We start from the raw sequence: 72,089 nt of genomic DNA, 5'->3' as shown, positions 1-72,089 counted from the left end.
TTCGTAGGGGTGGAGAAGCTTTGGACAGGACAGATAACAGGTCCCCATGTTTGGCTAAACGTGGTGGTAGTCCTTTTCTTTTCTTTCCTTGGGGTTTTCTGGAGGGTGACATCTTTGAGTCTTTAGGAGCACCTAAAAACACTGATACCCTACTCGGTCACAGGCCTTTTTTATACTGGAACGCGTCGCCACTGATTGTCTTTACGTTTTATCAGTTTGAGGACAGGCATGACACGTCGTGCAGGGGTACGTAACGGACTAAATCGAGCCAGTTCTTGCTTGGACAAATCCAGTAAACTTTGTAACATGCCCGATCTTTCTTGAACTTTGATTTTGGGAGAAGGTACTTTGTGAGCAGCAGCCACTGCCGCTAAATTGGAAGGTCCTGCCACTGGGGAAGTTCTTTTGGGGGTCATCAACGGAGAAGTTCTTGGTGTAATCAACGTCTCCAAGTACTCTTCAGTTCCTGGTGACATCAACGGAGAAGTGGACAAACGTGAGGCTGCCGGAGACGTTGTGGCAGGTCGTGGCTTGCGAGTGTAAGGTTGCGTCCTGGCCGAAGTGCCTCTCTTGCGACTAGTTTTCTTCTGTGGACTTTTCTTTTTCTGGGGACTTTTTCTCTGTTTCTTTTTCTTGGGGCTTCTTTTCTTTTTCCGGGGTGATGGTGGTGGTGTCTGGTAAGAGGAGGGTCCCGCCACTGGAGAAGTTCTTCTTGGGGACTTGGTCTTTTTCTTTTTCTTCTTGGGGCTTCGTTGGACTTTTGTCTTGGGGATAACTTTGGGGGCATTAGGATCCCATCTTAAGAGTGAGCGAATGATGACCCCTCCTAGAGTACCGCTCCCTCCAGGTTTCAAAATGATTTGTTTTTTGGTTTGAGTGTCGATGCGGGGATCGGCCAGTTGGACCAAAGCGACTTTGTTTCGATCGAAAAAGCGTTGGGTTTGATGAGGAATCTGAATGATTCCTTGGAGTAATTGACGTGCCGTCACCGTGAACCATCGTAAGACTTCTTTGAGACTAGCTTCTAAGACACGGGCTCGTGTTTGTGGATCTTTTTCTCGACTGATGCCATACAAGGCACGAATCAATTTGACGGGAAGATGCGACTGAAGGGACGTCATGTTCACACTGTGTGAGACAGACGAAAAAGGGTCTGAGGTTTTTATAGATTTTTTTATGGGGAGTGAAATGAAGTCGAGGACGGAGACGTGTACAGGACAGGCCCTCCGTCTTGGCACCAGTGGTGAAACAAGTGGGTACGAAATCGCAAATCCTCGGGAGTCGTAGGTTTCAAATCGACGAGTAAATAGGCGTGTGGCGTTTGAGTGGCATCGTCGTACGCCTGAGTCAGCCAAGGCGTTCCTAACTGTTTGGCTAAAACTTGCACTTGCGATTTATCTCGAGGGCTTTTAAACAAGACCACGTAATGCGCATTGAGACTGATGGTGCGATGGGCTTTACTTTGTTGAAACAAATTTTGGGTGATGTAAATGACACTGGCATTACGGTGATGCCCTTTGCGCGTGAACCACAGTTTAATTTCTTCTTCGTCTTCTCCTAACATGTCGTCGAAAATGACCAAATGGGTTAGACGGGAGTCAGAGACGATGCCATCGTCTTCTTTAGGAATGCCTTCCACAAACACGATGGAATCGCCTTGACTTTCTCGCAAGAGGTTGTACGCCGATTGCCACTCTTTGTAACACCACACGATCCGTTGAGGGGGCCGATCGATCAAATGATGTTTATGTTCGATCAAACGTTTGACAAATTCGGTTTTGCCCGAACCGCTAGGTCCAGCAATGAGCATGTTAAAGGGATGGCGAAGATACAAAGCCTCCCAACTGGCACGATCTAAGTGTTCGTCGATGACTTTGACAGTAGAGGAAGAGGGAGCAGAGACAGCAGAGGTAGCCATGGTATGAGAAATGTCACTTGTGACACTAAAAACAAACAAGACAAGAGTTTATATACTTTTTCAGAACACGTTTATTGAATGTTTCAAATATGAACACGAAAGACAAAAATACATACAACCCAAATAGTGATGTACAGGAATATAAAACACAGCAAAGCGATCAAAGTGGAATATAAACAAGTGTCTGTACAACATGTTTTGGTTAACCAAGATGTCCTAGGGACAGTGTGTAATGTTCTTACAGTCTCTACATGAGGTATTGTCACACAAGTGTCCTCCCGGAATGACCTTTCAGGCATGTCCATGACAGTCCTGTCCTGAAGCGAGTGGTTGTTCTCGGTGACGGGTTCTTCTGGCACCGTCACTAACACGGGTTGAAAAGTAACTTTTTTCCTTGAACAACTCTTGTGCATACTGGGCCACTTCTTGGGTCCAAGCCTCAAAACCCCCCTTTTTCCAATCACGAACATCTGTCCAATGAGGGTGTAAGTCACAAGCTACACACACATCGTCATACACGTCTTGGGTCGCTAAAAGTTGACGAATCTTTTTTTCCTGTTGAGGTCGAGAAGTATCCAGATGAAAACGCAAGGCTTTGAACAAAAGGAGTTTTTCGTGACCATTTAAGGCCATGGAGGTGGTAAGTACTGATCGTAAAGAGTCCACAAAGAATCGGCTGGTAAACGAAATCCCAGAAAACAAGTCACTAAGACACACACCACTTGTCGTCCAAAATTGAATGGATACAGTTCTTGTAATAATTGATGGTAATGATCCACGGTTTGAATATGGTCATTGAGTTCCTTCCACGGAATCTGTTGGATGACATGTGACATAAACCGTGGCATGGCAGCCTCTTTTTATATTCTCTTTTTTTCGGATGCAATAGACGTACTTTCTAGCCAGAGATCTTCGTTCTCCAGTAGGGAATCTAAATCTTGCATACTGTAACCGAAACGTCAGAGTTCGTTTAGGTGTTTCCTCTTCCTCTAAGTAGATTCCACGTAAAATATGTTGGTAATCCTTTAACTTGTCTTCCTCAATGTATTGCTGTAGGTGAATCTCGAAGTAACCATAATTATGAACATGTCGATCATTAGCGACCTCAAAGTGTTGAACAATGTCTGACCATTGAAAGAATTTCTGACGAATCAGTTCTTTTATACCATTCAAGTACCAGTGGTTAAAGATCTGGTGACGTATCGGATGCAATTGTTCTTTACGTTTCACTTGTATTTTCACCAGCTCTCGGTAAATGCGTTCTCTCAACTCCACAGGCAAAGCACGAATGTTCTCTTGTAAAGTATCCATGAATAGGTCATACTAAATCCTCTTTGGTCTGACACAAGAAATGTACTCTTTGCACAAACATGGTTTCACTTCAGTGTCGAATTTAAATCGTTGAGTCACTAATCTACACATGACAATTCGTTCAGAAGTTTCCTCTTTCACCAAGTTGACATTGTGTGAAAGATGTTGGTAATTCGTTAACTCTTCCTCTGGAATTCGATGCAATACGTTTACAATGTAGTAGATAGAATCGTCAATACCAAACCATTCCTTTTTATAACCAGGAGGTCGTTGATCAATGTCTGTCCAATGGAACACTTTCAATTGAATCAGTCCTTGTATAGCCTTCAGGTACCAGTGGTTCAAACACCGGTGACGTATCGGATGCAATTGTTCTTTACGTTTCACTTGTATTTTGACCAGCTCTCGGTAAATGCGTTCTCTCAACTCCACAGGCAAAGCACAAATGTTCTCTTGTAAAGTATCCATGAACAGATGATTATGGTAAGAAGTTACTTCAATGTCTCGGTCCCACTAAAGGTAAGTAATGACAATTCGGTGACCATCGAGCATGTTCTACGTAGGCCGAATCTTGCGGTTCCCAGTGGTGAAGTGACACACCGCAACTGAAGCACTTGACTTTATCTCCTTCGCCCAAGTAGAAAAATCCGGCTCTGGCTAATTCTTCGGGGGTCGGTCCTCCCAGATACTTTGGCCATTTTCCTTTGAACGATTGAAGACGATTTTCAAAGTCGCAGTATTCCGACAAACGCACAGGAAACGAATATTCGTCTTTCACAGGTTCGTTTCGATGAGGGTTGAGTGACATGGGTAGGAGTTTGCTCAGGGCTGGATGACATCCGTAGGGGGGTAGACGTGAAGGTGAACATTCCCTTTTAAAACGAAACCCAGTAAAATGTCCAAGAGGACGAGCAGCATCGCTTTCGCATCCCACAGGTTTGACACGCACAGCATCACTTTCCATGACAGGGGTAGGGGCACTAAAGTTCCCATGATGCTTTACGGCATCGCTCAGGTCACAAGGTACAGCATCGGTCCCATCGCAAGGCTCACAATCGCACTCGTCTGCAAACTCCGTTACGCAATTACAATGGTAACCACATGGACAATCGCAGTTTCCTTCCGGACATTTTCCGTCGCAATGCATGGGTCTTATCCATCCAATATTAGTCACACTAGAGGAAGATACAACTTTTTTACAATCCCCAAACTGAAACGATGTCTTTTTCAAAGTATTCATCTTGTTCGCTCGGTCTTGGTAGTCACAATGAACTATCGATCTTGACCATAGCCCCCTTTTTATACTAGTCGCAATGCAGTCTCCAGCTTGTACATCTTTCCTTTTTTACGTTTTTTATGTCTTGTTTCGGAAGGTACCGTCTCTAAGGTACCGTCAACATTGTACCGTAGTGTGATGGGTGGAAAGGCCATAGAAAGGTAAGGGCAGTGCGGAGACCATCGAGTATGTTCCAGAATAGCTGAATCTTTATAGATACATAGATCCATTCGTAACTTCAGTCCGCAAGCAAAACACTGTACCTCGTATCCCAATCCTGACTCAGGTCCCAAGTAGACAAATCCTGTTCTAGCTAAAACATGCGAAGAAGGTAATCCTTCCCTATCCGTAGGCCATTTCTGAAACGTGTCCAATCGACGGGCACAATCACAATAGTCAGGTAAGAAGACTGGAAAATGGTAGGGTTTGAACTTGGAGTTCTCATCGGGTTTCTCACTCGATTCTTGCTGTGGCGAAGTCATCTTTCTGGTGGGGTAACTATCTTACAACCAATGTTTTATACCAACGTGTCCATACGGTAAGGTGAAATGATTGGGAAGTCGAACTCGCTTCTGGTACACGATTTGATAGACTTTTTCCAAGGGTCGACTGACGATGTGGTGAGTGGGTAAACGTACAATCTTGTTCGGTTGAAAGGTGGTCACTTTAAAGTTTCCATCCTCTCCCGATTGCAAGGCTTCTTTCAATACCCCAAAGTTGACCACTCGACTGGTACGATAATTCAGAGTCAGTCCTTTCACTTTGCACGTCGTGTGCACTTCTCCTTGTTTGTCACGGTATTGGTAGCCGTAATTTTTGGGACCGCCACTGACAAAACTTAGAATCTTGTCGTCGGGATGCTCGTCTGTCCAGGCTCCTAAACGGTCTCCTTCGATGCTAGGGTGATGTTGAATCGGGTGATGGATGTAAATGCAACTGTCCGTGTCAAAGTACAGGACGCGTTCTTCTAACAGTTCTAAAGCTTCGTACAATTTTAAGCGAGCATGGGCTGTCACGTAAGCCGCAATGATGACATTTCCAAAAGGGTCGTCTTGTACAAAGTCCAGATCTTCTTCGTAATTGACCAAGATCAAATTCTCTCGAACGATATCCACGTGTTTCATGTATTTGGTTTTATCGTGAATCATCTGGAAGTAGCGGGAAGGTTCTGTCAAATATTCCGTCTTGGGTAAACACGGTCGTTGTGCCATTTTACCCCACAAGCAATTTAACATCACTTTGGCAAACGATCGCCTGCCTTCGTTTTTCTCGATGTGGTCTAAAGTGATGCCTTCTTGTTCCCGGTATTTCTCTTTGAATTGTATTTGGTCTTCGGGAGTGTGACACCAGGAAGGATAGCCGCTGGCTTCTTGCTTCAGTTTCAAAAAGGCATCCACGTAGTCTGCGAAAATGCCTTTCTGAGTAGGGTCACCCTTGTGGTATTGTTGTGTCTTGGGAAAGTGGCAAATTTCGTACACTTCTAACAGTTGGTATCCCATGTCCAGAGCTTTGAACAATTCTACGCTGACCCAGGTTCCCGTCAAGGCCCGTTCTTCCTGGGTGTGCTGACAAGGTTGGTCTTGGTTGCACGTTTCGGCACAAGTACGGCACAAGGGAAACATCAGTTTGCCTTGACAATGGTGAGGTAAGACGGGATGGTAGAGGTTCGTGGGAGGCAAAACTTTGCACTTGATCAAGCCTTCGTATTGTCGAATGTTTTTCAGGTCGATGTGTTCCGTCAGCAATTGCGGGTGCCCTACAGGAAAGCGACAATATTTGCACACGTAGGGATACAGCGAACACACGTCCAAGTATTTGATTTCTTCTCCTTTCTCTTCGTCGGCTTGGTACAGCAAACAGGTGGCATTGGTCCTTCCTCCGTACAAACTATCCCTCGGGTTCAGCGGGTCCATGAACTGGTAACTTTCCACGAGACGTTTAAACTCGGGATCGGTTTTCATACGGTGATCGTACTCGTGTTCCCACATTTCCACCACTTGGTATCCTTCCTGTTCTAACTTTAGGCGTCGCTGACAAGTGTCCTGGTACAAGTCTTCCATGGTTCGTTGCAAAAACTGATTTTTAGTACCACGGTCAGGGTAACAGACGGGACATCCGTGAAATAAGCAACCGTTAAACTCGTACACGATCTTGGGGTTTTCTAAGTCCCAGCCATCTACTGAATACGTTCCGATTGTCTTTTCGCCCCCTCCGTTGCGGGCATGCTGAATCCACTTGTCTTCCTTGTCGCACAAGTAATGTAACCAACGTAGGGCTTTGACCGAGTATTGACGTTTGACAAAGTGGGTCGTTTGAGGACTGATGACAGCCACGGTGTTTTCAGGCATGAATCGTTGTCGATACACTAAGGAACACGCTTTGGCAATGGTGCAAGCTTCTTTCAAAGGATCGACCCCTCCGTGTTCCATGAACAGTTCTCGAAATTTTCCACAGCAACGCCGTAAAATGTCCACGTCGGAACGACAATACTTTAGCATTTCTTCCTGAAAGTCGAAAGGGTCCGAAGCGTGAGCCTGGTACCAAGCGTAGAAAGCTTCTCGTTGTTCGGTACGCATGTTGTCGGGGTCGTAATAGTGAGCCTCAGGTAAATGGGGTAGAACGGCGTGTTGATTGGCTTCCGTATTGAAAAAGTGTGGAAAGTACCCTTTAGCCATTTCTGTCATTCCAAACGTTTTAGGCATTCGACTCAAAGGCATGGCCAAATAGCTCATCGAATCTTTAAACTGTACTTGTCCCACTTGCATGAAAATGATTTTGGCTCCGTTCAAAGTCACTTTAGGACGCTCGGTGCCTTGTTCCGTATAGTACCTCAAAAGAAACTGTCCATCGTATCCGGAGAAATTGTGAGCCATCACCGTGGCATGACGATGACAATCTCCGTAACGTTCGATGTCCTCTTGGCTCCACGTCTTGTCGATGGGGTCTAAGACCCATTGTGCAAAATCGGCTAACGTGTTCGGTCCCCGAAAGATTTTTTCACGTCCTCCAGGAATCTTGCTGCAGTGAGGGCAATGACTGAAGATAGGTTCTTGAATGCACTTCTCGCACGCTCGATGAGCCACGCAAAAATTAGGAATGTGAATGCCGGTCTCTTGCATGCATTCGAAATCGAAAAAGATGAAATTGCCTTTCTTCTTGTGACCGTCCTCTTTCTCTGGTGAGGGTTGGTATTTTTGCACGTAGCATTGGTGTTCCAAGTCCACGATGTGGTGACAAATGTGACATTTTTTCTTTCCTCGACATACGTGTGCCTTGGCATTATTGGTAAGTATGCCTTGTCCACACGTAGGGCACAATCTCAGCAGTTGACAAGCGCATTTCTTCTGTGAACCTTGCGTCTTCAGATGTTGTTGGTAACAGGTAGGGCTGACAAACGTGCGCAGACAAGTTGAACAAGGCACTGGTTCTTCGCTCAGACAGGGTGGAGAGGCCAAACATCCTGAGCATTTCCATCCACAATGTTTGTGTTGCTCTCGATTATTATAACCATAGTCACATTTCTCACAATAATAAACATATCCCAGGAATCCAGTGATACTGGTAATGGTATCGAAATGGTCATCGTGATGATAAAGGTGAATGTATTTTCCGTCCTTAAAATTTTGGCCTCGAAACAATAGAGGCCCGCGCATTTCTTGAGGGTGCACTTTCAAGGTGTATCGTGGAGCTAGGACATCTTGCAATTTTTGCATCTCGGGAATGCCACAAGGTGTGTCTTTGGGCAGTCCGGCTTGTTGTAACAGGAGTTCTGCTTCGTTTCGTTGTTTGGCTCGGTCGGAACGTTGAATAGTTTTCCAGGTTCTTTTCCATTCTGCCGTGTCGTTCTTGTTGGCATAGGTTCGTCCCACCACGATGGCACGGGCTAAACACATCTGGTCTTGAGGGTTGTTAATTCGGACGAGACTTGTTTTGGTGTTGCGAAGGTCGTCCACCAATAACATCTTTTTGCGTCCAGTCCCTTGAGGAGGAGAGACGTGGGTCATGTCCAGTGTGGCTTTACCATCGGTGATGTCAAACTGATCATTAGATTGTTGTACGTGTTGAATCTTGTCCATGACTTTGGAAGCAGTTAATTCTGCAGGGGTGCTAAACTCGATCCAAACAGGGGATTTCAAACCGTCGTGTTGTATGGAAAGTCTCAAGCGATCGTCTTCTTTGGGTTGACATTGTCGCTTGAGTGCAGTGAGCAAAGAATCCCACACCTCAGTGATGAACCCTTCTGCTTTCTCTAACGGCACTTCAGCCTTGAAATCTTTAAACTTCACCGTGTATTTGTAAGCCGTGGTTCTAAATTTTCTAGAGGAGCGCTTTTCCGTCTCTCGAATGGAATAGTAATTTTCAGGGTTAACTAAGGGTGATGAACTTGGTTTAGAGGGTTCGGATTCTGGTTCACTCATGTCCTCTTCAAAATCACTGGCATGAATTTGTGCCAAGATCTCAGCCCTGGTACGAGGCGATAGATCACGTTTCTGCCTCTTACTTTCTTCTTCTTTCTTCTCGAATGAATGGGATCGTTTCATCTTGAAAGCAAAAAGTCAAATGACTCAAGTTCAAACACCATAAACTACTTTATAGTCATAGCAGACCAGCGTATATAAAAGGGTGTGTGTCTTGTCCTTTCACTATTCATTTCACTCTCGAGCCGAGCACAACGATGGAAGAGACTGACCAGATGGAACGTTTCGTCAGAGCTTTGCGAGGGGTCATTAGAAAATTCTCTTCAGACCAGCCTACGGACTACTCTCCTTCCTTTAGAGATAAAAGTCAAGATACTTGCTATATCTGTCAGAAGAAAGGGCATTGGTCTTCAGAGTGTCCAGACCGTCAAAAAAGAAAAAAAACAGGGGATAAAAGAGACAAAAGTCAAGATACCTGTTATTATTGTAAAGAAAAAGGACATTGGTCTCCAGATTGCCCAAAAAAGAAACAAGAGGAGTCAGAAGAAGAGAGGAATTCTTCAGAAGAAGAGAGGGATTCTTCAGAGGAAGAGAGGGATTCTTCTGAGGAAGAAAGAAGACAGGTGAAGAAAAAGAAACAGGAGAAAAAAAGAAGAAGGGAAGAAAGCGAGGAGGAAGAAGAGGAAAAGAGTGTGACGGTGAAGAAATTCAAAAAACAGAGAGACTAAACAAGGAGAAAGGAAGAAATTAATGAACTTTTTATTAAAGTGTTGAGTTATAAATTGTGAATTGGATTGTAAAAAATGGAGAAAAGAATAAATGAATGATATAAGGTAAGTGTCTTTGAGTTGTGATTTTAAAATAAGAAGCTACACTCACGCACTCATACACAGACACGTATTAAAAGGGTAACATGGGTGAGTTTTTTTTTTTTTGAGTTATTGGCAAATTGAAATTGTATTTCTTTTCGAGAAATGTGGGTGGCCCTGAAAAGGGCCTTTTTTCTTCATGGTGTAGGGGTGAGTTTAAGCAATCAATTTTAACTGCCTTAAGCCTTTGCCACGGCCAAGGCCTACTTCTGGACTGCGTAATGTTGATGATGATGATGATTGGGTTGAAATCACTAAGGGTGGTACGGTAGGCTTAGTCACAGGGTTGACATGTTTGGCTCGGGAAGGTCGTATTCTCTTCGGTCGTGATAAAGAAGTCTGATACATTTGTTTCAGACTTCTTAACTCCGCTAAAATGTCCAACAGTACCGTGACCGTTTGATTTTCACCCTCTTGTTTCTTTGCTGCTACTTCTTCTTGCTGTTGTTTTTTTCTTACCTCTTCTTCTTCTTGTTGCTGTTGCTGTAGGAGAAAAGTCTGTTCCGCTTCCTTTTGTCGTTGTATAAATTTCTCCAATTCTTCTTTCTGTCTCTGTCTAAAATTCTCCACTTGCGGTAATGAAGAAAGTAACGAAGGTTCCGGAACAAATTCTTGCGAGGAGAGAAAATCCACAAAATCCCAATTCACCTCTTCTGAAAGTAAGTCCGGGTTCCCTTGGGCAGTCTCCCCTGCTGGTTCACCCCACTGGATCGTTTTCTGAGTTTCCGTCATGTTGAATCACTGTCGCATAGATTGACTGCACACAAGCGCTAGCGAATCTATATTGACTACGTGACGTCACAGACTGCTCTCTTCGGATTGGATGCGAGCTGACTGAATTTTGTAACGCGTGTTCGGATTGGTGAATGAACTCAATCCGTTTCAATCCTTTCCGTCCCTATAAATAAGCGCCGTTGACTGCATTGATTCACCTATTCTAGGAGCCTCAACATGTGGACAGACGTTGAATCTTCAACCCTTGTGTCAACGATGATGTTCAGGACGGACATGCTCATGTATGTCCGATCCAAGTGGACCGTTGTCAACAGGACCGACACGAGCCTATGGATACGTAGAATTTACGTAGAGAGGCAAGGATGCCTGAAAAGAGTTTTAGTTTATGGACCTACCATTCGACGAAGCCTAAGAAGAAGAAGAAGATGTTGCAGATGCCCTTTATGTTAAGGGCATATTAACATAAACCCAAAGGCCCTTTTCAGGGCCAGCCATATTTCTCGAAAAGAGATAGTCTTTGAATTGCCTACCCCTTTTTTTAAAAAAATTTTTTTATTTTTTTATTTTTTAAAACAAAAATCCTATATTCAATTTCCCTTGACGCTAGACAGTCCCACGATTTTTTCTCCATGTTAAATTCCCCCTTGTCGCTAGAGTGACCCACGATTTATTCCCATGTTAAATTCCCCTTGTCGCTAGAGTGACCCACGATTTTTCTCCATGTTAAATTTCCATTGTCGCTAGAGTGACCCAGGGGTCTCTGTAATGCTAATTCCCATTGTCGCTAGGGTGCCCCACTTCACTACTTATATAGTTTGTAGATGTAGACAAATATATACATTATTTTAAAAATGAATCAACTGTATGAATCGTATATGTTTATACACTATTATTTTTTGCAGTTTTGAAGATTTCAAAATATAATATTTTCTTTGTGCTTTGAAATCAACAAATGTTGCTTAGCAAAATCAATTTGGGCAATACCTTATTTACATTTTTTCCCAGAGGCATATTTTTTTGTATATGACCCCCAATGTGTATCCACAAATTCTCTTTAATAAGTGTATATTTTGTGGATGTATGCATCAGATTTTATTTCGTTCTGTACAGATATATATACACTGTTTCATTTTTGTTTTGCAGCTTTTGAATCGTACTATGTGCTATAATTGTTAAGTGTACTTGAAAATCTTGAAATCCAAAGAAAATGTTAAAGAAATGACAAGTTTGATTACTAGAATTTTCCAATGTTTTATGCAATGGAATTCAACATTCAGTGCGTCTGAAGCATTTGTATAATATTTTGTAATTCATATTTTTATATGGAGATATAACAGCATGCTGTCTATCACACACACACACACATGCATGCATATCCTCATGTGAGTCCTATATACATTCAACATCTTCCACGGTCTTGACACTCGATGTCACTGAATGATATTATCCAATATAAGTTGTTGTCAAGAGGTATGCTGTATGTTGTCTATAAGGCTGTATGTTATGAAACTCAACTCATTATATTATGATGCAATCCATCTTGTGTGATATTAGTTTGCATATTGAATGCAATAATGGATGAAGTCTTACTCCTGATAGGTTTACCTCCCCTTGTTGTACAGATCACTGTCACCACAAGCTTAAATCTGCTAGAAAGTGGCAAAAAGGTTTCTCTCATTTTGAACCAGCTTATAAAATAATTTGTAAAAATTTAATCAATAAAGTACAAACTTTTTGCTTATGTATAATTGTGATAATGTACCCTGTAATAAAGAACCTCATTATCATCATCATTGTTGTTATCAAAATCATCATTGTTGTTATCATAATTTGAAGTCTCTCTGCGCATAAAAAACATCACCCCCATAATTCTTGTATGGAGACAGAAAATACAAAACCATTATGCAAGAATCTTCGGAACCTTGAGCTTCTTTGGTTACATTTGTGGTATTTTTATAGTGGTCAACATACAATCTGAAATTGTGTACTGCCTTATTACTTATTGGTTTAAAGAGATTTCTGTGTGATAATTCAATAGTGCACTGCCCTATTACTTACTGGTTTAAAAAGAATTATGTGTGATAATTCAATAGTGCACTGCCCTATTATCTATTGGTTTAAAGAGAATTCTATGTGATACTTCAATAGTGCACTGCCTTATTACCTATTGGTTTAAAGAGAATTCTATGTGATAGTTCAATAGTGTGATAATATTATATACTTCTAATTTGTTTTGCAAGAGCATAGTAATGGGGTAGGGGTTGCTGACACTAGGAAGTGGCAATGACGGGACTTAGACAATGCTTCTCATGAGCGAACCGTTTTTTATTGTTTGTGATAATGTAAGTTGTTTGTATGCATCTGTCATTATCATGGCAGTTGTAGTAGCAACTGTACACTCTTAACAGTAACATATTTGAGGTTTAATTATTGGGACTAATGTGGAAATGACAGATACATATATAGGTATAACGGTACCAATTGCGCAAGTCCAGGTGGGCGGAGCTTAAGGTGTAGGAACATTGTATTTCGAAATAAACAACAAAACTAGCTGTGATTGGTGCATTATATAAAGAGTTGTACTTTCTGTTAGGCTTAAAAAAAGTTGTGCCTCCTGGCAACATGTGAGATTATGTTAATTCTTATCTAGATGATATTCTGTATTTTTTATGATTTTTTTAAAATGTGGTACACATGTCTGAAACTGTGTCTGTTGTCACAAGATAATTCTTACCCTTGTCTAGTTCCAGCCGAGTTATCTCTCTTAAATACAATGGAGTACCTGGTTTTGTCCTTGTCAAATTGACAATCTAATACTGCTCTCTAGAAAACTGTGTGACATGCACGCTAAAGTAGGATAGAAAATACATTTATTTCCCCAAACATTAGCATTAAGGTCTATGGAAAAACAATTGGTACCGTGATACCATAGAATGGTGTTTGATTGTCTTGTGTGAATGAAAGAATTGAGATGCTAGGAAAAGCCACCAAATGGCATTAATTGCAGGTAAATTCTTGGTGGCCTGAGCTCCCTTCCGGGCCCCACTGGGGTTTCTCACAGCGCTCACTTACCCCCCTCCCACGAACTCTATTTCGGTTTCTTCCCTTTGGGCCTTGTATTCTGGTCCTTTGGGCAATCATCGTCGCTCTGCTCGCAATTTCTTTAAATTCTTTACTGACATACATTATATTTTATATGTCCGTATCGTATCTTACTAATTATTAATAAAAACATTTCACAGCACACGGGTTTGTCTTCAGTCCAAGTTCGTTCTTCAAGTCTTATTTTTAAGGACGTTTGTTTTTTTTAATTCCCAGAACGGCTTGAAAAAGCGGGATGTCACGAATTTTTTCTTAAACAAATACTTTCATTCCTTCCTTCCAAACTTGAATTAGACAAAAAGAAAGCGAAATTTATTAACAAAAGCACTATTGGGACTTTAACCATCTGTCATACAGGGCATAAATGAATCTTTCTTTCTAATATGGCTAAGATTTAAAAAAGGTATTTGGTGTTGTTGTTTTCTGTTTTTATCGGTGAACAGATAATTGTTTAATCTTTAACTGTGATTTATTGTTGACCAAGATATCAGATTACTATTTAGAACTCGGATGAAACAAAGTCATCAAAGTATGTGTCGATTTAGGCCAAACGATTATTATGGCCAGGATCATATAATGCAATAAATATTCAGATGACTGGGAACGTCTTTGAAAGTAAAAGGTGTTAATCATTCTTTCTCTATATTTATCTCAAAGTAATTTTGTTTAGGTAATTAATAAAAACGTAAATTGGGCCTCTCTCTCTCTCTCTCTCTCTCTCTCTCTCTCTCTCTCTCTCTCTCTCTCTCTCTCTCTCTTGGTAAATATCTCCAACCTTCATCAAGTAAGATTTTCTTTTTACCTGGCAGTATTGAAAACTTCCGTTTATTTTATTTATTTTTTTTTTTGCTATAGCGCCTGAAGTTAAGTGTTTTAATTTTCTTTATAAGATAAGAATTCACGCCAGCAAGGTATAACAAAGTTTATCTTGGAAATATCATGCAATTTTACCGTACACCATGTGTAATTAATCGGAAGCAACTTCATAAACTAGAGCTACCTCTATGGCTTACCATAGTGAATTACCACTCTGTTCATTACACATTCGGATACCCTCCTCACCCGACAGCGACACAGGTGGTATTAACTCTTTGGGTAACTGAGAGAGGAAAGAATGAAGTGGAAGGGCCTCAAGACTGTATCCTTATGAAAGATGGTTATCACATATGCAATAATTGTATACTTTCTGAATCAATTACCTGGTATGTTTTCATAAAATCAATAAATATTAAGTATTATTCTAGTGTTCAGTTTCGTATTTATTTTTGGGCAAGTATATTGTTTTTGCTTAAATCCCCGTTTGTTTGTAACCCCCTCTGCTGATTTCAAAAACAAAAATCTTTAATTTGACAAATGTCCACAGCACTTAGTCAATTCATCCATGGTTTTATAATTTTAAACTGAATGTTTAGAGTTATATCCCATTGCACACGTGTACAGAGAAATTACGCCACTTGTTTAATCCACGTTCAACACTGTCACCTTGTGTGAGAAAATTTGCTAACAATTCCGCCTCATGGTTATAAAGTTTTCTGATAGAATTCCTAATGCAAAGTACTTTGGGTAATGTCAATACAATATGATATTACGAATTTAGACTGATTCTGAAACAAAGAATCTACCTATTTGTGACATAGCCTTTGCGTTACGGTCGAATTCGCGGTTGCTTCAAAGAGAACCTTGCCGCGGTGATGAGAAACTCTTTTTGTTTTGCAATCAGCAGTGATGTCACCAGTCGGCTTAGGCTAAAAGACCGGAAACCTGATATTATAACGTGTCAATGCTACTACCCCAGACAGTTTTCAAAGAGACGAACGATATCCAATCAGAACTAAGATAGTCAAAATTTTGGTTTCTCACGCAGCCAGACATTATTCTGTTGCATTCATTGTGAAAGATTCAGTGCACGTTTGGACGTGAAAAGAGTAGGTCATAGAGAAGTTGGGGACACTAGACTGCATTCCTAGAGAAAATTATGCACAAGTAAAAAGAGCAGGAAATGAGTTCTAGGAAATTCAAACGAGATTTGGAACAAAGGCTTCTGAGGTAAAATATCTTCACCCGAATCAGTCTCACTTTCCTAACTAGGTGTCGTAAGATTGATACGTTATTATGTGAATTTAATTAAGTAGAACTTTAATCTTCAATGCATAGCTGAATTATCAACATTTCGTAATGTAGCGTAATGCAAATTATTAATATTCAAGATTAATATATGTAGTTGTTAGGATAAAATCTTAGTGGATGGTGTAATCTGCTACGATGTTGCATCGTGGTGCGTAACTGAATTTAATAGTGAGAGTGTTAGACCCTGTACGTGTTAGTATTCGAATACATAATTGTGGATTTTGCAGAGTTAAGTTTTTTTTTGGCCTTGTGCACGTATAATTAGGCATTTTATATTTGTATGTGTCTTTTATAATTTGTAAGGTAGGAAATGCGTCGGAATATTGTTGATGTTGATAGTTTACTATATAGAGAATTAGGTATAATCATGCATGTATCGGAAGTCATGATATTATTGTTTTTATTGTAGCCTTTATTATAGAACAAGCGTGTGTATACTATTTAGATGTGAGCGATGAATTAACCTAATGATTTAATTTCCATTATGCTAACAAAAGGTATGTGAGACCGTGTTAATTCTCGTGTGATTGAGCGAGGAGATCAAATTGTACGTCCCTTCTAATCCACAGGAAGGTTTCCGGGTGTGATAGGACGCCACCCTAAGATTAGGGAGAGAGAGAGAGGAGAAGACGTGGAGGGCTGGGAGAATAGCAGTGCGAAGGCGCAGGGCTGGAGACGGAAACAAGGGTACTGGAAGTACTGACAAGGAGGTCAGGGAGAACAGAAACAATGGAACTAGAAGTACCGACAAATTGGTCTTGTATTGATTGGAAGCAATTACATTGAAAAATTGTCCTGTAATTGTTGAATACCGTGATATAGTTTTTTAAATTGTTATACCTTTCACCTTATTATTTTTATATTGTACACACATAGACAGTCGGCTTTGCTGGCTGGGGGCTCGGAGCTATTTAATCTTTTATTTGTCCGTCCTTCTCCGGGGTTAGTAATAATTCCGTAGGGGGCACGTAACAAGCACCGATTATTTCAGTAATGGGTGTTAATAGTTAGAAATTGATTTTAGATATATTTAAGTGGCAATTATTCACTTTTTTTATCCCCTGCATCAAAATTCGTTTGGGTCATTGTTTATATGCACCGAGAAGAACATACGACAAAATCAATGATAAAATACATCGACAGTTTTGGACAAGATCAACCAAAATGTGTGATCCAGCACAGGGGCTAGTATCATTGCTTAGAATGTAACTGTTAGTCATTCACGTAGTATAAAATACTATTATTTAATAGCGTATGCATGAACGATAGTTAGATTGTAAGCAACGATACGAGCCCGTATGTGATCCAGTATAATCAGGATTGAATGTCGCGTGCTTTCATATCACATTGAAAGTAACGCGTGTTGCTAACCAAATTTGTACTTTCCTGTATTGCTCCGATTAGACCCACACGATCTTTGGTTGACCCAGTTTAGTACCCGGCCACTATCGTAAAAACCCATAGCGATCGATGATTTTAGTCTGGAAGTTTCTTGATGATAACTGAGGTGGAGATCATTCAAAAATTATGATTGAATAAACATTGGCTAAGGAAAGTCAGGGCCCTTTTGCAAATTTTGCCCTCCCCCCCATTGCCCTCCCCCCACACCCCCCAACACATGGCCTGATCAAGCCCGTACATGACCTATACGACTTTTACTATAATTGAAAGAGTAAATAACTTTTATTCGCATTCGGTTTCAAACCGAATTACGTGATTTTCATCGTATATTATTAATATTATATATATATATATATATATATATATATATATATATATATATATATATATATATATATATATATATATAATAATAACCTTGTGTGTTCTGGTGCATACATGTTGACAATCGTTTCGCCTTTCATACCTGGGAAACCTAGCTTGACTGGAAAAACCCAAATAAAGGGGTTATTCGGACTCAGTCAGTACTTATCCTTTTCAGAAGAATAAGTGTTAAGTGTAGCGCTAACTGTCTTGCGATGAGTTTGTACAATACAGAAAAGAAAATGGTGTAATATATTTTTGTATGTCTTCTTCCTTATCTATTGTTCCAGTGCAAATGTGGCAAATTGTGAGGTTTTCTACAAGATCTTACGCAGAATGAACGCTTTGTGCACAGAAAATTAGTTTATAATCTGGTGGACAATATTCCGCACTGAAATTAGTCTCAATTCTTGGTAAGTTTTTATGTGACCTTAAATCTACGCAGTTTATGTGGACAATGGTATCATGGATGAACTCAACTGGTGCGCTACTGTGTGAAACTAACTGAACCTTTCTTTCTTTCTTTCTTTCTTTCTTTCTTTCTATCTATCTATCTATGTACCTACCTACCTACCTACCTTTCTTTCTTTCTTTCTTTCTTTCTTTCTTTCTTTCTTTCTTTTAGCACACCTACTTCCTTATCGAGGCTATGACACTGTAGCTTGATCAAATGGATGGGGTATGTTTTTTACTTTGACTCGAAGACAGTAGTTATAGGTGGACATTGGGGACATATGGAAATAACATTACACCGTCTTCATTCAATGAAGAGTCTCTTGGGAGACAAACGGGGAAAGCCTATGTCAAACTTGCCCTTAGGTTTAACGTGATGATAATATTATTGAAACGGAATTATTTATTGTGACAAACGGGAATTGTAATTTTAAAATTGTGAAAGGAAAACGGGGCAAAAGTTTATGGGGCCTAACGGGAATGATAATGTTAAATTTTTGTGTATAATCCAGAACATCGCGCATGCAGACCAGCACCGATTTAAAAAAATTAATTAATTTATTTTTCAAACGCACACATTATTTACCATCCTTAACCAGTTTTTTATTACTGTCCAAACACACACTCATACAGTCCAAAGAAAATGGCAGGAAGTGTTGATCCACATACTTTCACATAAACAAAAAACATGCAATCACATATAACGGCAGGAAGTATTTAATTTATAGACATAGTACTGTATCCTTATATAACATGACATCACATATAAGAGAAAAAGTGGGCTTTCAAGTTTTAAGTAGTAACAACATAGACATACAAATAGTGAAGGGTGACGATTCAGCGACAATGTGACTTCTGTGTTAAATTTGGGCGTTTGCCCTTTGGGAACAGTAGGAATTTAACATTGAAAATTTGACATGGGTGTTTTCATTGTCCCTAGATAGTCCCAATCATCTACATAGTTTTATCCTTGTCCCTAGATAGTCCCAATCACGGGTGACGTCTCGGTACTAGACACTTGCAACAATGCTGCGAGTGGCTGACCTCAATCGGGCGGAACAGTGTGGCAAGGGCTTGATGTGAATACGCGCTACTGTAGGGATAAATAGAGACATAGACAGAGAGACGTGGTTAGAGACAGGGTTAGATACATAGAGATATAGACATATAAAAACACACACACACACAAGCACACACATACACACAAACCTACAACTGCACAAACACTCAAACAAACGTACGTACGCACACATACATACATATACAAACACACATACATAGATTTATGAACATCGAATGGGCATGTGTAAGGTGTATGTGCCTATTCTTGTAACCATCGTTGCACTTCAAGTATTGGATACTTTTGAGTCGGATTTATGAACATAAATCTATCACACAAAAGATCGACTAAAAGTTTTTAGGCAAGAGAGAATAGCCATCTTTTCGAGGCAATGGAATGGCCCTGAAATGTGCTTTTGGGTTATTTCTTCTTTGACTTCTAATTTCTGTCTTCTCGTCTTCTTTTCCACCAACATCTTATTTCTACACAAAATTCTTCTCTTTCTTCTCCTCTTTCTTCACCTCTTCTTTTTCCTTTACCTCTATCTCGTTTTTCTTCTACTTGTTTTCCTTTCATTATTTATTTAGTCCATCTTCTCATTCTCTCTTTGTCTTCTTTGTCTTCGTTTCCTTTTTTTCTTTTCTTGTTTAATTCGTTTCCTTAGCCTTTCGTTGGCCTTCCTTAAATTATTTATCTTCATTTTGAGACAGTGGTGACTATAATAACCATCTTTCAATCTCACCAACATTTTCTCCACATCCCAATATCATCAAACACTTCCTGCAGCTTGTTCATTTTGTCCAAATGAATGCTTGCCATCTTCTTGGTTATTCAGTGTTCAATAGCGCGAATGACGAACGCTTCACTTTATATTTTTCAAGCGCATACGTGAAGGAAAACATCCCTTCTCACTAACTATCAATATCACCTACCGAACAACACCACAGTGATGACAGTGTTAACCGAAAATAAATTTTTATACAAAATAATACACTAATACTAACAAAACCCTCTATATTTTATATCAATACATAGTAGAGAAGGAAGGTTTTTATTTACAAAACACATCAGCAAAGGAGTTATTGTTTATAGCGGCACTACTCTACTTTCACGCGTAACAAATATTATTTTGTACAGAGAGAAGGGTGTTTTGTTAAGTGAAAAAACAAACGTACGCACATACACACACACACACTTATATGATTGGCAACTTGATCAGCCTATCGTTTCTAGAGATCTGGTTAGCCCTGAGAAGGGCTGTTTTAAAAAAAAACAAAATTCAGATACACATGTTCAATGCTGACATCTCCCAGGTCTGGCCACACACACATCTCCTATTCCTATCATTCTCCCAATTGGTCTGTGTGGGTGAGAATGCGGAGGCAGCTAGAGTGGCTTCAGATCCCAATCTTTCGTTTCTGGGATTCTGGAGTGTCTCTCCCTTACGATCCTTCGTCCTTCATGTGGATGTTGCTGTTGCCTCCTTACTTGTGGGGGGGGGGGGGACGCTGAGGCTCCCACTTTTGCCGCTGTTATTCCAACTCCTCCAGGTTTCCATCTGGGGGACAGCGGCTTTTGGTACTGGTGGTAGTGGTTGTGGCTGTGGCTGACGTTGTGGAGGTAATGGTGTCCTCATGTCAAGCTTGACCTCACAGTTTTGTCTAAGTATACGGTGAGGCAAGATCTGTCTTTTCTCAGTGCTCGATTTCGATGACAAAAAACAATTTTTTTTAGCCAAGATTGATGGTGGCCAACTGAGAGACATCGGCTAAATCGGCTTGCCATTGATGATCCATGCCATCCACTTAGGTGCGATGTCTGAAAAATTTTCGTCGAATGCACATGTGTAAGGTGTATGTGGCCTATTCTTGTAACCATCGTTGCACTTCAAGTAATGGGTACTTTTGAGTCAGGTTTTGGCAGCACGATACAATTTCTGAACTCCGCCGTATCCGGCAGGTTGGGATGGATCGTACTTAATGTTGGCTAACACATTCTCCATAAGCAATTATTTTATATGTCACTGATGCTATTCTGGTTGGGGTGAGGTGGTGGTGGTTTGGAACCGGCTTTACGTATCCGACGTGCCACGGGAGTAGAAATTGAAGGTAGTGGTGGTGTTAGTGGTGGTAATGGGATGACTTTTGTCTTGCTTTCTTTTTCACTTCTGGTTTCTCTTCTTTCTTTTCGACTTCATCATCTTTTTAACCCAAGCTTTGAATTCTTCTCGTTGTGGTGTTGGGGAAGGGGTTAACAAGGGTGCTTGAAAGACTTATCTTGCCTCTTCTTCATCAGGCATCCACGTGGCTGCGTCTGTCTTGGTCACTGGGGGTGGCGGTGGCGGGGATGGGCTTTTCATCAGGGTCTTATAATCTTTCAGAGTTGGTCGAGCTGTTTCGTCTAAAGCTTTTTGGTGAAAGTTAAAGTCGATGAAACACTTGTCCGTACCATTGCGATTTTTCCGTTTCTTACAAATCGCTACGATCCGTCAAAGATATTGCAATTCGTGTTGTAACTGGGACATCTTGGTCACATGAGGATAGGGAGGTAAATGCGGGGTCCGTTGTTCTTGCCAACGATGGAATCCTATCCGTCGTTTGTAAATCACTAATGTCAGTTTTGGTCCTTCCATCAGATTCCAAAGGTCAGGTCTGAGATCTTTTGACCCCAGAAGTTCCTTTTTTCTTCTTGATCCTACATAGATTAACTTATCCCTTGTGAAACAGCTCCCGTCATGATTCCTGTAATCAATGGTGCAAATGTGGCTTTAAGCAAGTGTGCCCAGATCCTCCGCGTTGCACTAACATTTTTTCTTTTGATGGATGGATATTTGCTTTGGGACCATTTGGCAAAGAACGTGTCGATGCATGGCTAAGCATTATTTCTGATGTTGAGACAAAGGTATCGTTCTTTTCAAGACATTCAGGCAACATTCGCACACGGTATAGACGACGTCTTTGGAGGCGGTTTGAATGAGTTGTTTTCACATGGGTGGAGAGGCTTTGAACAGGACGGACAATACGTCCCAATGCTAGGCTAAGCGAGGAGGTAGTCCTTTCCTTTTCGTTTATTTGGCTTTAGAAAAGGAATGACTTGGCACACCCTTTATACTTATATTTTGGTGGAGTATTTTTGGAACAGTTGGTTGTTTGTGCGTGTGTATGTGCGTGTGTGTGACTAGTCTTTTGGACGCACTCGTTGACTATCTCTTCGTCAAAAATGTGACGACGTTTTCTCTATATCGTTAAACAATCCTCCCTTTTGCTTGTTCCTCTTTTTCGTTGGACAATGGTGTCTTTTGGAGGGTAAACGTCGATGCTTGGCCAAGCGTTTCATTGGATGAGGGGACAAACGACGAGACTGTCTTTGTCTTTTTCCTTTTCCTTTTCCTTTTTCGGACGATGATGGTTGTTTGCACTTGTTTTAGACGACATCTTTGTATATTTTCGAGCACAAAAGCACTGACACCCATTGTTTACCCCATGTCATTTATAGAGTGGAATGCGTCGCCACTGATTGTCGGTACGTCGTATCATTTTCATGGCAGACATCACTGGAAGTTGAGGAGTTAGCAACGGACTAATTCGGGACAGTTCTTGGTTGGATAATTCCTGTGAACTCTCTAAAATGCCCGATCTCTCATGGACTTTGATTTTGGGGCAGGTACATTTTTAGAGCTGGAGTAGAAGTTCCTGGAGAAACGGGTTTCTATTTTTTCACCAAATTAGGAAAGATACGTGTCAAATTGTGTTTGTCTGGCATCATCAGCAACGGAGAAGTGGAAGAATCTGAGAGTACTAGAGACGCGGTCACCGTAGCTGCAGGTCCTGGCATAGGCATGTAAGGTTCCTTCCTGGCCGCAGTGCCTCTCTTGCGTGTAGAAGCTTTTTTGTCTGGGGTTTTTTATGGGGAATTTTCTTTTTCTGGGGGACGTTTCTTGTTCGGAGGCTGTGGTCTGCTCTTCTGGGTCCGTTTGGGTCGGGTAGTGATTTTTTTTTTCTCGAGGATGACTTTTGGGGCATCGGATTCTCATTTTAAGAGGGAACGAATAATGACACCTCCTGAAAAACCGCTACCTCCAGGTTCCAAAATGATATTTGTTTTGGCTTCAGTGTCGATGCGAGGAACTTCCATTTGCGTCAAGGCTACTTTGTTTCTCTCAAAAAAGCGTTTGGCTTGATGAGGGATGTGAATGATACCTTGCAGTAATTGACGTGCTGTCAGCGCAAACCATCGGAAGACTTATGTCAGACTGGCGTCTAAGACAACCTCGTATTTGTGGATTTTTTCGCGACTGATGCCGCACAAGACACCAATTAATTTGACGGGAAGACGATACTGAAGGGACGTCATGTTGACGATATGTGAGAAAGCCCTAATATGTCCGAGGTTTAAATAGATATTTTTTTCGTTAAGTCGACGGGGAAGTGTAAACGACAGTCTCTCCGTCTTGGCACCAGTGGTGAAACAGACGAAATCGCACAAATTGGGTTAGTGGGTCTTAAATCCACGATTGAATAGACGTGAGTTATTTGAGTGGCATCGTCGTATGCATGAGTCAGCCAAGGTTTTCCTGTCTATTTAACACTTGTACTTGCGATTTATCTCTAGGGCTTTTAAACAAGACCATGTAATGAGTATTGAGACTGATGGTACGATGGGCTTTACTTTCTTGAAACAAAGTTTGGGTGATGTAAATGACACTGTCCTTACGGTGATGCCCTTTGCGCGTAAACCAGAGTTTAATTTCTTCTTCGTCTTCTCCTAACATGTAGTCGAAGATGACCAGATGAGTTTGACTGGGGTCAGACACTATCCCGTCGTCTTCACCAGGAATCCTTCCACAAACACGATGGAATCGCCTTGATTTTCTCGCAGGAGACTGTGCGCAGATTGCCACTTTTTGTAACACAACACGATACGCTGAAGTGGACGATCGATCAAATGATTTTTATGTTCGCTCAAATGTTTGACTAATTCGGTTTTGCCTTAACCGCTCGGTCCAGCAATTAACATGTTAAAAGGATGGCGAAGATATAAGGGATCTCAACTGGCACAATCTATAGTTTTCATCGATGACTTTGAAAGTGGAAGAAGAGGGAGCAGAGCCTGCAGAGGTAGCCATAGTCCAAGAAATGTCACTTTTGAAATGAAAACACACGGGTCAAGAGTTTGTATACTTTTTTCAGGACACGTTTATTTCAAAACATTTAAAAAATGGAACACAAAAGACGAAAGCATGTTTAAGTACATCGATAAAATACAGATCAAAACGATCCAAGTGGAATATAAACAAGTCACTGTACAACATGTTTTTGTGACGAAGGAGTGGTGTCTAAGGGACAACTTGTAATGTTCTTAGAGTCTCTACACTTGGCACAGTCACGCAGGTGTTCTGCCGAAATGGTCTTTCGGGAATGCCCATGTCAATGACTGTCCTGTCCTGAATAGGGTGGTGTTTCTCTGTGTTGGGTTCTTCTGGCACTGTGGTTAACACAGGCTAAATAGTCACTTTTTCACTGAACGTTTGAATTTATGATCACAAATCTTGAGCATAGTTTGCCGCTTCTTTTATCCATCCTAGACACCATGACTTTTCCAGTCATGTACATCTGGCCAGTGAGGGTGTAAATCACAAACCACACACACATCTTCGTAAGCATCGTCATTGACTAAAAGTTGACGAATCTGTTTTTCTGTAGAGGTAGAGAAGTATCGAGATGAAGGCGCAAGGCTTTTTTAAAGGTACCACCCTCATATTTTTGGTGGTATTGTGAGGTACAGATCGTAAAGAGCCCACAAGGAATCTGCATGTAAACTAAATCCTCGAAAGGAAGTCACTAAGACACGCAACACAACGACCCGAATTCAATGGTTACAGTTCTTGTAATAGGCGTTGGTAATCAACCACAATCTGAATACTGTCATTGATTCCTTTCCATGGCAATCATTGTATTATTAATGATAAAGTTCGTGGCATAGTAGCAAGTTTTTATACCCGCTTTTGTTGAAGGTAATACCTGTACGTTTTGAACAGAAGCGGTTTTATTTCAGTGCCATACTAAAATGATTTAGCCATTAACTCACTTACCACACGCCACACAGAAGTTTCATCTTGAACCAAGATTTGTTCGTGTAACAGAGTTTGGTAATCCACTAACTCTTCTGTTGGAATTCTGTGTAGTATGGCTAGCTTGTAAGAAGTAGGATAAATAGCAACCCAAATCGTCTTGTCCTCGGTCAGTTGATCAATGTCTGACCATTGGAACGCTTTCACATGAATCCGTCCTCTTATAGTATTCTGGTCCCAGTGCTTCCAACATCGGTGACGTAAAGGATGCAATTATTCATCAACTCCACAGGCAAACCACAACTGTTCTCATGTAAAAGTATCCAGCAAGAGAAAACTGAGTTCGTCCCACTAAAGTAGGTAGTGACAGTGCGGAAACCATTAATTAATTTCCAGGTAAGCCGTGTCTTTCAAGTGAAGTGACACACCGCAGCTGAAGCACTCGACTTTATCACCTTCGCCCAAGTATATAAATCTGGCTCTGTCTAATGCTTCGGGGGAAGGTCCTTCCAGATATTTAGGTCACTTTCCTTTGAACGTTTGGAATCGACTTTCCAAGTTGCAATATCCAGACACATGTAACGAATATTCTTCTTCCACAGGTGCATTTCGATGAAGAAGTGGTAATACATTAAATAGTTTGCTCAAGCATGGATGACATCCGTACGGTGGTATTTGTACAGTACTATGACGTTGAGGATAAAACCCAGTAAAGTGATGATGTGTACTGTAACGAGTGGAATCGCTTTCGCATCCATCAGATTTGACACGTACATCATCACTTTCCATGGTAAGTATTATAGTAGTCACAGAAAATGCTCATAATGTCCTGCTGACTCAGTGAGGTCACAGCGTACGGCATCCCTGCAATCGCAAGGCACAGCATCGCACTCCACTTGAGAATCACCGAACTTGAATGGTGAGTATTTGTTAGGATTCATCTTTCTTGCTTGGTAATGGTAGTCACAATGAACTATCAGTATTGGTCGTTTAACCTTTTTATATGCTGACCAATATCAACGTGTCGGTAAGGTAAAATGAAGTGGTTGGGAAGCCGCACTTCCTTCTGGTGCATATTTGATATAGTTTTTCCAAAGGTTGACTGAAGATTTGATGTGTGGCTAAATGTACAATCCTGTGAGGCTCGTATGTTCACCCCTTGACTGCTGCGATAATTGAGAGTCAATCCTTTCAGTTTGCACTCGGTGTGCACTTCTTGAGGGTTACGTTATTCGTAGCCGTATTTTTTAGGACCGCCCCTAGCAAAACTTAGAATCTTGTCGTCGGTGTGCTTGTCCGTCCAGGCTCCTAAACGGTTTCCTTCGATGTCAGGGTGACAATGATCAGGGTCATCGATGTAGATGCCACTGTCCTTGTCAAAATACATCAAACGATCTCCTAACTGGTGTAACACCTCGTATAATTTTAAGCGAGCATGGGCTGTCACGTAGGCCGTAATGATGACATTTCCAAATGAGTCAGCCTGTACAAAGTCAAGTTCTTCTTCGTAACTGACTAAGATGAAGTTCTTACGAAGGCCGTCCACATGTTTCATTTATTTGTTTTGTCGTGAATCATCTGGAAATAGCGGAAAGGTTCTGTCAAATACTCCATTTTTGGTAAGCAAGGTCGCTTTGCCATTTTGCCACACAATCAATTCAACATCACTTTGGTAAACGATCGTCGACCTTCGTTTTTCTCGATGTGATCTAAAGTGATACTTTCTTGCTCAAATTATTTCTCTTTGAATTTCTCTTGGTCTTTGGGAGCGTGGCACCAGGAAGGAGAGCCACTGGCTTCTTGTTTCAGTTTCAAAAGGCATCCACATAGTCCGCTAAAATGCCTTTCTGAGTTTCGTCGCCCTTGTGGTACTGTTCTGTCTTGGGAAAGTGGTACATTTCGTACACTTTTAAAAACTGGCATCCCAGGTCCAGAGCTTTAAACAACTTCACGCTGACCCACGTTCCTGTCAAGGTGCGTTTGTCCTGGATTTGACTTCAGCTACTGTGCGAGGCGATGTGTCACGTTTCTGCCTCTTACTTTCTTCTTCTTTATTCACGAAATGATGCGATCGTTTCATCTTGATTTCAAAAGGTCAGATGACAATATTTTAAACGACATGGTCCCCAATATATCAGGGTAAGGTCAGTATCCTCCCTTCATAAAGGATCAGTGTCTTCCCTCAAAGTATTCATTTCACTATCAATCCTACCAGAAAGATGGAAGAGTCAACACAGATCGAACTTCTAATCAGAGCTTTGCGAGGTGTCATACAAAGGTTTTCTTCAGATATGCCGACTGACTAATCCCTCTTCTTTCGAGATAAAAGTCAAGATACTTGCTATATCTATAAGAAGAAAGGGCATTGGTCTCACGAATGTCCACAACGTCAAAGTAAGACAAGTGTTAAAAGAGCCAATGGTCAAGATACAAAGAGAAAGAACATTGGTCTTCAGATTGCCCTAAGAAACAACAGAAGCAGGAGGAAGAGAGTATCCTCCGAAAAGAAAGAACCCAGACACGTTCAGAAAGAGAAAACAAGAGGACGAGACGAAAGTGGTGAAGAAGAACAACCCGTGACAGTGAAGAAATGTAAACTTTTTAAAGTGTTGTGTTGTTACATTAGATTGTAAATGTTTACCAGAGAATATACCAGAAAGAAAAACGTAAGTGTCTCTTGGTTTTGATTTTTATTATGAACTGACTCACTCAAGCACGTCCATCATGGTGAAAAAAGAGATTTGAGTTTTATTGGATTTTGTCAAAGATGGAGTAGTCTCTTTGCTAGAAAGGTAAGTGGCCCTGAAAAGAACCATTGTTTTTATGTAAAAAAAGCAAACACACTAAGGAACGGGAAGTAATGAGATTTAAATACCTCATCCCTTTGCCACGACCAAGGCCTACTTCTTGACCTGATACTGTCGATGATTTGGTGGAAGTCACTAGCGTTGGTATCCCAAGCGTAGTGGGAGTGTAAACGGATTGGACTGTTTGGCTCGGGAAGGTCTTTTTCTTTTGGTCGTATTAGATAAGTCTGATACATTTGTTTCAGACTCCTTAACTCTGCCAAAATGTCTAGGAATACCGTCACCGTTTGCCTTTCACCGTCCTCCTTTTCTCCTGGACCTTGTTTCTTCTCTGCTTCTTCTTCTTCCTGTCGTTTCTTGCCTCTTCTTCTTCTCTCTGTTGCTGTTGAATGAGAACGGCTTGTTCTGCTTCTTTCTGCTGTTTCAGAAAGTTCTCCAATTCTTCTTTCTGTCTCTGTTTAACATTCTTGACGTGTGGTAGGGAATGAGAAAGCATCGATGGTTCTGGTACAGGAACAAATTCTTTCGACGAAGAGAGAAAATCCGCTAAATCCCAATTAAAATCGTTCTCTTCCGGAAGTACGATTGTGGTTGCTTCAGTAGCCGCTGCCATGCCATCACTCCTCGTCTCCACAGCCGGTGTACTCCAATTCATCGTCATCTTAATTTCTGTCATGTTCTAAATCTGTCGCATTGATTAACTGCGCACAGACGCTAGCGCACCTATATAGGGAATTTGACTTCACAGGCAGCTCTCTTCGGATTGGAAGACAAACTCCGCACTGTACTGAATTTTGGAATGTGTGTTAGGGTTGGTGAAATAACTCGATCCTTTTCGATCCGCTCTTCCACTATACATAACCGAGGTTCACTTCATTCTATTCACCTGTTCTCGTCACAAGATGTGGACTAACGTAAAATCGTCTACCCTCCTATTGTCGATTCTGCTCAACCGGGACTATTATATGTATGTCAAATCATCATGGGTAATTACTCTGATCACAAATACAGCCCTTTGGAAACGAAGGATCTATGTGGAGAGGCAAGGCTGTCTGAAGAGTCTTAATCTACGGCCCAGAGGTCAGACGAAGTTTGACGAAGAGGATAAGATATGTGCAATGCCCTCTATGTTAACTGGATGGTATTAACAAAAACAAAATAGCCAGACGCCCTTTCAGAGCCACTCCATTGTGCTTCATTGCCTCGAAAATATATATATTCTCTCTTGCCTACAAATGTTTAAGTCGATTTTGTGTATGTGTGTTTGTATATGTATGTGTGCGCACGTATGCGTGTGTGTTTGCGTGCGTGCATCCGTTTGTGTGTATGTGTATGTGTTTGTGTGTATGTGTGCACTTATGTTGGTGTATGTGTGCACATTTAACGTTTGCGTGTATGTGTATGTGTGCTTGTGTGTGTGTCTTTTATATGTCTATGTCTCTGTCTGTGTCTCTAACCGTGCCTCTAACCCTGTCTCTAAACACGTGGCTATGTCTACTTCTCTATGTGTCTCTACAGTAGCGCGTATTCAGGTCAACCCATTGCCACACTGTTTCGCCCGATTGAGGTCAGCCACATTCGACATTGTTGCCAGTGTCCTATACCGTGACGTCACCCATGAATGGGGCTATCTAGGGATAATGATAAAATTATATGGTGTTGGTGTTGTGTGGTTTAACGCCATTATTCAGCACACGATAGGCTATACATGGCGGCCAGTATTAATGGTGTAGGAAGAACCCGGGAAAGAGCCACCGACCCACGAGAAGCTACTGGCAAGCTTTCTCACATACCCAGAGACAGAGGTGAGATGGCAGTGATCCGTAACGGAGAGCGCTTTAGACCACTCGGCCACTCAGGGCCCCCTAAAATTATATGGATGATTAGGAATATCTTGGGACAATGGAAACACCCATGTTAAATTTCCCATGTTAAATTGCCATTGTCCCCAAAGGTCAAACACCCAAATTTAACATAGAAGTCCCTTTGTCCTTGAATCGTTCCCCTTCACTACTCATACACAAACACACCATTGTTTGGCCAATATGATTAATATCTCTATGTTCTAGAGATTTAGTTGGCCATGAAAAGGACCGTTTGGTTTCTGCTGGTGCTATTCCTCAGTGGCCACAACTCTCAGGTCGGGCATCAGAGGGAGCACATCTACTCCATTTCTTCCCACCCCAATGATTAACGGAGACTCGAAAGAAAAAGTGAGGACTGTTTAACCGCAATGTTCACAGCCTTTCTTGGTGGAATGAGAGATTCATGCCTCTGATGCTGTTGCTGTTGACATTGAAGGAATACATTTTATGGACCTCTAGGTTTCTTATCCTCTGCCAATTTTCGTTTAATTTCCTCTGCATCTTCCCCGAGAAAAAATAGTGCTAACTATTTAGCTATAATGGAACGGCTCATTCCCGTTTTGAACGCTTTCATATTGAGATCTTGTTCCATATCTCGCATTTGGCCTAGGACATGCTGCACAATCTCCAAGTGCACAAAGGTTTCGCTTAGCCTGTTGCTCAAATGTTGGTTTCTCAGTCTCCTGAATGTGACGTTTTAACAATGGATATCACGACTGATGATGATAGCGATGATGATGATGATGATGATGATGATGATGACGACGATCTTTTATTTTCAACGCGGACGACTTTTAGGCATGTACGTTTGATTACAGTACTCACAGCGTACCTTATACTTATTATTCGAAGTGGTGCGACGCACCCGCTTAACTCTTTATTATGTGCATTGCACACTTTTTTAATTGAGCATGTCATGAAGAATAAATGAAGAGGAAGGAGCAGTAGAGTCGTGCTCAGTATCGTTGGGTGGCTCCTATTGATTCAGGGTTGAAGATGTTTTACATTTTCCTAAAATTATATGGTGTCGTCTTACACCTGGATATTGCATTTTGGAAAAACGAACTATGTACTTACATTGCCTTGCTTTTTATATTTTTTAATATGGCAGAGAGTGTTATTTTGTGTATCGAATCATGCCAGGATTGATGTTTCAGGAACTTCCTAAATTTGTAAGCTGCTGCATCTTTGTGCGAGTGCGTCCAATCAGCGGCACCGTATGTGGCTGAGCCTGATGGTGTGGGTTACTGACCATCTTAAAATCTCTAATTCACATTGGCTCAATTTTGTATTGCGAATCAAGTGGTGCCAATGCTTACGTTTTGTACTTTAAGGACTTTGATAATCATTTACCGCATTGTGCGGTGGGCCCTTATCGTCTGGACTTTGGACCGCCTTTTGCTCTATTATATTTTGAAATCAGATTAACGGGCAATACGGCTAAGTTGCTTTTGCTGAATCAAGGGATGCCACCTTGTTCGGGATTTGGGTTGGGTTGATGGTCTGGGCTTAGGACCACCTTATATGGCTCAAGTGTTCTTTAAAGACTGCTAGAGTACCTGAATTATTCCCTGGCTTTTCACCGATTTCACAATGCCCTGCGAGTTTCGAGCTCGTGTACGTCCGAGAGTTGATCACCCAATCTGGTTTTAATTTTCCGACGAGTTAAGAAATTGGTTATCTAATGTGTACACGACCTGTTAACCCGTAGTTTCTGCGATAACAAATATTTGCTGTCTTGGCGTGATTTAGTATGTTGTTAATCCTCCATAATCTTACTAAAATAACTGTTGTAATGGAGATTAGTCTGTACGACTTACATCTGCTCGATCCTTTCCGGGTTTAGAGATAGGATGCTAATCGCTCGTAACGAACTTGATGTCGTTTCTACCGATCTCAAGATCACATTCAGCAGATTTAAAATAGCCAGCTCATTTTTTTCCTGGGAATTTCCTTTCGGTTTCATATCAATGTATCTTCCCGTTCATCCCGGGCGAGGTGGTAATTATTTTCTGGCTGAGCACTTTTCTGCATTCAAGTATAGTGAAATCAATATTTAACAGGTGTGTATGGTTTCCCTTGTCTGAACAAGTGAGGATATTCTTGTTCCAGTTTTGTCCGGTTATTTTGGAATTTTAGTTGGATGGTTGTAATTACTGCGTATACGGGCAAAATACGAAGCTTTTATTCAGCGTTTTTGTATATTTTGTCAATCTGAGGAGTTGTGGAGTCGAGAAGTTAGTTTTCCCTTAATTGTCTTAACTTTAGCCAATACATGTTTTTCGTTTGCCGTTTGGTTTAGTGACAAGCATAATTCATTCCACGAGTTCTGTGTCGAGGTGAAAATTACATTTTTGGCTATCCTTTCTTTTACTTCGTAAACAAGGAAATCTTGGGATTGTTTTGAATGCGTAAATCTATGTAGGGCCTTTTCCACTTTATTACCAGTTTACATTCGCCAGTCCACCAAGGTACGGACTGTGTGACGACCACCCCGCCCTTTGGTACGCATCTTTCATCTGCCGACGACAACGCTTCAACACTATTTTGGTTATAGCGTTCAATATTGTTATCGTGCAGCCAAACTGACTGACTAACCTTGAAGTCGCGTAGGACCAATTGTCCGTGCGCGACTGGTTAGGTACGCACCACATACCTCTTAAGTAATCACCGTACTCGTGCACTTTACTCTGTGCATAGTACACTTCTATTTGCCCTGGAGTATTTTTCTCTTCGTTGTATTACGGACATTCATTTATAACATTTGGCGTTTCTGGAACGGGACAATGTGCACAGTTAATGCCTGCTAAGCTGATCCTAGGTAGGAACCTACCAAGGCTGCTGGCTAAATGAGTGTTTTTCTACGTCTTAATCTTGTTATCACTTTGGTGTAATACTGTATTGGTTTACCATTATGTCCGCGCTGACGTTTTTTTTTCTTCTCATTTGTTTATACAGGTTTTAAAGCCTCCATTCTTTTTATTTTTACTGTTGTCCCATTCCCCTTGTCATTTGTTATATATTGTTTGCCGAATTATACTGTAGATCTACATGACGCCGTAAGCCACTTGCTGGGCACAGGGATTTTGTTTAGTATGAGGCTCCGTAGTGGACAAAAGCTGGTCCAATCAGAACGTTGCCGTTGAAATTTTAATGTCATCTGTCCAGAATTCAAATTTCACGTGTTGTATAAAAAATTCTTGACCTTAAACTTCCATTTCTAGGTCGAGATTTTAGATTGTATATGCTGAATTAAACAGTAGTGGTTGAAAGTTATATTTTCTATGTCAAGGTTTTAGACTGTCGTTTGAATTACACGGCGGTGGTTGAAATTTCATACGTCATACGTCGAGAATTCCTAATTTATGCATTGATTAAAAAAGTTTATGTTAAAGTTCCATATCAGATGTCGAGTATTTAGATTTCATCTGTTGAATTACAATGCTCTGGTTGAAAATTCGATACCGAATGTCGAGTTTTTAGATTGCATCTTCTGAATTACACGGCGGTTGTTGAACTTTTAATGTCATATGTCGAGTTTCAATTTAACATGTTGAATCACATGGATTGTTCAAAAAGTTCCATTTCATATGTTGAGTTTTTTATATTGTATCTGTTGAATTACACAGTGGTGATTTGACATTTTATGGTGTTTGTCAGAGTGTTTTTTTTTTGTATGGTGAAATGATGTGTTGGTGTTAAAATTAACATTACACAATGTCCACTTTAACAATTCAAAGTAATATATAGTATTATGATACATCGTTAGTGTATTCAATTATGAGGCGCCATTACATTTCATGCATTTACGATTTGAAAGTTACCATTCACAGGTCGAGAATTTACCTTCAATTATTTCGCTAGAGGTCGCTCGCGTGAACGGACCACACTGTTAAACAAGGAGGCTGCTTCTCTTTGCTGTGAAATTCAAAATATGAAATCTAACTATTCGCCATATGAAACTGAACTTTTATCACAAACAGTTGTATACAACGTGTGAATTAGAAATTCTCGATATATATTAAAATTTCAACCACCACTGTGTAATTCAAAATATACACTGCAAAACGTCGACATTGGAAATAGAACTTTAAACCATCACTGTATAATTCAATATAAAATCTAAAATCTCGATATAGAAAATGTAACTTTAAGGACATGCAATATGATCCAACACGTGATATTAGATTTCTCGACATACGACATCGAACTTTCAATTGCAACGTTTTCATTGGACCAGCTTTTGTCCGCTACGGCTCTTCATAGTTTAGTCGATTGTTTGCTTCTTTATCGGCCCATCATTTCCAGCTATGTCTCTGTGAGATGACTCCCACTTGAATTCCCCAGTAGACTTATTTTTCTCCAGGGTTCGAGACTTATGTTTACCTCTCTCAACAGATATTCTGTTAGAAATGTTTCCGAGTCCAGGGAGCGCATCACGCCGAGGGAGTCACTCATTATAGCTGCCTTTGATGTTGGCGTGTCTTTTATCCATTTAATTGTTTGATTTATAGCACAGAATGTGACTATAAATTTGGCAGTTATCGGTAGTCTCGCCTCCATCGCACTTGCCCTGAGTCACCATAGTTCCTGTAGTGCGTCCTAGGTTTGGGGATTTTGAGCCATCAGTATTGATTGCAGTACATTCCAAGTGTCACAGAATGGACGAATGGATAGTCGGAATGCCACTTATGGAGAACAGAGACAACACACAAAAAATTATATGATTTAATTAAATGACAATGGTGAATTAATAATTATTGCACAACAGTGAAAAAAAAACAGTGAAAAAAAAAAAACAATCAACAAACAAACATAAAAGTCCCAAAACAAATAATTGTAGTTAAACCGTTCTTAAAAAGTATTGTCTATTCTTAAAGTTCTTAATAGTACTTTATGTTCACTGATACTTTCTGCACTTTATTATTCTCTATTATTATTCACGGAGTCTATAGGCCCTCCAATGGCTTGTTCACTACATAGGCACGCTCTTCAGTGACTCCAATGTGTAGATACGCCCTACAATGACTTCTCCACTGTATATTGAATTTTAGGGTACTTCTCGTGACTTGGGCTCCCTTGTTCCGTTGTTCTTAGTACGTACCAGGTTTTGTTTGCCCTTGTGACAGGATTCCCTGGCTAGCACAGTCTCCTTTTAGCAGTCCCTCAACCTGGCCCTAACTCTACGGTTCATGCGACTTGGGCTCTCGTGTCCCGACGTTCATAGGACGTCCCGGATTTTTCCGCCCTTGTGACAGGATTTCCTGGTTAGCACAATCTTCCCCTTAGCAGTCTCCACTGGGCCTTAACTCTCCAGGGTTGGAAGCGGCTACAAAACAAATATTTTGAGTCATGATATAAGGTTAGTGTGTACAGTACTCTGAGTGTTACATACAGTGCCTTCCTGCTCTATTGTATACAAGTGTTGTATTTACGCCATTTCTACAATTACTTATGCCTTTCTACACCAAATGAAAGCAAGCATTGTATGAATGCAAGGTAATGCATATATAAAATATTTAAGTTGCAACGTATCTATACAGTAGATTACAACATAATAGCATAACATATTCAACGTACTAGCGTAGCATACTTGAATATAAATAATAAATCAATCATAACAGTCCCTAGGGTATAGACAATGACTTATGCATGATAATTACCTCAGTAGTGAAAAATGATCTACTAGAATGAGTTGTAATTAATAACATTGAATCCTCAAAACACAAGTTTTATTTTATATATTTAAAACGCACCCCACCCCCCACCCCAAAGAAAGGAAAATGCTATTCCAACCAAAAGTATAATTCCCAGCTGTACGCAGTTACAACACTTTTCCCGATATTATTAAAAACGCAAAAGAAATAAAGATTTTTATACTTAATCTTACTGCTCTAAATGTCCAGGTTTTAGCTCTTGTCTATAATAAATGCACATGTCACTGCCAAAGTGTTACCTTGCATCTGGTCGCTTTATCCAGATCCGTTTGCAGGTATAATGAAGTGCACGAGCTTCTCGCCTGGTGTCTTATTATAATACAACTTAGTTTATATAAATATTGGGCATTTATGCCGTTCAAGGATATATCTATTTCTCTCACATATGCCAGATAATTGAGTTTTTGGCTGTTGTTATATATAAATCGAGACCTCATTTTGGCGGTAAGAACAACAAGAACTCTCGCATTATTCAGTTGACTGGTATACTAGGACATGTTTTGCAGTAGTTTATTACGCAGGATTTCAGAGATAGGTTTATGAACGGTGTCCATGTTTTGTAGAATCACTTCCTTTTACATCATTCCCATATTATGGCATATAAATAAAAAATTATTTACTATTATACAAGGGATTAAATTCAACCTTTTATTGTTTTATTTCATGGTCCAGCACACAGAAGACATACACTTACAAACTACCGTGCAATATGAACAACGATCCTTTAATCGTATCTAATACCCAAGGATATCATGGAGGATCAGGTAAAATATTTTATATAATTGTTATATAACGAGACTTTAACACCTAATTAATCACTCACCCACCCAGAAAAAAGCCTCAATAATCGCACCTGTGTTTGTGACTGTGGGTCTTAATGAAACAAATTGGTTTTGAACAAACAAAACCATAATTTTAGAAATGGTCAATTAATAAAAACACATACCCTCAAAACCATTAATCAAATTTAAAAGTCTGAATCGAGGGTATATGTATTTTTTAATTAATTGACTTTATTCACACGCGCTTAAGTAATATACCCCGCCTTCAGTAAGAGGCGTTAATTTGCAATGAAATATAAAATGTGAAAATTGCATACGACTACTTAGAAAATGCTACGAGAGAGAGAGAGAGAGAGAGAGATAGAGAGAGAGGCACAAAAATTGGACCAATGAAACTTGACAAAATTAAATTAAAATAGCCATTGTTTGGTATATCGCCATTTCGTCTCAGAATACATGAACATTAAAAATCCAATTAAAATTTACTATATCATCTAGATATGCTGGATCATATTATTTCTCAAATTAATAACACCTCCCCCCAACTCCCCCCCCCAACAAACTAATGAAGCCTGAAACAGTAAGAGTATAAAACCAACTAGTTAACACTAATAAGCATTTTTCTTTCTAAAACATATGCAATGCGACAAAGTTATTTTATATTGAATCCAGTAGGTTTCAGGAAGGTGTTACAATAATTCATATGTTTCACATAAAAGGAACAAAGTAGATGCCAAGCTATACTAGCAATGTCTATTTTTTGTTTTCAGAGCTAGTTGTGTTGAAGAAGAATATTAAAAAGAATGGAAGTGTTAAATTTCAAGCGTAACGAAAGAAGAAAGGCATAATTACATATTGCATATAAAGCTTATATGATGTAAATTAGCACCATCAGCCTAGATAGCAAGACGGTCAAAACACTGCAGTATGAGGAACGAATACATTGCATATTTGATATGGATAAATACAGTTTGTACACCGCTAAATTTATAGTGCAAAATGAAGATCTCGTACACTTTACCAGTTTAATCTATTTCAATGTAGCAAACATAAGTAAAATACATGGAAAACAAAGTTCGATTTAAACCAACACATGGTGACCTAATTTATTATGCAATTGTTTTGGAGTCAATTGTATAAATGACAAAATTTGAGTTATGTCTGCATTATCCATACGTTTGATTGTGACGAGTCGCGGAGTGTTAAAACTTAATGATCTGTTGCAGATGGATGGCCGGATTGTTTGTTAATGACATCTAAGGAAAGTTGAGGTATATGTTTTGTGTGTGTGTGTGTGTGTGTGTGTGTGTGTGTGTGTGTGTGTGTGTGTGTGTTTGTGAGTGTGTGATTAGGATTTTTAATGTTACTTTTACAATTTTTCAGTCATATCGTTACGATGTCTGCATTGTGGCAGTTTATAGAGATGTCTAGCACTGGGGCATCATGCCGCTGACACGTCTCATGATGTCCCACCCAGTCACATTATCCTAACACCAGGCCGACCAGTCCTAACACTAACCTCTTAATGCTGAGCGCCAAGCCAGGCAGCTGTTAGTACCATTTTTTAAAGTCTTTGGTATGACTCGGCAAGGGTTCGAACCCACTACCTCCCGCTTCCGAGGCGGACGCTCTAACCACTAGGCCACCGGAGCGGTGCTATATGTTTCGTTTTTCTTTTAAATGGCTGACAAGGCAAACCATTTAAGACACATTTAGTACGGTCCTGAAGATCATTTGCTAAGACAAATATCAGTTGTAGAAACAATTAAAGGAAATGAAACGCATATAAAAGATACGTTATTTAAAAAATGGCCAACCGAATAATCTACATTTATATTACAAAAGCAAGAAAGAAAAAATTATTTATAAAAGAGATATGCAGGTCTCGTGGATGAACAGGGGCGGATAGAACTAAATGACATGCATGAATATGTAGATAAACAGCACTATTTATGCAGTGGTATATTTCCGCCAAAATACACTTAGCCTGAGAACGTGGAAACAGACTGAGAGATATTTTTATAGAAATGTTCAAAGAGACAAAAACGTGAAAGTTACAGTTCTGAGGGAAACAGGAACGTAAAGATTTCCTGAAAATGAGGACACTGGTTACTTTTCAACGTACTTGGGCAAAAACACCATAAGTGACAATGAGCAGAATTTTCCTGACTAGAAAACATAAAATTTTACTTAACATAAAGCCAAAAGATTTTTTAACTTTTTATCAAAGAAAATCGACGGGTACACTTGTCTTAAATCTATAGACATGAAGTAAGTTCTTAAGAAAACTGATAAAACGTAGGAATCAGTTTGCTCACTTGCTTGATAACTAATACATTTGGAGCGCCTAATTTAAAATCGTCGAAACCGTCAACGTTTCAGTATGCAAATTAGTTTGGGGAAATGACTATTTACCGAGGAATTATTAAACATCATGCACATAATTGTGGGCTGTCCATTAGTTTATAAAGTAACAAAATTGATCTATATATATATATATATATATATATATATATATATATATATATATATATATATATATATATATATATATATATCAACAAGATGGCATGCAAAACTGATTCTAAAAACATTTTTATGCAAAAGTGAAATTTTGTACTGTTGAACTGGAAAGGTAATGGTTAATCTATTAGCAGACGGAAGTAAGCTGAAAATACAATTACATTTAAAATGAATTTAGGAAGAACGCTCAAGGATGCAGTTTACAACATAAATGACGAACTCTGCATTTGATTGAAAATGCTAGATTTTATTGCTGGATATTCCGATGCGTCAGATGAACTTAAAAACAATATATTTTACTATTTCTGCTACAAGGATGAATCCAATGCTGTTTAACTTGTCGATACATTGTAGATATGTGGGATGTACATTTATCTTATTGAAGATGGAATGATTGCAAATGGAAAGAACAAAACCTTATTGGCATTCAATGTATGAATCACATTTCAGAAGTTAAAATCACCCCGAGCAACAAATATTGCATATCACCAACAACAATACTAGGCTGATAGGATTCAACAGCCAGAGAACTACACAGGTATCTATTTAATGTAATAAAACTTGCAGAGTTTTGAAATCGAAACATCTGACCAATATTCTCGACCATTACAATTAGTTTAATGGCGACCTTGATTCACACAATGTTAATGGCAATTCCAATCAGTTTTAGACGTATGCAATTAACAAATGAAATATCAGGATAAAGAGTGATCGGATTTTACAGAATGCGTGTTACGTGTGCTTTTCTTTGTATGGCATATCCCACAGGTCTTGGCATCTAGCTTTACATTGAAAAAATGAGGTAAAAACAGGAGAAATATTTCACATTGGGCCAAACATTTAATACTGATGTAAACCTAAACAATGGTCTTATGTCAAATTTAGTTTCCTGTTAAAATGACTACAGCTACAAGTTGATTTGCTCATTTCCAAGTGCATATAATTAAGGAGTATAACAGTTCTGAAAGATATGAAAACATGTACAGAAAAGTTGACATTGACAAAAACAAGTTTTTGGAAGAGAGTGGCAGTGAAAAAGCTAACAAAATCAATGAAACAGATTGAAGAGTATATAATCAATATTTCAGCTGATATAAAATTGCTTAGATAACGATTCTACACATTGTCATATGTAGTTCTGGCATTGCCAGAATCAATATCATAAGCAGGCAAGCACTGAGCTTGCATATATAAATAAATAAATAATCCAGTTTTTATGCAGTATATCATTGACGTTGTGTTCCAAACTGGATATATATATAAAAACTTGGATATGACCCTAATATATTTCAGAACATCTAATTTGGCTGCAATGTTGGCACGCGTGGCACGTGTCAAACATTTGGTTAAAGGCAATAACACGTACCTCTACTTTTAAAGTCTTGATCTAACTTGATATCAGAGGCATATGTGTTATTTCCGACATATGCTTTGACGTTTGCTTTATTTGTATGATTATATTGGTTTCACTGGTACTAGTTTTAATTGTAGCTGTTTATTCTCGGGCTCTCCTATGTGAAAACTAGACCATTAGAACGTTAGTTTGATTTCGTCGATCAACTGTTACATCTCTTGTTTTGATCATACTTTCAACGGGCAATATAGTTTTTGAGGAACTAGTTTGATTTTATGAAGAAGTTCTCGAATCTAATGTTAATTGTCCTGTATCAATTATAGAGGTTAAGTGAGCCGCTCATTTCTATTTCTTTGTATAATCGAGGACTTAATTTAAAGATCATTGAATACTCTCAGAGTTTTGGAAAGATTTGTGATTATTTTTTCACCTTATACTTTTCTACTTTTCTGGTTTCTGCAAAGAGTCATCTTATTATTGCAAGAGAACAATTTTAACATTCTCATATCTTTGTGATCACCTATATACTCAGTTCTGTCGGTTATAATACTGTATGGATTATTCTGGACAAAGATCACTACACAACTGTATATTTCACCAACTTGTCTTCCGTTGTTGTTTCTAATGATTTGATATTTTCTCCAAACTATATCAACCTGTTTTGGCTGCGTATATCAAGCCGCAAGTGAGATGTACTCATTCGATTCATGTCAGATTGTATTTTTGTTGTTGCTGTTTCTTTTATTTTCTTGCAGCTGGCATCCAAGCACTTAAATCATTCCAAAAATTCATATCGAAGCGGATCTAAAAGGGTTTTGGTACAGAACTACTGATTTAGTAGAAGATTAGATTAAATACTGAAAACACAATACTTGGTTCGTGTTAAGTAATTTGTCTATCATATAATTTCGAAATATTATACAATATGTTCCTCGCAAATGTGTAAGTATCGTGTATTGAACAGCACGCTTAATCATTAAACCCTCATTTTGTCTTGTGACGTTGTATAATTCGTAAAGTAGCTTTCAAGGTCAGAAATACAGTGTATTTACCTATTACTGACAATCTCTTATACAATCTGCTATTCCGTCCAACCACGTGTTGATAATTGAGGGTCTGAGTGTGTTCCGGTTTTCCATCGATCGATTGATCGATGGATCAATCGATCGATCGAGAGAGAGAGGAGAATGGTACGTATACTTTGGAAGATAAAAATACAAACTAAATCTATGTGAAGTACAATAATATGTAATATTGACTTATATCGACTGAAAGTATATATAAATGGTTGAGTTGACATGTATTCGTCATTTCCTTTGGCTTATTTCCTCACTCCGTTCAATGAACTCACAGTGGAACAATTAATCAAAACAAGGGCCGAGTTTTCAATAATGGGTACGCTAGCCGTGCATTACTTGTACTTTGTTTAAAACCAAGATTAGTTTTTGAAAAAAGAACGTCGTTTTTATATTTTGTATCAATTTTAACGAAAAGAGTAACTCTTAATGAGAACCAACTCACAGTTTGAAGAGTTCACTCCCTCCGCACAGACTGTTCTCAATCTTAAATTCCATACAAAAGGAAATATGAGAATTGGCATGTTGTATAAGTAAAATATGTTTATAATAAGTATGTTTTATATACCACTCTGTGTATAATTTTTAATTAAAGCAAACGTCGACTCATTAATTATTAGTGACTTTTTGAAATAACAATAAACAGTATTAGTAATCCCAGGTTTCTAAATGAACTTTTGCTGGTATACAAATGCAATCCTTTCTGCGTTCCGTTCCCCTCTCCGCTCTCATTCACAATGAACAAAATACGCAGAAATATGCGTAACATTTCCCCCATAACAAAAAAGAAAGATTTATATTTTAAAGCTTTCTTTTTACCACAGATTAAAAAAAACCCATAAGAATAACTCTTATGAATTACACACAGTGTGCATGAAATAATACATTGATATACACGGGAAAGTGCATCTGCTATTAAATTATTTTTTCCCTTGATTTGCATGTCACGATTATATTCTTGTAACAACAAACTCCACCTAGGCAGTCTTTGATTTTTATTTTTCATCTTGCCGATGAAAGTAAGGGGGTTGTGGTCACTAAACACAACAATCGAAACAAGAGCCCGAATTAAGGTAAACTTCAAAATGTTGTAATGTCAGTAACAAAGTCGAACATTCCTTCCCGATTGTTAAATAATTTCTTTGGTGCTTATTTAATTTCTTAGAAAAATAGCACACTGAATGATCAATACAATTTTCATCTTCTTGAATCAAAACTGCTCCAACCCCAACATCACTTTCATCAACAGACAGTTTAAACTACAGGCTGAAATTTGAAGCTGTAAGGACAGGTGCGCTTTTAAGTATGGCTTTCAACTTGTCAAAAGCCTCTTGACATTTTTCAGTCCAAAGGAACTTGTTTTTCTTACTCAATAAATCTGTCTGGGGTTCAGCAATTATAGAAAAAATGGAACAAAAGTTTCGATAGTATCCGGCCATACCCAAGAGTCGCATCAGTTGTTTTTTATTAACAGGCACCGGAAATTCAGAGATAGCCTTGACCTTAGCATCTATAGATTTAACTTGTTCATATCCCACGATGTGTCCTAGAAAAGTTACACTAGCACGGCAGAACTCATTTTTAGATAAATTAATTGTCAAACATGTATCTGTGAGTCTGTCAAAGAATTTCCGAATTGTTGCTAAATGTTCTTTCCAGTCTCGTTGTAGATGATGACATCAACGATGTAAGCATCACAATAGTGTAGACCACAGGTAATCATATTCATGAAACGTTGAAATGTACTTGGCGACTCTTTGATCCCAAACGGCATTCTGTGTAAGATATTCAGAAGGTCAAATTTTTCAGTCATGTCGCTACGATGTCTGCGGTGTGGCAATTTATAGTGATGTATCATGCCGTATGTCCCACCCAGTCACATTATCCTGACTCCAGGCCGACCAGTTCTAACACAAACCTTTTAATACGGAGCGCTTAGCGAGGCAGCTGTTAGTACCATTTTTATAAGTTCTTGGTATGACTCGGCCGAAGTTCGAACCCGCGACCTTCTGCATCCGAGACTGAGGCTCTAACCACTAGACCATTTGGACTGAGGGTGTGAGGGAGAAAAAGAATTTGGGCAGGATAACAACCTTGAAACTGAACTTGTACCAAGTAACCTACAAGGACATGATTCATCGTAACGAAATGTGTCCACATTCCTTGGAATTTGTCTAGTATTTGTATTATCAATGATACAAAGTGGCAATAACCTGTCAACACTGTACGGTAAATGTGGAAAGTTCATTCACTCGGTCAATACACAGTTGCATGTAGTGAATCTTAACTCCGTCCAATGTCAACACCTCGTTTCCTTTTAATGAAAAATGTGTGTATGTGTATATATATATATATATATATATATATATATATATATATATATATATATATATATATATATATATATATCCTCATTTGGGTCAGTTTATCAGTAAGAATGGAAAGTATGCGAAGTTACGAAGTGAAATTGTTAACAAAGATGTAATGTTATCATGCAGTTTATATAATTTGCCGTTGCTCACTGGGCGGGTTCAATTTCTTTTTAGTATGAATTAGATTTCTTAACCCTGTGTTGCATATATCTGTGTTATTCTCTAAATTTCTTTCAGGTACTTCTGTATCCGCACATAGTACAGTGAACCTAGGATATATTATTTCTATTTGCGTCTCTGTTTCTAACTTTTCTTAGATATTAGCGATTATTTGTTGTTGTGGGAAGTTAGTATTGAGAAGATATATCTCAGACCGAGTAATAAACCAATTTCTAGCAGCAGACGTCATAATGTACAGTGTTCGCGGAACTTTTTGGTAGGTTGTATTAGTTTCGTAAAGCGGACCCTCCATAATTTCTTAAATAAGTAATTCTCTGGATATTCTAATGTTTATGTGTCTTGTTATTTGCGATAAGAATAATTATTTGTATTAGGTGCTTGCGTCCTGTTTTGTAGTGCACTACCTAAAGTAGCCATTTTTGGATTGGAAATGCTTAATGATGAGTCATATAAATATTAAGTACGGGAAACCACGCAGGTATGACATTAGAATCTCGTATTATGTGGTCAGTAGATTAGGCACAAATGTTTTGTATTACTTGCTTCTTTAGGAACCTTTCGGTTGCCACCGACTGTTGTCTCGATGTCCTTGAAAACAGTTTAAACAATGGACCTGAAGCCAGGCTGATACCGGTATTTATATCGCGTGCTAGAAGACATCTCCCATTTAATTAATAGCAATGTTGTACTGTTATGAAGCCCGTGGTTATTATGATGTCATCACATCACGATAAATAGATGACATTTTATCACTACGAGCAGCGAAAGTAATACATGTTGTTGCAGACAACTGAAACGGAATGATTTTCAATACACAGTTGCGTGAATACCATTAAATGTTAAATGAAAAGGTTTTTCATTGGCTGTTGAAATGTCGAGTGTATTTGTAAGACCTATCATGCTATATTACTCTGTTCTTTGCATATCGTGGAGGAATTTAGACCGCCAAAACTTACCAGTTTCAGAAGTATCACTGCATTACCCCTGAGTCATTTTCATTAAGTTGAAATTACTGGACAAACGCGGGGAAGAGATGAGTAATGCTGCAAATGTAACCGGTATACATTCGAGGCATGATCCCTATGATTGACCTTGAACTTGCTAATGCTGGGTGCCGTGTTCGTGAAGCCACGTCATCCTACCTTGTGCAATCTTGCTTTTCCGGGTGGTGGTGGGAATGGGGAGAACGAATGCCCGAGTGAATTGGAGCTTTGGTACATGAGAGCTAGAGGATGATTGCTGATACTCTCAGCGTGGGTTCTAATTCTATTTAGAATAAATAATAATTTTACCTATTTTTATTGTGTTTCTAATATAGGTATCCAGGATGGCTATAATGGAAATGAAAACACGATTGTTTGTGACACTGGTACAACATTTCCTTATAACACCGTTTTATTTTGGATATCAGTCTCCGTCAATGGTAAGGAATACTATTTCTTACAAGTGAATTTTCCGTGTCCTTCTAGCATGGCGTTGTATATTGGACATACGATAGGTATTTAAAAGGTTTTGATTATTTTTGTGCTGTACGACTGATACGACGTTTGGTCTTAAAAATATGTAATAGAAAGAAAGTGAAACCAATAATTTAAGTAAAATCAACAAGTATTTTGCTTCCGTACAATAAAAAATGAAAATTCCAAACCACTTACAATATTGTGAATTAAACTTCAAGTAATCCTAAATGATCTATCACAAGTAAAAAATAAATTCTATTAGGCTTGAATGCTCTGACACAACACAATTATGCAATCGAGAATGTATCTGAGTTTACAAAAATCCAAAGTAACGTATTAATCCAAACATCGACGAGCTCTTTATGAATTCAAAGACTATTTTAAATAAATTATTGCTTTCGAATTATATCTGATTTCTACAACATAATTGCATTATGTCACAGAATGGATTCCCAGAGACTGACCTAAAACAGGAACGAACTGTTTTGTTTTATCAAATCCCTATTTATACGTATTTTGCTTGACCGATAACGTAATAAAAGGTATATCATTCTAACGGAAAAAATCTATTAAAATTGTAAACAAGAGTGACCTTGAACTCAAAATGCTATGGAAACATTATATTTATAATTTACAAGCTATGTAAACATTCTGTTTGCAACTTACAATCGCGAGCAAAAGTTAAGTACACAGTATAAATGAAATATACATGCCATCAAAGTTCTTTATTACTTTACACTAGTCACTGAATTCCCTCATACTCCCCATGCACCTTTAGAATCTGTCCAGTCTGAGTATCCAGTTATTAAACGCCATTATGTATTCATCTTTGGTATGTTGCTGATACTTTGGAAAACTGCACTTCCAACCCCTTGGTGGCTTTCAAATATTCTGCCCCATAGCAAATCTTTGATTACCAGATTCAGCTAAAAATTACTCGAAGCTAAGTCAGGCTGTATGGATGATGTTGCAAAGTTTGGATTCTATACTCCGTCAGGACGTCCATCACGACAGTGCATTGATGCGCCGGTGAGTTATCATAAAACTATCGGGTGCCAGTGCGAGGACGGGTATTCCACAACCTTTGGCGATGCGTTGAAGACATTTAAATACCCAGTTACACTGTCAGAGTCAGGGATAGATACCTGAATATCGGAAACAATGCGGATAAAACTCCTTTGATTTTCCGCAAACGTTGGGCGATTTGTTGTCTCTGCTTGTGTTCTCTGACCCAAACATTACAATGTCCTTTTGAACGAAAGCCGTCTTTCATCATCTGTGACAGTTTCAACGAGATATATATGGCTGACTATTTTTGAATAGGCAAGTAACTGTTTGACTTTTTGAGACAGATTATGTTTTTAATTAGCCGTCAACAAATATATGACTCATCCAGCACACACGTTTTAGAGCTTCAACTGATTCTTCATTATATTAAATCATTTGACGAATTATTGCTCTTGATAATTGAAATATCTTCCATTTTGTATCGAATTCTTCGTCAACTGCCCCTTCACATACGGGATGATCGCAATTTAATTTTCCAGGGACATTTTGCGGTGGATGAGGACTGGGATTTTATTCTTGTTTTGAGAATGAATATTTTTTCTTTTTCCTGAAGATAATTATTGTTAGAAACATAATATTGGTTATAACATATTATTTTCCTATAAATCAGCGCAATATTGTTTTATAGTTGATTGCGGGCCGAACATTTTTCGTTAAAAATATCCGATCATCAATAGGACCCCAATCCTCTTTATGCAGTGTCACGTGCCTCCTACGGAATTATTACTAACACCGGAGAAGGACGGACAGTTAAAAGATTAAATAGCTCCGAGCCCCAGTCAGCAAGGCCGACGGTCTAGTTGTATACAGTATAAAATAATAAGGTGAAAGTTATAACAGTTTGATAAGCTATATCACAGTTTTCATCAATTACAGGACAATTTTTCAACGCGATTTCTTCCAATCAATACAAAGAGCTATTCAAATTGCCAGTTATTTCATAACGCGAAATTAGAGGTGAGAGCGTTTCCTTCATGTGTCCCTTCTGTGTTACTCATCAGCAACTTCTGCCTTGTATCCCGATTCGGTACTTCCGGTACCCTTGTTTCCGTTCTCCGACCCTGTGCCTTCGCACAACTGCCTATTCTCCCGGCCCTGCGCTTTCGCACAACTGCATATTCTCACATGCTCTCCGCGTGTTCTCCTCTCTTTACTCTTCAGGTGGCTCCCTATTCCATCCTGAAAGCTTCATGTGGATTAGAAGGGACGTAAATTTTGCCTTCTCGCTCAATCACACGAGAATTAACACAGTCTCACAGACCTTTCACCAGCAAAATGGTAATTAAATCATTAGGTCAACTCATACACTCACATTTAAATATTCCACGCACGCCTGTTCTATAATAAAGGCTATAACAACAACAAGAATGTCACGGTTTCTGATACATACACACATATACCTAATTCTCGATATAGTAAGCTATCAACATCAACAATATTCCTACGCATTTCCTCCGTTAAAAATTATAAAAGACACATACAAATATAAAATGCCTAATTATACGTGCATGAGGCCAACAAGGACTAACTCTGCGTAATCCACAACCATATGTTCAAATACAAACAAGTACAAGTTCTAACACAACTCACTATTAAATTCAGTTATGCACCACGATGCAACATCGTAACAGATTACACCATCCACTTGGATTCTATCCTTCAACTGCATACATTGATCTTAAATATTAATGATTTTCTATACGCTACAGTACGACATGTTGATAATTCAGATTTACATAGAAGATTAAAGTTCTATTAAATTAAATGCACATAATAACGTATAAATCTTACGAAACATAGTTAGGGAAGTGAGACAGATTCTGGCATAATATTTTACCTCAGAGCCCTTTGTTCCAAATCTCGTCCAAATCTCCTAGAACTTTAGTCATGTCCAAGTCTGTCCTGATTCTTCTGGAATGAATGTAACAGGATAATGTATAGCTGCGTGAGAAACCTGCCCAAACTTTGACTATCTTAGTTCTGATTGGATACCAGTGGTCGCTTTGAAAAGTGTCTTGGGTTACATAATAGCACTGATATCTTATAATGTAGGGTTTTCCGGTCTCTAAGCCGACCGGTGACGTCACTGGCTGATGGCACCACCGCCGCAAGGTTCTCTTTGAATTATGCACAAACTTGGCTGATACGCAAAGGTCAAGTCACGGACAGGTAGTTTCTTTGCTTCAGAATCTGTCTAAAGTCGTAATATTATATAACACGTATTGACGTTACCAGAAGTACTTTGAATTGCGAATTCTATCAGAAGAAATCTGTAAACGTGAGGCAGCAATTGTTGGCAAATTTTGTCACACAACGTGACATACAAATAGGACTTTAGGACCGACCTCAAAATCTTTTACTAGTCTTATATGTCTGGCGAGAAACTATCACAACGTTTTGTTGACATGAAACTTACTGGAAAATCAAAGCACAAGGTATAATGTCATCCCATCATAACGAACAAAAACAAAAGAGCCTAAATAATAGCTACTACGTCCATATCTTTGGTGCGTTAAATAAATTTTGTCAACCATTACGTAGGAGATTATTGCAGACATAAACATTCTTCAAATTGGACGCCGCCATCGTGAAGAACATTTCATTGGAGGTAAGTTTTCCCTTCCAACTTTTCCGCAAGCGGCATTCTGCGAGTACGATGTAACGTACGAAATGAAGTGCAGTGGTAGTTATTCATTTCACCTGGTTACTTATCCCAAAGTTTCTGATTTTTTCCGAATATTTCGGGTCATTTGTTTTTCAATCTGCAAAGGGTGTACAGAGAAGCCCAATTTGATTCAAATGCCAGTGCAGTAAGATGGTAAGACTGATTTTCTGAGCTTTTGTAAATTTGCACGTCGGTTACCCTTCTCATTCACAAAATAAATTTGCGACCATTTTACTCATTGCCATTATGCATACCGTGTAGTATTTCATTTGACAAGCATGCAATTTTGTTACATTAAACTCGCGAGGATTAGATTCCAGAAATAAGGGTTAATATTGGAAAAATTTATTTTTTCAGCGTTAATTTTGCTGTACTACCTCTGGGTCCTGTGCAGAAGTATAAGGTATTAAATATTTAATACCTTTTAATAACGAGACATTGTCATGCACATTAATAACAAGTTAATGCTAAAACTTGATAGATAAAATATAGACGACTTCTGAATAATCTATTAAGGTTTAGATAGAAGCAGAATCTTCAATATATAACGCCCTTCTCTCTCTCTCTTTCTCTCTCTCTCTCTCCCTCTCTCTCTCTCTCTCTCTCTCTCTCTCTCTCTCTCTCTCTATATATATATATATATATATATATATATACCTATTTATCTATCTATCTCCACATTGGCTCAAGGCAGGGTTTATTTGAAATCAATATGCAACGAAATATTTGTGTAAATGTTAAAATGTTTAGGAGTTAAATATTTAAGTGAAGATGTAGATCAAATTTAAGCTAAGATGTCTCAGCCATTGTCGAATATTTGGGAAGTGTTATGTGCTTTTTTATACGAAATAGTAATACATATGAAATGAACCATCGTGTGCCAGTACAACGTGGTCTCTCAAGACAGAATGCCTCTCTTTAATCTAGATAGTTGATCAATGCATGGAATGTCCGGTGTTGCATTACATGTGGTGCTCTTCGAAAATAGTGGTCTCAACGTAAGCTTCAGTCTGTACCTCTTTGTACACAATTGTTCTTCTAAATCAGACTTAACAAATGCGAAAAGTTCATGTCCTTTTTCACGTTTGTTGTAGAGGCGGAGGCTGCAGACAAAGATGCCATTCCCTGTGCCGTTCACGCTGTTGTCAGGCAGCACAGGGTGGATGCAAATCAATGTTTGTATCATTTAGGGGCTGTCTTTGCTCAATGGTGAACTGTCTGCGGTCCTGTCACAGGCAGAGATGGGAAAGAATGGAAGAGGGCGCCGTTAATGTACCAGGTACCTACCAGTGTTAATAATCTTTACTTCTCTCAATGAGTAATTTAAAGTGTACATTCAGAGGAAGATTGGATGATCAGACAAGAAATAGCTGCATTAATATATCAGGAATTACCATATATTTATGAGTCATCACAAATCATTCAGAGTGAAAATAGCAGGCTTCAATTGCAGTAGATAACATTAATATATTGTCACAATATCTTGAGTGTCATGACAAAAGGACAACATAATGACAAATCACATATACTCCTGCTATAATAATCAGGTTGCTTTCACGTTAGTCGTGATAATTGTGTCATTGTGGCTCGAGATTTGCATAGTTAGATATCTGTAAAAAGGTATAGTCCAGGTTGTTTTGTATCTATTATACACTAAACGTAATTGGGAGATCCATGAACGCCAATTCCTGGTATAATATAGAATAATGTGTTTCTTTTATGAGCACAGTGTGTCACTGATTTAGCCACTGGAAAAAATGCATATGTTTTGTTATAGTAATTAAAATTTGTACTCATTTTGACAATTAAAAATGCAAATATGCATGGAAACGGTGTATGTATTTCAAGCAGACTTCTGGAATCTGTATTATTTACACAAAATACGCTCCTTATTTAGCTGTAGAGTGCCGGCTAAAATGGTGATCGGCTTGACACATTCATGTTACAAAAATATATGTGTGTGTGTGTGTGTGTTATGTAAAAATGATAGTCTGATAATCTGATAAGTATGTAAGGAATTATTAGGTAATTCCAATAGTTCATATTTGGATGGATGAGTGGATGCAAGATAAATTTGTAATATTTCTAAAGGATTTGATATTGCCCTTGACGAAGGTGCATATGTGTCATGAAAATGTTTGGTTTTATTTTGCCAAACGGAACTCCACTCCTCCTGCAATCAGGAACAATCCTAAACCCTACTGTGTCACCCCAGATGATATAGGGCATGAGTACAACAAATAAGTAAAATTTCCGCCACCCACTGACTTCACTATATTTAGCTTGTAATAGCTTCTGTTCTTCTTATTTGAATTTCTTGCAAAAGCCATTTTGCTGCACACGGTCTGATTCAGTGCGTGTCCAGGAATTGATTCTGACTGAATATGCGTTGCCATAATCATGTGACTGTTGAATAAACTGGACTCCTGTACCTCCATTTTGTATTATATACTCTGGCACTGGGAATTTAATGTATACTTTCACTATTGCATGTTAAGTAGCCTTACTTGATATGTATAGGTCGTACACTCATTTAGTACTTTCCCAAAATCTTCAGATATTGTTGTTGAGCCAGCTGTAGAAGTGAGAGAGCCAGGTATGTAGAACTTTGTTTAATATGTTCTCTTGCGATGATTAGATTTTCTATTTCCCACATTTTGCACACAATGTCCGTTTCGACAAGAGCCATCTGTCTCTTTGTGTTGGCCTTAAATTCCAACTGAAGCAATGTAATGCCGAAGTGAACCTAAATGAAAAATAGCGGGACGTGTACATTCAACGTGGAAACTGAATTTACATTTTGTACTGCATACAGACTTTAATGCTAAATCGTCTACAATTAAGAAATAGTCCATTTGGAAAGAAAGTATTTGTTTGAATTAGGCACATTTATTTAACTAAAAGAATGTAATTACACTAAAACGTTTTAAAGCAATTGTTGAGTTGTCCAAGTTACGGAAGTAAACGTCAGCCTAATTAACCCACCACACTTAGTCATGAACGTTTCAGATCGTGATGCATCCTGCCACAATGCAGATCCGTCAGGTGCCAGTCCTTCGCAGCGCATTCCGACCCAAGGTAAAAGCCCTCAAACACCTTTATTTAAATCATTCTGCATTTGTTTCTTGAGTGGATAGTAGCAACATAGATGAGTTATTCACACTTTATGATTTTTGTTTCTTACAAACTAAGATACTATCATTTTGTCGGAATAAGAATCCCAAATAAGATTATTGGCAAACCCCACACAGGGAGCTTCTATTACAAGCTTATAATATTTTATCCTGATATGCCGTTTAAGCAATTTATACTTACATAAATAAAAACTCGCCATTCATTTAGTCTGTTAATGTTGTAAACATAAGCACGAATAGATGCGTTTCACCTAATTTCATTAATGCTAGAGCAGTGTTAAAATGTTGGAATTGTATGAGGTGACTGAGCGGTATTTTTTTATGGAACATTGCCTTATTTATTTTGCCATTGATCATGCAAAATAGTGGATATGATAATTCAGCTATCATTATCTTTAAGAAAAGATGGGGTCTGGATTTAACCAAACATACATATAGTCTTAAATTTAAATGAAGAATCCAGCACTCTTAATTTGGATAAAATTTGAGTCTGACTTAAGTTCGACCAGTCCAGTGTCATTATTCAGAACCCAATATTTCAGACACCTTCGTGAAATTAAGGCCCATGGAAGAGTGGCTAATCCAGCTTACGTAACGCTGATAGATGATGAAACCAGTGTATTCTTCAATTCTTGTTTTTTCCTCTTTTGTACTTCACCATAGAACAGCAATTAATCGGACATTCGCTTTAATTTGCTTTTATTTTGGACCTGTTATTTAATTCACTAAGTGTTTTTGCTATGCTTGATGCTAGTGGTTACTTTTTATCGTAAATTTTTTTTATGGTCGTCCTATTTGTTTTCATGGGGAGTTGTCTCTTTATCACACTGTAAACACTCCTTCCTCGTATGATTGTGTTCAATATTAGCATTGCCTTAAGAATACCGAAAGAGGAGTTGAGTTTCCGATTTTATGTTCTATTCCCGTATATTTGACCTCTCTCATGCAGCCCTTTTGGGTTATGCAGCCATCACTTTTATGGGTACCAGTTTTCATGGATTTTGCGGTTTCTACAAACCACTAATTTCAGGACCCCCCAGAAAATATTTGTCGAAATAATAGAACCAATAGTGTAGGTGACTATGAAATAGTAATTTTCTGTGTATGAAAAACCACAAAAAATGATGCCCATGAAATAAATGAATTCATATTACTGGAAGAAAGAGGTTACAAGCTACAGAACGTGAGACATGTATGTATTTTTGGCATAATAAGGTACAGATAATGTATTGTCGCTTTTGAGCTGCAGGAGGCTGCATAGTGGAATTACAAAGAATCATCGATTTACGTGTTGATGGGCAACAGTTGACCTTGGGACATGCTGGCGTATGCATTTATATTTTAAGATATTATAAGTTTCAGGTCATTTGGGGTTTTTAAAACTGATATCTGCCAGTTATGATAATTAATTCCGAGTGTTTGATGTATTTTTTTTAAATTGCAGGCACTTCACATTTGCCATCAGTTATACCTGAAGGTGGTGCCACCGGTGGCACTGGGATACCACCTACCTCGCACGACGCCGAGATGCGCATTCGGTATGCGATTGAGGCCAGAACAAGTAAGCAACTGTTTTGTACACATATGGCGTTTGAATTGAGAAATATATGCAAAATACATTCTTTAATAAATAAAGATCAATCAAGCCCAGCGAAACAAAAGGAGTGGCACGTTCTTAATTGATCCCAATTTCCTCACCTGACTATAACTTTAATACTAAATATAACGTAACATTAGGTGCAATAAAGGTTTATTTATCAATTGTGACATTATTTGAAACTAATAAACGTGAATATTAATACATTACACGATATATTATGTCATTGATTGAGTGTTATTTTCAAGTAATTTCAGTTAAGTAACAGGACTTCATGGTTGACACTAATTACGTAACCTATGTAGATTCAGTGCCCTATTGAAATTTCTTTACCCTTCATGCATTACATATTTGTGATGTTTGATTGATTTAGGTAACTCATGTAACTAGTAGTACAGAGGTACATATTGGATTGAATTTACGGATGAGGGTCTATGGAAATTTAACTTTACGCTTGGGGCGGTTTCGGGACATAAAGAAATAAAAAAGAACAAAACAAAGAACGATGTGTTTTTCTTTCAAAATCATTACTTAAATGTACCCATCTCAACGAATTTAGTATCCTACAACATTTCCAGAGGCAGTTTCTTCCGCAACCAATTTAGTTTTCTTTCATAACATATCATGGACACTGTGGTTACATTTTATTTTGTTTGCATGCTTTTGCAAATTGTTAATGCTTTCTTGTTTGTAATGTAGCCAAATGTACATTAGTATATATATATATATATATATATATATATATATATATATATATATATATATATATATATATATATATATATATATATATATATATATAATGTCTTCAATGCATGCCAGTTTCACAGAGAACTAGATATTTTGTTTTGTATGTGTCCAATTACATTAGATAGTTCTAATAGGAATAATAAATAATAAAGGATACACAGTTATTGTGTCGGCTCAAGCTAAATGGTCGCTATAGCTAATATAGTTTTAGTTCGTTATCGACTATGAGCCAAACCACACAGTGACCCCATTTCACTATACCGTATTTATACACTTTTGGTAAACCGTTTATTAGAATTTGTTGTCAACTATTTCCCAGCTAGTGATAGTGTTACACCTGTGATTCCAACGAATGAAATGCTGTACATTAAGCATATCGTTTGTTCAAATAGTGATCGACAGGAAGGATATTGAACAAAAAGACAATTTCAGAGAAAAATTATTTATTTATGATTCACGGGCTGATACATGTACATGTATGTTGACACTTTCATTGGATGATAAAACATGATGGTATCATATTTGTTACGGTAACAAGTATTGTCACAAGTGTATGTTGTTTGAAAATCTTATTATCATTACATAGGACTTCTGACAGTAATTATACCAGTATATTATTTTTATATTAAAACTATGCCCTACGTCATCGATATGGACAACAACATAAGCATTTTAAGATAAATCCACAGAAAACGATTAATTTAGGTATAGCATTTTTCGGTTATAATGTTCTAAAAATCCCGGTCCTCTATGAAAAGTTATAATACTGTTTTACTCTACGTGTATTACCTGTCACTTTTCGAATTTTATTATTTCCCAACGGTTGTTTTCGCAATGTGCTTGACCACCTAACCAGAATATTTCTAATTTCTCTAATTTTGGGAATATTGTCTAACTTCAGTACATTTTCAATTAAACGAAAATTTCATACCAAGGAAAGTAAATTCACTAGAGTTGCGGTTTGATTGTATTTTCGACCATATTGAACTTAAAAATATATTATATTACCAAACCAAATTGCGTACATTTTTTCGATGTTAAAACTAACTCCGGCAATATAAAAAAAAATGTCAGATAAAATCTAATCGTGTGTTACGTATATTTGATTTAATTTATATTTGATTAATTTAATTATTTGTAAGTTTTAAAATCTTTTGATTTTTAATTTCATTACATTTAAAAAAAACCGTAGTTTTGTTTACAAGGAACTTGATCTTTTTAAAAAAATAGTTTGACCTTGACTCTTCAGTTGTAAACACCTAAAGTTGACCTAGTTTCTGACCTTGATTTAGAAATCAGTGAAAGAAGTAAACAACTTTTTATTTTTTTTTATTCTCGAAGTAAAATGATTAGTTTTTATCAAGGTCATACTGGGGCTACGTGATTTTTTAAATACGTAAACAGCCTCTATTTCGCAATTCTGGCCTTCCCGACATTGCGCATTAGTTAGTTTTGATAGTGACGTTTATAGAGATATTTCTCAGTTGGGGCTTTTTCTGAACACTGGAAAGTGTCTGTTGTGGCATTTTGGACTTATATGTTAATTTTTATTTAAATTGTTTGGATTCTGAATGATTAATTCTTTTTTCTTAAAATATTTGAGTGGTCATACAGAATTCTTGGACAAAGACATTTATTTAAATTTTATTCGGAATTCAAACACCGGAATATTATTTGCTGTGGTTCACAAAGGACTGTACATATCAGCTATATACTGACTATAGTATACGTCATCGCCTTCCATTTTGAATTTCTTCGTCGGGACTCGAACTTGAATTCATTAGAACATTTCCTCATTAGGACTTCTAAAATTTAATTCGTGGATTATCCTAGGATTATTTTTGGATTTGATTCTTAGAACCGTAAGTTCTTATGTTTCCATTTTTACAGCGTTTTCTCAGGGAAATAAATTATTTGTTAAATTTTTCAAAGCTTGTTGTTTTCACTCTTTCTTTTGCTACTGTTTGTTTGAGCCTAAATATGTAACATAAGACATGCTTTTTAAAAATTTTAGGAACCGTCTGTTATAAGGAAAGTATGCTATCATGTTGAGAGATTAAATTTGCGTTGGTAACATTTTCAATGACATTATTATTTGGATTCTTCCTGAAAATGTATCCAGTATCACTGCGCAAATTATAGATATATGTTGAGAGATGGTATCCATCTGTGTGCAGTCTCTTTAATCTATTACACAGCGTTTTATATTATCATAAAACAGCTTTATCCTTTTAAGTAAATGAGCTAAATCACCCCCCCCCCCGCCAGACTATCATAAAGAGTCAAATTCGTGTTCAATTCTAATGAAAATAAAAGACCAGGTGAGATACAAAATATGTTGTTACTGTATAAAATAATTATCTGATAATAGTTTCACCTTTAACAAAGCCAGGTTGGTCCTTGCAAACAATGGCTCTTTTATATAGAACATGTTTCAAAGAGATATTAGCATCCCGCCTTGTAAACGCTGTTGTGGCCTCTCTAATTTAGGATACTTACAATTACGTTCTCCTTTTATGTAGATGATAATTCTCAGAATACATACTTAAAGTTTATTGATTAAAAATACCAATAACGTTCCAAAAAAAAAATGAAAAACATTAAATTGTAAAAATTGATCTGAGCCAGGTCGTGGATTGGTTGGCATATTTTTCAACTATAATTTGCCTCTAAATGTAACATAGGTCCTTGTAAAGAATTACTTTGAGAAAGTTTTGATATATTTGAGCAATATTCGGTATATGTGCACCTGTTCGATGTGTTTATAATTGTATAAATTTGATAGTGCATTTTTGTTTGTTTTAAAATGCCTTTCGTCCAATAGTTAAACTATCATCATGTTTTCTCAAATCAGGCGTCAGCTTACTAAAATAAGGTATGCGTTCTACGTGTAAAAATATAGGATGGTATTTTCCATTATCTTCAATCCACTTTGCACGTGACCCTAATTTAACTCTTTACATTTTCCTCCTCATTGCCATCAGTTAGTTTTGTTTATTGATCTAGAGAGTTTATATCTTTTCTGTATGTTATTGTAGGAGTTGCGTATCTTCTTTTAGTAAGAAAATGAATGGTTTTACATCTAGTTTCTATTTGCTTGGTTCCCAAAAAGAATTGTTCGCTTGTGAAAACTGCAGAGTAAATCTTGGATTCTATCATGTATTTGTTCAGGACACACCATTGCCTTTGAAAATACTTGCTTACCTCATTATTAATATAGTCTTTATCTTTCAGCAAGAAGTTATTACAGTTCCAAAAAGGATTGTGCTTCATAATTTTTTAAAAATTAAGTCTAATCGTGGCAAGTGGATGGTCAATTTTGATATCTTGTTTTTTTTTATATAGAAGATTCTGTTACATATATCAACATATTATTGGAAATAAAGAATAAAGCTGGTCTAGTATTGTTAAGGGGGTTAGCTAACTCGATGCTTATCTCTTTGGACCAATATTATGTTCCCTTTAAACAAGAATCAAATAGTGTTAGGCAATAAATCTAAAACTGCTTCCCTTTCCTTGAAATTATTTATTATTGTATAAGCATATCTTTCCTCGGCACGATTACGTAGCAAATTAAAATAACCACCAATAATTACATAAGTATTTTTAATTTCAATTATATATTGATTTGACTCTGTACAGAAGTGAGATCTATTCCTATTATGTCCATATACAGTCACAAGTATTAGTCTCTGGCTCTAAATGGATATAACAAGAATAACTGTTTTTCTTCTATTTCATCGCTTTTTACTCTGTGTAGAGCATTATGAAAATTGTGATTTGGGAATATATCTCCCATTCTTGAGTTTAAAGTTAATGTTTTTTAACGGAAATTAAATCAATTCATCACATTGTCTTTAAAAATGTCTCCAAATTATTTAGTGAAGTCAGTGTCTTACATTAAACAGAGCGCGCATTTGTTACTTTTCAAGTAGTTAAATAAAGTTGTTATTTTATTAGGATACTCAAATTACTGCCTACACATGGAAAACTATATATATATAATTGCAATGCCAGTAGCTGGTACAGGAAAGTAACATTTCCATTGGTCAGAATGTTATCACGTGATCAAAACGAATCTCGTTCATTTCTGTATGAACTGTAAGGAGAACTACTTTTCCACTTCTATAAATAGAGTCACGTGTACAGCATAAGATAAACACTGCCAGTTAAGGCAGACATTAAGTAAGCATTAAAAAAAACAACATTCTAACAAACAAACAAAAAATAATTGAAAAAATTTGGCTTCCATTGGTTGAAGGACTGGTATTATGATGACCTTATTGCGATCAAGCTGGACATCCCAAGTGCTATAAATAGCTACGTAACAGAAAAACCACAAACATGTATTACTATGCTCAATTAAGATTTCAATTTTTTAATGATGCAAACAAAATGACATAACAAATAATTAAAATTTCAATTATAAGACTTTAACGTTGTTTTTTCTGAGTTCATCGTGGTATAAACTGTCAATTGCCGACTCACACAGCTTACATAACGCCCTTCGGGCGTTATTTGCCGTGTGAGTCGGCAACTGACAGTTTATACCACGATGAACTCAGAAAAAACTTCGTTAAACTCTTAAGTAAGTGCACAGTTCACTAACATAAAGAACATTTATATTCAAACAAATCTACAATTCAGGTGGACAATAGAGCGCTGCAGTTAAAGAGATGGAGTAATTTCATTTACGGGAAAAACACACAATAATATGACCACATATCAAATAATATGTCTGACAATCTTACGTATCTTAGGTACCTGCGTTCTGTATGAAACACACTATATATATATATATATATATATATATATATATATATATATATATATATATATATATATATATATATATATATATATATATATAAACGCACATAAACTGACAACGAACAGTGAAAAACTAGTATCTAACTGGCCGGAGAGCTTTCGACTCCTAATGAGTCTTTTTCAAAGGCAAATACAAAACATAGACAAGACAAACAAATAAAACACAAAAACCAATGTGTCTGAAAAATTATGCATGGCTGTTTCTACTGGAATTAAACCTTTAAATTTAATATGTTTTAACTAGCTTATTTTAACTTGCTGCCAATGCAGGAATATATTTTTATCGACCTAGAAATCGATGAGCCATAACGACATCCACTATTTTATGTAAATGTATGCAAGCGCAAATTATATCCCGGATATTGCATTGTTATAGTAGTCATTATAGACTATTAAGCAAATTTACAGAAGTATTTAAAAGAAAATGTGTCGGCTGTAAAAAAATAATTTTATTTGTGCATGGCTGTCTTTTTCTAGTATTTTTGGTTTAAACCATTTGGGTTTCAATGTTCTAAGGCGGCGTATCCAGTAGATACCAGTTTTGCACTGTTCGTTGTTACTTTATTGCATTAATAATATTTTATTTCGAAATTAATTATTACTGAGCATGTATTTGGTAACGAACTCCTCTTTACACAGTTAGTTCTATGAGTAAAATACGTATATATTCTTAACAGTGTTTAAACAGTCCATTAAATTCTATATTTAAATATTCATATTAAATAATTAAGAAGAATATAAAAAATATTTCAAAGCTTCGAAAGACGCTTGAAGGCAGTAGTCTCCAAACTTTTAAATCTCTTCATTGCTATCCTAAAGAAAATATTTAAAATCTTGTACGTCCTTTTGTTCTTATCTGTTAAAAAGGCGAACTGTTCATTATGAATTTAGGTGGAAAACTGTTCCCGCACGGCTTTAGGCGTTGCTTAAATTAATTCTGGAAAGCGGAGAGTCATAACTAGCTTCCCAAAAAAGCCAACACGTCGAGTGATTAACTTAACCTATGCTTCATCTTTCAGAAAAAAACACAAGGTCCGTTTTCCTGAGTTTGCGAAAATTTACAAACCGTAATATAATAGCTTTGTTTTCCAAATATGGTCGCCTGCCTGGTAATTTTCAGCTCCGTTTAACCTCATAGTTCAAAATCTTTCCATCACCTGTTCATCTCCGAAATACTGGCTGGAGTAGGACTTTTTCATGACAGACTGATAAATACCACCCAATGAGAACTTGCTGAAAAAGCAGAGCTTTCCTGTCTAGACCTCTGTAATATTTCTAAATACAAAATTTGCTAACTTAGAATACTAAAAGTACAATTATAATACACGTTTGAATTATACTAGTAACACGTGCACTGAATACAATTACCTAAAATTCAATCCTAACAGTACAAAAAATCAGTTCTATTATTAGTCACACAGTACACTACAAGAGGATACGGAAAGGGGACGAAATTGTACCAGAAACTCATAAATTGTAGAGAAGAATAACTGTGTTTGGGCTACGTAATACTGTGTATAAAATCATCTGCAATTGTTAGTAATACACACATGTCATGCACCTTATATACCAATAGAAAATTAGATTGAATTAAATTGAAAAAGCTATATGAATAAAAAGCTACATAAGCTCAATACATGCAGGCATGGAATCTCCAAAGCATAACTTTGTTTTACCTCTATATCTAAGGTAACATGTAACTTTGTGTATAAATTAATAGTTAAAAGAATCATCGTTTTATTTTATTTCACCACAAATGTTCACGTTACAAACAAGTGAAATGCTTTATTTCAAGTTCAGCATCTTGCATACTATAATATAAATTCCGTAACCCAACTAAGCGACATATTTAAGGATACAATGTATTGTTAAGCTTTCAGCAGTGTCGTTTTTATCTTATTAGACGAATCCGTAAATTTTGGTATTTTCTATTCGTGTATAGTCTTCAAGATCGTCCATATATTTCTTCAAACTGCCGGATGTCTGAATCTATCTGCTTGATGTAATGTTTATACATCTCGTTCTCTTCGTGTAACGTATTAACTCTATATTGCAGGTGACCACTATCTGCTTGCAGAGAACACTTCTCCTTTCAGTCTTGCGACTTCGAGACTCAAACGTTCTTGCTCTCTGTTGTACTCTACTTTAACGGCATTCTGTATTTTCTCCACCCCATTACACTCTGCGTGAGAATTGCAGTCAATTTACCGTCTATTTATTTTTTTCTGTTATGCATAACTGTCTCATATATAGTTTCTCTGCAATATGTTTATTCCCTCCGTACTCTCCATTGCCTCCCGGTTAGATACGTACTATCGCTGTGCAACATTCTCAAAATATCTTAAATGTTTGTTGAATCAGTTCAACCTGGATCTGACATTCTGTATTTGTACTTTGTATTATTATTTTGTGATGTTCGCATGTTTTGATATAGGTGTTCCAGCGGACGGAGAAGGATACTGGTTTTCCCACAAAATGTTATATTTAAGTCAATTGAATAACGCAATTTGTTAAAACATAACTTAAAATTAGAGAAATACAACTACCATGTATTTATTATTATCGTACTCTGTTTATGGACTATTTGTCATACTATTCCAAATTAGCACACACATACACCTCCATAATTGCATAATCAGGGTGCAAAATTTACTATGTTCTCACCACGGCTGGAACATCACGTCCCATTCAAAAAATTACGAGAGAAGCACAAAAGTTCGAAAGAAATATAGAAACAAACTACCTATTAAAGTATTCGATCGGAACGGTGTTAACATATCCAGATTTTGAAAGATGGTAGCATCCGACTAAAACGTGCACTTTCACCTCCCATTCTAAATTTACTGTACTGTATGCCACTGTTCGTGGGAATCTTTTCCCACCAGATCAAGGCAGTGACCAGTAACATTTCCACCCTACAACATCGGAACAACTACGTATGTATTTGCCTTTTTTCAAACCATCGACACCACTGTTAACGTTGTCTTTTTGCAGCATTCGAACATACCCCCAAAATCAACATTTGGGAGAAAAGTGTTAATGGACTACAGAATGTTAATTCATGGAAAAGGTATTCCTGAACAGGGCGTTGAAGACCAGCAACCGCAGCTGATACAGCAGCAAAGTGTGTGCGAAGGGTTGGATGGTCGAAACAAGAGCAGGGCTTGTTGAAACATTTTGTCAAACACATTAATAAGAGATTCATGCTCCTAACAAAAGAACGAGGGGCGCGTTAAAAATTGACTTTGAAAGTAAATGTTTCGATAGTTATTCATTATAGCAGTATACGTAATATTCTTTCTCTCTCTTCGTCTGGGTGTGTTCGTGTGTTCAACAATAAATAATGTTTTGGACTGATTGTAAAATACAATGCGTGCAATAAGAATTAGTTAGTGTCTGTAATATGTGCGTTTTTGCTTGCAAACACAAACGATTTTCTAATCACAATGTGTTTATGTCGGTAACTCGGTTTATGTTTTTCTTTCAGTAAAGGTCTGTCTGCTTTTTCGTCGCTAATAGTCAGTTTCTGTGGGGTCTCATAGTTATTCGCAATTAGTGTTTTTATCCCATAACACCAGTATTGTCCAAAACGGTAGTCTTAAATTTCCAAAGGCGTCGCAGTAATTCCAATATGATGATATATTTCCATAAGCCACATAGTGACTCAAAAGTAATTTTAAATTTACATATGCCCATACCATACCAAACGTAATGCTACATTCCCATACACTTACATCTATAATGTTAACCACCATAAATACAATGCCGCCACCAGTTTGCTACATTTCGTCATATAGGACTAATACACTCTCTGGCTTGCTTGTACGAGGAAACTGTCTTTCACGTGTGGGAATGAGTAAGACGTAGTTGTTTGACTATAATATGACCCTTCTTACCATGCAGTATTTCTTGTAACATTTGGTCTGACGTGTACTGCACACTCATAACAAAATAAGTTGTTGTGTAATACCTTTCCCAACATTGGCGACTCTTGGAATGGCCTTGATCTGCCTTAAAATCGGAAAGGTTATGAAAGTTGGGGAACAATTTCTTAGTTGTATATTTTCAATAAAGGTTGAATATATTGTGGGTAGTAGGTATACAATATAATATGGATAATAAGCATTAGTATAGCTTTTGCACTAGACCTTAAATATAATCCTATTTCTTCAGGTTTAAATATTCTGCATGGGATGCTGAAATTCCCACCCCAAATGTTGAGAATACGGAGGAAAGACTTGGTTAAAGATGTACTGAGCAGTTTTGAGGATCGATCTCTTGGTGAAAAAATGATATCCACAAGGATGATTGGTAAGTGGATTCGCTTTCACCAAGTAAATGTAAAATTATCGAATGTGAATTGTTTCTAAGTGCACGTTTTGTTTCCAAGTGTTTGTACTCTGTTTTCGGTAATGATCTTATGGGTTTGTTAAGGTAGGATACCAGAAATTCCAAACATAGTTGACCTTTTATAACGAATTAAAATGGCATACACAGTCAGAGAAATAATTAACCCACTGTCCATCGAGCAGACAAAGATAAATGTGGAAATCATGGGACAGCCAAACTATTTTCGTACATATTAGGTACCCGTCTTTTCTTGTTTATATTTATTGATTCCAATGATTTTGTTACGAACTATAATCAATGCAATTAAGTGTTGTAAGGATGCGGATTTGTGGCGATAAAGCAAAGATATCCAGTTTCTTTTCTGTGCGAGGATATCATTTGGGTAATACGTTCGGACACATACTAACATAATGTACTATTGGTGAAAATATGATAATGGCTTCCTTTTAGGTGTTGTTTTATTGTACATTTTATCAAACTTATTAAAAAAAACAACAACTAAAGAACACTAAGGAAACCTAAGCAAGTTTGGATACAATATTAACTAACAAATTTATGTTCATGCTATAGACAGTATAAGACCTAAATTTCACACGGTGTAGTATTGTATTTTCCAGATGAAGACGGGGTTGACTTGGGAGGGGTTACAAGGGACATGCTTACATCCTTCTGGAATAAAGTCAGGGAGATATACTTCCCTGGAAACGAGGCATTCATTCCATACATAGGGCTTGCGAGCCGTTCTAAACAAAGAGACTTTATCACCTTGGGCCGAATATTTTCTCATAGCACAGCCACTTTAAAATCACTACCTATTCAGATATGCCGCAGTACGTTGATGGTTATTATATACGATACATGTGATATCAACGCAGACACATTGCTGGAAGATTTTCTGTTGTATCTGGATTGCGAAGATAGAGAACTTGTCAGGTGCTCATTGAACAACTTTGTCGATCTGGGCGAAGAGGGAAAAGACAAGCTACAAAGGTTCTTCTCGAAGTATGGGATGGGAATCAGTCCTAGGGCTGCATCCATAAGGGAACATTTGATCAATTTGGCTCAAAACGAACTTTGCATTAAGCCCAAAATTTTCTGTGAAAACATGCGCACGGGAATCCCTAGCACACATATGGATACATTTTGGTTTACTATTACACTACAACATTTGGAACAGCTTTATGAAGGTTTTCGTGTGATTCCCTGCAATGTCTGGTCCATGATCCGATGTAAAATATGGCCAATACGGAATCCTGATGAAAGACGTGTGTTTGGCTATCTAAGGTATTTCTATCTTATCACTGGAACTCTCTCTCTCAAACAAGACTGAAGCTGAGTACTCAGGCTGCAAAGTAGATGTTCTGTATTGGTTGCTGATGCGTGCTTTTTTCATGCACAAAATATGACTGTCAACATATAAGACTCAAAATTTTGTTTGGAAGTAATTTTAACACATACGAATTTTCTAATGCATTATAAATGAGCTTAAAGACAATCAAGGAAATTGTGTTTGATAATACAATAAAGTCAATTAGATGAGGTGCCTTATAACTAAATTAAGCATGCACTCCTGCCAGTATTGTAGGAGTTGAATAGGATCATTCGATATATCTGCAAGTGTATTTATTCTATGCTTTTTTTCCCCCGCTACAATTTAACTAGTTTTATTCTACTTACAAAAAGGAACATAAATAAAAGTTGGATCTCTCTAGCTAGAAATAGTGGAAAATTATTTATATCAATATTTTATTTATGATTTATATTGCCATTTGACAATATTCCTAACGTACCTCTTTTTCAGAGACCTGATTCAGGACCTACATGGAGAGAATTTGTTGTCTTTCTTGCAGTTTGTCACTGCTGAAAGAAAAATGCCCTCTTCTGTTATCACAGTTGGCTTCAATGACACTCGTGGCTTGGCAAGACGACCCACTGCAAGTACCTGTTCATGCCAACTTGATATTCCTGTGTCGTACAATAGTTTTGATGAGTTCAAAACAGAATTTATCATGGTACTGAATTCTGATGAGGCACGGAGATTCAATGCGCACTAGAGAATGATTATTTTATGCGATACCTGCGAAGCAGTTTCATCTCTGTATTAATTCAAGATCGCAACGTTTTACAAATACAAAGAATGAACTTGAGTGTAAAAGTAGTACAGATAATTTCTTCTTATGTTACCGGCGCTCTTTGCTTTAGATATTTCTCTATGGGAGAACATAACATATTATTAAATATACTTCTTTAAGAAAATACAGTGTGACTACAAACATTACATTTTGTCTCACAACAGAGATATAACTGGTGGTTTTAAGAAAAAGGGAATGATGCTGACTGTCATGTTTAACATATCTTTATAATGTTCCACTTGTATGTTCTACATATTTTCAATATCATATGTATTCGGGTACAATACTGAATTAATCTGAAGCTGTTCTGTAATATATGTGTAATTTTTTAATTAAGACTTGCAAGCACACACACATTGTATCCAACAGACTTAACATAGAATGGATATTAACCAAATATTCACCTATGCAAAGTCGTCAGGAAGTGCATTGTCTGCGTGGAGTTATGACATTGTGATGCCATATAACTCATTCCATTATGACATTGTGATGCCATCTAACTCATTCCATTATGACATTGTGATGCCATCTAACTCATTCCATTATGACATTGTGATGCCATCCAACTCATTCCATTATGACAGCATTCATCTCACCTTATGTTCATTCTCGCCATGTATGAAATACTAGATAAAGGTATATACCTCGTCTCTTTCTGCTCAGGCAGTATGTGCATACAGAACTTGCAAATACCTCAAGCGTAAAATATGGCAAGAATCTACGCCTTTTCAGTATGTTCACATTAATTTGATACATTTTGGCTTCATCTATTGTTTTTAGCGACACAAGTGAAAGAAGACTGGTTAATCAACCGTTGCTGCATTTGGTGTAACCTCGAGCCTTTCTGGCAATGAGCAGAAAAAGACTACGGAAATACTAGAGTAGCCTATATAAGCCTTTCTTGATCACATTAAGTAGTATGTACGTCACATAAGTCACACATCGTCAGAGTTTTCATTATAGCGACTAATTCATTGAGATGAATTAGTCTTATCAGAAACATTCCAGTGGTCCAACCATTATCTTACCAGAGATTTATTTTGCAGAAGTTGTGCAAAGCATTCAAATGAGGTATCATAATACATTTGACATAGTTATGATGTCTCTATCACATTTTAGTGTCTGACAGCTTTACATAGTCTAAAGTTTTATTTTTCGTTTTAGATTTGATTTGAATGTGCGATTAGAGAAAGAAAGTAGGATTCAGACCAAGTGCTCTTGTATTAATGCGCGGATTCGACGTACTAAGGCTGACATAGTTCTGGGTCAAGACACCATTATGACAGCGATATATTCTCAAAGTGTATGAACTGTGAGGAACATCTATGAAAAGATTGTCTTAGAGTACATCGTAATGGAATATATAAGGAAATCTTAATGATACCATAATAAGGCATATGTGCCACAATAGTCTCATCTAATATGTTATCCTGATATATGTATACTGAATAAGGCATCATAGTAGGGGAATGTCCACTGTCAGTTCGGATCACAGCTACCACAAATTTAACATGCTTGAAACTTACAGAGAGTTTCTGCATTTGACATTGATCTCGATTGATTATTCCCAAAGAAGCATATAAAGGAGATAATGTAATTACTTGAGTTGGCGTATAATAAATGTATCGGTATTTTCGTCAAGCATTCGTCGCCAGAATAATATAATGAAGTTTCAAAATGAAACTCACTATGGAGTTGAGGGTTTTGGATGGAAACTGCATTGTGTATGAGCCGATATGAGGAACAGTTTGAGATGAATCTTGCTAAACCGCAAAAGTGCAATAAAGACAATTATAATAAGAGCTACAGAAAATCTTACAATAGCAAAATTAGATGTCTTACCCGTGTCAAAAGGTACTATACACACTGCTAAATTTATTTCAAAAAGTGCGCAATCCTATTCTTTGTATGTCAAGCAATTAATCAACCTAAGTCAGCCTATAAGAAAGCTTATTCGGCTCCAGCAACCGAATTTTGAATTATGTAATTTCAGATAGAATTAGAAATATGCAGTCAATTTGCAATACATTTTCATCTTTATATACAAGATATTTTGCTTACCACATTGGTTAAAGGAGCACTACTGCATAATTATTATCATTAATTTGAAAAAATATAAAGTACCAGGAAACTCAAACGGAGTATTATCCTTGTAAATAACAAATTCTGCCTCAGACAAGTCAAACATTTGGACTTGCATGGATAATCTAAGTCAAACTTCCAGATTTGAAAAAAGGTGACGTCGGTCTTGAGTTCCATTAACATTGTAGTGAAGGATGTTTACATGTGCGAACAATTCCAGTTTTGCTGTAAAAGATCAAGATTCCTTGTAAACATTAAAATAATTGAAGACGCACATCCCAGAGGAAGAAATGCCTTTTGTGGAAAATTCACATGTACAGACATGATACGTTATTCAAGAAGTGTGAACACAATAGAACTAGGCACAATGGAGCTAGAACAACACAATAGAGCTAGACACAATAGAGCTAGAAAGACAATAGAGCTAGACACATGCAACAAATATGGAAAATGTCTTAAAATAAGTTGATATGAGAGAACGAGGGTTGTCTCGTAACCATTATACAAATACTGGATTAATAATGATCTAGATAGTATCATAATATCCAGTTGATGCTTGCTGAAAACTTAATAACATTGCTGTTTGACATTATTGATGGACGAATGGACATGCATTCAATTTAACGAATCAAGTTATATCGTTAGTGGAATTTAACACCGACATTGAATGTGTAAATATATAATTTATTCCTTTTTACCTTTAACTGAGTCCATATTTGCAGTGCAAGCTATCTACATAACCAGAACCGTTTCCAAGGTCATTAATATTGCTTAAGTCATAGAACTGTTGCTCTTAAAGCACAATTTTTGTTGTGATACACAACATTTCTTTGCGGTACATTGTATGGACTGCACGGTCATTCAGCAGTGTATCATGCTTCATGAATTTCTTTTAGTTTATATTATTCATTGTCTTTCATTCAGGTATCGTATCACATAATTACGTTTGAAACCATTGTTTAACAATTATTTAAGCCAGCTTTTTCTGGTTCGTAATCCACCAGTTATACAGGCCGTCATGAAAGGCATATCTTGTGCTGAAAAATGGCGTTAAACCCATAACAACAACATTTGTTCAGAACCATTGTGAATGTAGCTTACACTAACATAAGTGTAACTGTTGTGGCGAAGGATTCTACGTATCTGTTTACCCTGTTCATAGCTATGCTTTACTTACGGTGTTTCCACGTATATAATTCAGTATCTTAAAATTATCATCTGATGGGAAGAAATTAAATTGTTTCTTGTTTTGCCAACATTAGTATACTTTGAATACCTAGTAATCCGTGGAACTCGGCTATCACATATGCCATGAAATCGCCCTAGGACAGATTCACAAAACCCCACAAACTTTAAAAGCATTCTCTTTTGCAGTAGTAGTAGTAGTATTAATAATAATAATAATAATAATAATAATAATATTAATAATACTAATACATGGCAATTTGCTGAGGTTGTTATATTGGTTTTACCTTTTCCCATTCACTGCTTTTATGCACCGCATATTCATTCCTTCTACAGTCATGACAGTTGAATTAAAAATGTACATTTTATGCTAAATTGAAAGACACTTGAAACATTATATTAAAAGGATAGATGGAAAATAATGTTTTAGTTAGGGATTCTATTTTCTGATAGCTGTTATGCGAGTATACTTAATATTGGAAATTTTAAAATACCTTTTGCTGATATAGTAATGTGTGTGGTTTTTAGTTATATCATTATATTAAAATATAAATGTTTTTAAATGTTTGTGTTTCTCATTTTGAGTTAAAGGTTTACTTTGTCAAACTGTAAGATACTTTTCTCAGTAGAGGCCCCGAGTGGCCGAGTGGTTTAAAGCGCTCTCCGTTACGGATCACTGCCGTCTCACCTCTGTCTGAGCGAGTTCGAGTCTCGGATTCAGCCAATGTGGGTATGTGAGAAAGCACATAGAATCTCTGTAAAGTGCCGATAAAACTAGCAAAATCAAAATCGTATCGGTACATTGCAAACTTAGCGCACAAAGTGCTCCAAAAGAACAGGGAAGAATCGTTCAAATCCAGCACCTGGAACCCTCAGAAAACGCTAAGTGGTGAGTAGCAAATCTGCTCAGGTTGAAATTATACGCCACCCTTTTACCAATTTGTTCCCCCACATAAATGAATAATATGCCTTAGAATTTACAATTTTCACCAATGAGTTTAACTAGTCGGTTTTTAGCTCGTCGACCATCTTGCACAGAATTCGAGACTTTGAAATGTATTATCAGCCCTACAGTGATCAACATCACTCGACACGAAGGTAACTAACGTTTTGTGAGTGGACCACACCTTGAAAGTAATACAGCCTTGTTGTCGAGATTCTGTATATTAGTGACAGCCTTAAAAATGCAACAGTGTTTGATTTCCCTGAATCCACTTCACCTGCTAATTTGGGATATTGATATCTATTCACACTGGATGTTAATGGATTTACTAATATTATAAATTAAGTTATTGGGATGGAAAATAGGCTCAACATAGTTCTTACAATATTATCCAAGGTAATTACGTATTGGTCCGTATTTGTATGCAGCAATTTCAACCAATGGATATTTGTAAGCCTGGCTCTTTCATGGATTATGTGAGTCTTCCCATTTCTTCATTTTTCATCAAATATGTTTACTTTGTCAATCACTAAACATATCCATTAACATCCAGTGTGAATAGATATCGACCTTCACTGAATCTGTTACGTGTTGGTTTGCTGCGTTTTTTATTTTCTTTCTGATTGGTTCTTGTGATGTTATATCTTTCCAACTATTATACTCGTTGATGATGAAAATAAACTCTTCACCGACGATTACGTACTAGTATTTGCTGCATATGCTGTTATTTCATTTTGCGTGAAAGCATAGTTATATACTAATTGTCACCGAGACCGTTTGCCGCAAATCATGTGAATGTTGAACCAAACCAAATAAACGTGAATTGAACGGTACACCTTTAGCTGTTGTCCAGCAAGGGATCTGTTAGCTGAAACTCTTGACTTGCTGACCTCCACCAAGTTCAGAATTTGCATTTACTTTGAATGTTTTCGCACTTCTTTAATATTCGATCTTTCTCAGCTATTTATTTTATTCGAGTTAATTATTTTAGAGTATAAGATTAACAATGCTTTGATGTCTATAGGCAGTGATGGATATAACTGTTGAATTGTTGCTATTGCGTTCTGAAACAAACGTGCCGAAGGCACGTAGCGGCCCACTTGTTATTTGTTCACTCAGGATAGGTGGTCTAAAGCGCTCTTCGTTATGGATCACTGCAATCTCACCTCTGTCTGTGTGGGTTCGAGTCTAGGATTCGGCCAATGTGGGTATGTGAGAAAGCTTGCCAGTAGCTTCTCGTGGGTCGGTGGTTGTTTCCGGGGTTTTCCCGGGTTCATCCTCCACCATTAATACTGGCCGCCATGTATAGCCAAGACCAGCCATTATTGGCAGAATGGGTTACATCTAAAATGACCAAGACCAGGCATTATTGGCAGAATGGGTTACATCTAAAATGTCCAAGACCAGGCATTATTGGCAGAAAGGGTCACATCTAAAATGACCAAGACCATGAATTATTGGCAGAATGGGTTACATCTAAAATGACTAAGACCATGCATTATTGGCAGAATGGGTTACATCTAAAATGACCAAGGCCAGGCATTATTGGCAGAATGGGTTACATCTAGAATGACCGAGACCAGGCATTATTGGCAGAATGGGTTACATCTAAAATGACCAAGACCAGGCATTATTGGCAGAATGGGTTACATCTAAAATGACCAAGACCAGGCATTATTGGCAGAATGGGTTACATCTAAAATGACCAAGACCAGGTATTATTGGCAGAATGGATTACATCTAAAATGACCAAGACCAGGTATTATTGGCAGAATGGGTTACATCTAAAATGACCAATACCAGGCATTATTGGCAGAATGGGTTACATCTAAAATGACCAATACCAAGCATTATTGGCAGAATGGGTTACATCTAAAATGACCAAGACCATGCATTATTGGCAGAATGGGTTACGTCTAAAATGACCAAGGCCAGGCATTATTGGCAGAATGGGTTACATCTAGAATGACCAAGGCCAGGCATTATTGGCAGAATGGGTTACATCTAGAATGACCAAGACCAGGCATTATTGGCAGAATGGGTTACATCTAAAATGACCAAGACCAGGCACTACTGGCAGAATGGGTTAAAGCTAAAATGATGAAGACCAGGCA

General features: G+C 37.7%; 1 protein-coding gene across 2 annotated transcripts; it reads left to right on the top strand.

The window, feature by feature from the left end:
* Positions 1 to 17,717: 17,717 nt before the first annotated feature.
* On the top strand, positions 17,718 to 69,595 carry LOC149774982 (uncharacterized). 2 transcript variants are annotated; one of them, XM_089944566.1, is made up of 11 exons: positions 17,718 to 17,933; positions 36,165 to 36,256; positions 45,098 to 45,202; positions 49,330 to 49,375; positions 50,067 to 50,251; positions 51,530 to 51,568; positions 51,982 to 52,050; positions 53,551 to 53,667; positions 63,457 to 63,594; positions 64,251 to 64,917; positions 65,435 to 69,595. In XM_089944566.1, exons 2-11 carry the CDS (start codon positions 36,202 to 36,204, stop codon positions 65,685 to 65,687), a joined length of 1,674 nt encoding a protein of 557 aa, XP_089800692.1. In that variant the 5' UTR covers positions 17,718 to 17,933; positions 36,165 to 36,201; the 3' UTR covers positions 65,688 to 69,595. The 2 variants fall into 2 exon arrangements, with proteins under 2 accessions (XP_089800692.1, XP_089800691.1); XM_089944565.1 differs by having other exon boundaries at positions 51,967 to 52,050.
* The last annotated feature ends 2,494 nt before the right edge of the window (positions 69,596 to 72,089 follow it).

Source organism: Sinohyriopsis cumingii, unplaced genomic scaffold, assembly GCF_028554795.1.
Source record: "Sinohyriopsis cumingii isolate HCF-2022 unplaced genomic scaffold, ASM2855479v2 utg000043l, whole genome shotgun sequence".
NCBI lineage: Eukaryota > Metazoa > Mollusca > Bivalvia > Unionida > Unionidae > Sinohyriopsis > Sinohyriopsis cumingii.
Note: the sequence above shows the minus strand (reverse complement) of the source record. Positions and strands in the feature narration are given on the sequence as shown.

What these genes read in the sequence shown, in the direction of transcription:
- LOC149774982 (XM_089944565.1), top strand. Translation starts at nt 36,202, where the DNA reads ATGAACAACGATCCTTTAATCGTATCTAATACCCAAGGATATCATGGA. An exon ending in TGCGATTGAGGCCAGAACAA is followed by an intron (nt 53,668 to 63,456) that starts GTAAGCAACTGT and finishes CTATTTCTTCAG; the next exon opens with GTTTAAATATTCTGCATGGG. An exon ending in CGTGTGTTTGGCTATCTAAG is followed by an intron (nt 64,918 to 65,434) that starts GTATTTCTATCT and finishes CCTCTTTTTCAG; the next exon opens with AGACCTGATTCAGGACCTAC.